Source organism: Buteo buteo, chromosome 6 (assembly GCF_964188355.1).
Source record: "Buteo buteo chromosome 6, bButBut1.hap1.1, whole genome shotgun sequence".
Classification (NCBI taxonomy): Eukaryota; Metazoa; Chordata; class Aves; order Accipitriformes; family Accipitridae; genus Buteo; species Buteo buteo.
In genome coordinates this window covers 53,566,039-53,626,986 of record NC_134176.1, presented here as the reverse complement: position 1 = coordinate 53,626,986, position 60,948 = coordinate 53,566,039, and the positions used below count along the sequence as shown (strand labels likewise).

At 47.4% G+C, this 60,948-nt stretch overlaps 1 protein-coding gene across 1 annotated transcript; it reads right to left on the bottom strand.

Annotated features, from left to right (window-relative positions):
- Nucleotides 1-18,509: 18,509 nt before the first annotated feature.
- CD82 (CD82 molecule) lies at nucleotides 18,510-60,133 on the bottom strand. Its single transcript, XM_075030963.1, has 9 exons — nucleotides 59,752-60,133; nucleotides 39,127-39,208; nucleotides 33,750-33,822; nucleotides 30,129-30,253; nucleotides 29,062-29,136; nucleotides 24,047-24,154; nucleotides 21,571-21,762; nucleotides 21,205-21,288; nucleotides 18,510-20,683 (listed from the first exon to the last, which is right to left on the bottom strand). The coding sequence occupies exons 2-9, from the start codon at nucleotides 39,187-39,189 to the stop codon at nucleotides 20,606-20,608; spliced, it is 798 nt and encodes a 265-aa protein (XP_074887064.1). The 5' UTR covers nucleotides 39,190-39,208; nucleotides 59,752-60,133; the 3' UTR covers nucleotides 18,510-20,605.
- Between the last annotated feature and the right edge of the window lie 815 nt (nucleotides 60,134-60,948).

The window sequence follows — 60,948 nt, the reverse complement described above, 5'->3', positions numbered from 1 at the left end:
AAACACACTGCTGGATTTCAAAGCACACAGGCTTTATCGCTGAGTGGGGCTATCTGTAGTAGGGACCACAGGAACTAGAAAACAAGACTTCGAATGTAAGGCTTACTCTATTTAATTATTTCGGCTTACAGAAAGGAAATTTTAGAGGTGACATAATTGCTGAATATAGGGATTTGCACATAGAAAAACATTTAATAGGAGGAGGAGGCAAGCAGGCAGGCTTTTCAGTCTTTCTGACAAAGACGTAATGTGAGCCAATAGTTGGAAGTTCCACAAGACAAATTCTGTCTTATTTAAATAAGATGTAATTTCTGGGCGGCTAGAACTACAACAGCATAGCTGTGAAGGTCACCGTCTTTTGGAGTCTTTATGACAAGACTGTATATCTTTTAAAAACACACTCACCATCTAGCTTCAGGGGAAAAATTGCAACGGGTATGTTCAAGCTGGCTACTTCCCTTGTGAAGTCAAGATAGCTCTGTGGTGTGTTCATCCTTCAGGGCGGGCAGCGAAGATTGAAACGGGTCTGGTCGCAGAGCAGCCTAGAAGAGCAGCATCAGTAGGAGTCTCGGAGAGTGGTCCAGGCATCGTGTAAGCAGCCAGGGTCCAGTGCCCCCCAACTACCCTTGCACACGTGAGCCAGCAGACAAACAGCTTCATGCCACAAAGGTCTAGAGGGACATTCTGATCAGTTAAGAATAACTTGCCCACCGCAGGGATCCTGTATCTTCCTCTGAAGCATTTGGCAGTGGCTACGGATAGCGTACTAAAAGAGACAGCCTACTGGGCAGGCACAGTCTGGCATTTGCTCTGTCCTTGGCACAGGCTGATCAGCACACAGGGTGTCTGCCCTTGGAGGTCTCCTATGCATGCATCGACCAGAGCTGACCCTACGTAATTTATGAGCTCTTCTGAGATCACAGCCTCATGTATTATGGCTCCAGGCTCTATTGAAATGAACTTTATTAAAATAAATTCCAGCTGCTTGGAAGGAGTTAGAGAAATGACAAAAAGAAGGCAAACTCCTCCATTCCCGAGCTCGCTGAGAGCAGAAAAAAGAAACAGTTACAGGAGACCAAGCAAAATTCAGCTGGCTGAATTGAAGGGGCATGAGAAAAAGACTTGGTCAAGGAACAAGCAATTTCGATAAAATGGGACGGTTACAAATGCTGAGGCAGCACTCACAGCTAGGCAACGTACAGGGCAAACGGGCTTAAAGCACAGAGGCAGAGGGACAAAGGGTCAGGAGGGCACTTGATAAAGCTTCTGACTGAAGGTGGGATGCGTTTTAATAAATCAGATTCATTTGCAAGGGGTCTTGAGTGCTTGTCCCTTTCCTGTTTTGTCTGTTCCCTGGCCTTTGGTCTGCTGTATTTCCTTCCCCAGGATGCCTGTGGGCTGCTAATGGAGAATATTAGGGAGCAGCACCAGGATGTACCTCATTCTGCATGTTGTTGCCAGCAGCCTACATGTTGATTATTGTCCCTGTTTGGTAGATGCTCTTTTTATCCTTGCTTGGCTCCTGGGGAATTTTGAAAGGATGACATTTCTAATGAAGTCTGGCATCCTTGTCCAGCCACAGCTAATCAGAATTGTGGTCTGCTGAGGATCTCAGAAGGAAAGCTTGACTTTTCTGCTCTTTCATGGGCCAGCAGCTAAGAGAATAGATGTAGACCTTACCAGAGCAGCAGAATTGCTCTTCTTGGTCACGAGGTTGCCAGGAAAACTGCCGTTTCCAGAACTCAGATGCTCAGAAAGCTACTGTAACGCACAGTGGGGAAGGACCCGAGCAAATGTGATTAGTTGTTGATTTAGGTGGGAACTAACCATGTGTTTATGAAGTCCTGGTGAACTAGTTACATTTACAGAACCTACAAAAGCTGTAACATTCTTCCCCCTTTCACCACCACGTGCTGACCCTGTGCTCACCTTAGCGATGGGGAGAGCAGTGGCACGGCAAGAGCCCCCCACCAGTCCCACCTTACCCAGTATCACTGAAACTGCCCCTTGGATTTCCACTATGAGTGCCTAAGCTTTCAGGAGTTAAGGAACTGAGACATCAGCAGTGCTTACGGGACCTTGTCCCCACCCCTATCCTTCCACTTCCCACTAACAAATTCTCATGGCTTTCTAACAGATTTCTCCAGTTTTAAGCAACATGGCCAACAGCCTGGTTTCAGCAAGGAATTCTGGAGTCGCCTCACAATCGTTACTTGATAGTGCTTGAAATAACCTTTCCTGCCCGGTGTCAGGCATCACAGACAACATGATTGATATTTACCTAAGGTTCCTAGATCCAAGCCAACTATAATACAAAATAAAACAGAAAAATAAAATTAGTAGTCTGTGATCTGTTAGTTTCAGCGAATTGGAACCAGCACATACCTAGTATAGTCAGCAAAGCAAAAACATTTGCCAGATAATCCTGTAAATAGGGAAGATCTGCAGATCTTCAACAGTTTCATGGCATGCATTGCCACTGTGGGGAGGATGTAACACCTCAGTAAAAGCAGGTTCTACTAAATGAGATGAGAACATTCCAGTTCAGCAGTCATTTCACTTAATGTCAGCTCTATAGCAGGGGTTGAACGTGAATACTGTAGCTGAAAGCCATTAGACTTTTCCCTCATGCTAGCATCAACCACTTTTGGCAAAGCCTGTTAAATGGAATAACTTGCAGAGCGAGCCAGAAATAGGGCCTGGGGAACAGATTCTTCAGATCACAAATGTTAAACCATGGAGATGGATTGGTGACAAAGAGGGTGGAGCAGAGAGGGAAGTTTCCACATACCATTTTCTCTCCCCCATCACCACCACAGATGTGGTCTACACCCCAACATATGTTTGCAATGAGTGTAGCCCAAGACACGTTCCAGATCTTACTCAAGAGTTGAAACTTGAAAGAATCAGCTAAGTTTGAGATTAATCAAAGGGCAGGGCAACCGTGCGTGCTAAGTATAACGGAGTTGCCAGCGTTCAGATTCCACAGGCAATGGATAGAGAGATGCGAATGGCCCTGTAGCAGTGACTCTAATCTATAACCTGAGTCTCTCTTCAGCAGCTGCTGAAGGGCTCAGCTCCCAGTTTAGATCAGGTTTTCAACTGTGACTAGGCTATCAATTTAGGCACCTCAGGGATGTTCCCAAAGTTAGCGAAATGAAGCTTACTTTGGGGAACTCTTGGCTTTTGAAAGAAGGTTCTTAAATGGTTCTTCGAATTTTATGGCTCCTTCCTTTCTTGCCCCTACCTCCACCTCTCTCCCCACGGCCACTAAAGTCAGACCCCAAGGAAGCCAACTTTGGTTTACCAATTCTCACAGAAACTCCCTGAGCGTAAAAGAAAATGCCTCCTCATTTAGCTAAATCCAAAGTATGCCAGGATAAATGGTTGCTGAAGAGTGAATACCACATAAGGTTAGGTCAGATCAGAAGTAACGAAGCTAAATGTTATTATTAGCAAAAAAGAAATTAAATATAGCAAGAGGTTTACTGTGGGCCACAGAGTATTCATACTGTATCTCATACAATTCTTCTAATAATTGAACTTATATGTATATGTTTAATGGAGAGATTTTTGAAAAATAATTGTTTAAGTTTGATAGACTTGAAGATTTATAATTTCTTTAAAATTCCTGAAAAGATATTACAGAAAAGCAGGAATAGAAATATATGTACTAACACATTACTCTGGTAATTTAAGTTAATTTAGGGAGCACCTATTACAAGAATGAGATAGCTTATATAAATATGTTGTTTTATTTATCACAAATGTTTGTGTGCTAGATTTAAGAGACAGCTAAATATTTACTGGGACCTGGGATATAGGCTGAGGATTTTTATAGTGCTGTAAATGAAGAGGGAGCAGAAAGATAGGAGAAACACAATTCAAATTTATATACCCAGCACTGAGACTCAAACTAAATACAGAGCAACAGAGCAATGCTCCCAAACAGCCACAGCTTTGGCACATGGGGGCCTGGTAGGTAACACCTCTGATATCACTATGGAAATGCTGGTTGGGAAATGACCCACCAATTTTTGTCTTAAGCAGAATTTTTTCCCAATGGAGTAAGTGCATTAACTAAATAAAAATGTGTGGAATGGGCTGAATGTTGCAGATCCATATCTTAACTTAGTTTGTGCCTATGTTCAAATGATGAATTAGTTTTGGCAACTGAATTTAGAAATTTATAGCCTTAGTACTGTAAATCTATTTATTGCTGGTTTTATTTTTCTTCAGTGGAGGAAAGGCTAGCAGTCAGGAAGTAAGCTTATAAATCTTAACATTAGAGAGAGGAAAGGGTAAGGTGTTTTACATACACACAGGGGCTAGACAAGAAATTGGGTTTTTTAGAGACAAATGGCAAAGTGTGACATTTCTTTTGAAGATTTTCGGTTACTGAAAAATAGAAAAAATCTGCAAGGCACATCCACTTCACTTTTAATTTCAGATTTCATTAATTTTCACAAAAAAGTTGTAGGCATTTCAACAAGAAACAAAAACATTGTTTCTTTTAAACAAAAAAAGTGATTGCAGATTATTGCCAGAAAAAAAAGGTGACAAAAGAAAGCAACCCTGTTTATCTCTTCAGAAGATGATCTAACCATTGAGTTTTTCTGGGATGAGAAGGCTTTGGGAATCACCTCACCTTTAGATAAGGTATCTGACCCAAACAGTTGTTTGCCGCTCTCCGCTATGGATCACACATGGGAAATGCACAGTCCCCATGGGGAAACAGCCAAGTAGAACAGTATGTGCCACGAGGCTGCTGAAGGGGTGATGGGAGCAGCACCTGTAAATGATACAAAAGCCTGGCATCAGTTGAAAGTAGACTGAAGAGCTCCAACCTGCGTGGGAAAGCACAAGAAGTGTCAGCAGATATTAACTGTTCTCATAAAACTTTCCATTGGCTATTTGCAGTGATTCCTCCTATCCCTGGGTGAGATGAACGAAATTGCCTAATTAAGTCCACGTCTTTGGATTTCCCAATTAAACCAGCTTCTTATCGTCTCTTGCTGAGAGGCACCCTGCATTCCCTGATTGAAGCTGGTGGCAGCATTTAACGTAGTATGCGGAGAGTTTATGGCTGAAGTTTGAAGCTCTGAGAATCTCTCCCATGCCCTTGAATTTGGGATGGAGCCGGTAAGCAGCAGGCTCTAGAAGGAACGTGGACACTTTACTTTGAAATGAGCCATTGAGGAAGTTCATAATACTCTCTGCTAATAGCAGGTGACGACAAGAAGCTCTCAAGGGTAATAGGGGCTGGCAGTAGCTTCAGAAGAGGCTTGCCTCTTCCCTTGGCAAGGACAAGGGAAAATCCCTCCTCCTCCTCTTTCCCTTAAACCAAAACAATCCCCCTTAGAGTATTTTGGAAAGGAGTATTAGCACACTAAGATGACAAGCCAGTCTGCCACATGGGTCTGAGGAACCGGTTCCAAGAAAGAAATCCTCATACACACAGATCGCAGGAACTTGAGCACCTTTTCGTATCAAAGCAACTTCCTCAAAGGCCTTCCAAATTCATTCTCTTTTCCAAGGCCTAATAAAGTCGGAGACCTTCAAGGGGTGAGAAAAGATAGATTCCTGTCAAAGCACCCCACTCCCTGGATTTTTAAGAGATCAGAACATTTCAAGCTGCTAGTTCTGCACTAAATATGGGATAAAATGGGATGTTTTGTCCCATACAACAACATTGCCTTCACACTCCTTTTTCTTCAAGTCCCTAGTTTGAGAAGGGTTAGGGCAGGGGGAGGTGAGGAAGGGAGAAAAATTTCTGAAGGGAGAAAAACTGCTAAAAGACAATGCAATGACATTTTAAAAACCAGAAAACTGATTTATCCCCAAATATCATTGTGTCATTTGAATGTAGCAAGATCAAATATATCAGTGAGTTATTACCTAGCATGACTCTTGCTTTCCAAGGAGTAGAATCAGTGCTTTGATAAGTTTTGTGACTCATAAAAGAACAGTTTCGGGTCCCAATTGTAGGAGAATGGTGACAGCAAGATCAGCAGCTGATGACTCTGCAGCATCCCATCTAAGCTGTTTCCACACAAAGATCAGATCAGCTTGTGGTGGAGGTGAAACCTCAGATCACGACAAGCTTTGCTCTGGTGAGTATTTCATGGGAATCATGTAGGAGCAGGCAGGAAGGGCTCTTTAGTGGTTAAACATAAGATGAGAAATGTGTGGGATTCTAGGACGAGGTGCTAAGAGTGCGGTATTCAGTTGAGATCTTGGTCCTTCTGGAATTGAATACTATGAAGTTTATTGAAAGGGAATTTTCCAGACATTCAAACTCACGTCGACACAGAGTATACTGAAGGTCTCATGAGGACTCTAGATTGCTTGCTGTCTCTTCTCTCAAGGGTAGCTACTGGTCCAGGTCGTTGTTTGAACACTGCATATCCTACAGAGCTCACTGATAAGTCCATCCCTAATGATCATTCTTTCCAGATCTTAGTTTTAAACCTAGTCCAGCAACCACTTCTCACATTAAGCCTCATGCATTTGTCAAAACCTTCACCAGCCTTTCTCTTAATAGTACAAACGCCAAATAGATCACCAAAACCCCTTATAGTCTCCAGCTCTCCTGATTGCTGCCCAACCCTAGCTTCACTTCAAGCTGTCCTGACTGGGACTTCAACATTCATTGGCCCTTCTTGGAACCAGCCCTTATTCTTGTCCTGTAGGCAAGGCAAGGCAGAACAGAACAATCTTAATTAATAAATAAATTAAAAAATTAATAAAATAAATCTTAATCCCAGCCCAAATCCTGGCCTTGGCTCTGGTGGCAAGACACCAAGCAGTTCTGTTTAGGGTCCCATCACCTGTGCCAAACTTCAAAACAGCTTTATAACTGGGCTCTTACTAAAAGATAGAGCTTGGAATAAAATTACTCAACACTAAGTTGCATTCACAGACAAATCCCAAAGCATAGACTTCAGTAACATCCTAGGAACTACCACCGCTTTGAGACCATTGGGCTTTAGCAGACCACAGCTTAGACTAGCATTAGGAGGTAGCAATAAACAACTTTTACTGCAATACCAGAAGGCTTGCAGACATAATGAGGCTGTTGTGGCAAACACCCAGTGGCTCCCGCTGAGCTTGCAGGGAGGCCTATTTCAGTGCTAAGTGAACTCCAGGGTTCAGATTAGATTTATACTTCTTTTTCCAAAATATAAGCATCAAAGAGTTTCAGTCTGTCTCCTACATGTAGGTTTCCAAAAGTAAGCTGCGACTGCATGCCAGAAGGCTCCTCCAAGCCACGATTACTTTCAGGGACACGGTGCCTCAGCAGCCTTCGATTAAAGTTAGGATTATGGATAGGAAATAACTGGGAGATCCTTTTGTTGATGAATCCCAGAAATTTGCACAAGTGGGCAAGAACTGTCACACTTAGGGCTCCTGGGCTTGTGCTTTATTTGTGGCTGAGCCTGTAACATCAAACTACCTACCTTGAATGCTGGAGGTATAGCTGGGGTTAGGCTTTGCTTTTGGAAAAGAAGTATGGGCCATGACCAGTTCTTATTATGCCCTCAAGGCCTGCAGAAGTAGAACAAGAAAACAGCAGCATTCAACAGTGTTATTTAGAAGACACAGGACCTCAGCAGTTATGATGTAGTGTCAGGGTTTGCAAGAAAAATGAGGAGAACGTGAGTTGGTTTTACATACTAAAAGACTTCTGTGGATAAAGAACTACGTTCAGTAGGATCTTACAGCTTGCAGTTTCTTCATGGACACCATGCTGCGACAAAGCCTAGGCCTAGGAAGGAATCAGACTGAACTTTTGTCTCCCCTGACCAAGTAACAAAGTACTGGCAGTGGGTTGACCAGAGCTGCTGGTTATTCTGGGCACAGTTCTGAAGCGTTGCTGTACTATGGGTGCTGAGGCCACCGTCAAAGGCTGTTCCAGGACCTTGTACCCAGCTGGCACCAGAATGTTTTATATTTACTGTCTAAACCGGAGCCAATCAATAGCTTGACCTTCTCAACCCACTTCACCCCAAATTAAAACATTGTATCTTTTTCCATTGTTACAGTTTTTTAGAATTCAGCAGTAAGAGGTGTTCTTAAGTCTATCCCATCCCAAAGCTAACCTTAATTTTAGCCATATATTAATAAGAATTTCCAGCGCCAGTATTCCTAAACTAGAACCTCCTTGCACAGCTACTTATCCTTCATTCTTAACTCATGTCTTTTCATTCCAATGAACAAGATGTTACTGAAGCCAAAGGATCCTACCAACACCAGTCTTCATTCATTCCTGAGGACTGGGCAAACTCCAGCTTCGGTGTTTCTTGCCCCAACCCTCACTGTACTTGTAACTCTATGGGAAAAAAAGAAAAAAAGGGGAAAAATAGGGGGGGAAAAAAAAGGAAAAAAAAAAGCGGCTGTTAGACTTTGCATCCGTACTTCTCATTCATTACTGTACATTGTGCTCTTCAAACACTCCCTGCCTAAGTTCTGGATAACCCTAAACCCGACAGAGCATGCCAGGCTGCTCCCCTCAGCATGTCTCACAGCAGCAGCGTTGTCTGGGCAGGCTTAGACTCAATGACACAAACAAGGGGGCTTATAAGAAAGATGGGGACAGACTTTTTAGTAGGGCCTGTTGTGATAGGACAAGGTGTAATAGCTTTAAACTAAAAGAGGGTAGATTCAGACTAGATACAAGGAAGAAATTTTTTACAATGAGAGTGGTGAAACGCTGGCACAGGTTGCCCAGGGAGGTGGTCGATGTCCCATCCCTGGAAACATTCAAGGTCAGGTCGGACGGGGCTCTGAGCAACCTGGTCTGGTTGAAGATGTCCCTGCTCGTTGCAGGGGGGTTGGACTAGATCACCTTTAAAGGTCCCTTCCCACCCAAACTATTCTATGCTTCTTCTATCACTCCCTAACATCACTCCCTAACCAGATTATCAAAACATTCTCTGCTTCTGTCACCAGTTAGTCCATTATAAACAGGTGATCTTCACAGTTTTAACAAGCTTTTATTTGTCCTTGCATGGATCCTAACCATAATCTTTTATTTCCAGCGAGGCAGGCTTTCACTTTACTGATGGAATCTGACAACAGCAGCCATAAAGCACTACAAACCTTCCAGGATCCTGAAACGTGCCATACTCTCAACCCTTCTGGCCCTGGGCTCTTATCCTTATGTGAAACATCTCTGCATATTATAAACCAATTACATCCTCAACTGTAGTCCTCTCCCTGCAAACAACAGTTAGCTGGCTTCAACGCTGAATTCTAGCACGACCACACACACAGGACGACCGGCAGGTAGAGAGATTGGTGCATTAAGGACAGAGCTGGGATTACGTTTACACGGCGCAGAACTGTTGGCAGTACTGCAAAGTTCTTACAAGGTCCTGATGGCACTAACAGGAGTGCGTGAACAGAAGTTCTCTTAGTTTGGGAGAATAAAGGGTTGAGCGGGAAGCAGTTATGCTAGAGATTTCACCCTTAAGGCAGGAGCTAGCAGACTACCCTTTCCTACTAAGCTGATTTCAGGGTAGAGACAAAGAGGCTGCTTCCTCCTCTACTTCTGCTTTGCCCTCCTCTTTGCTTTTGCAGCATAGGAGTCCTCAGCATGGCTTGTGATGAATTCAAGAGAAAAGAAGATCTCATTACCATTTTGCTGCCTATTAAAGAGTGAGACGATCTAGCTGTGGTGAAAAATAAATAGCTGTATGCAATTATGAGAATCGCCAGACATCTCATTTTGTCAGGGAAGACTATTGCCTAATAGGAAGACAATGTAACCCTGCTGTTGCCTTGCTCAGATGAAAGATGGCCTTGAGCTAATTAGCTTCCACTACAGCTAGGCATGAAATTGCCAACTTTACGATAGCCATCTGATCAGCAATGTGCTCTCTGCATCTTCTCACATAAAAGCTGGTGTAACCAGCTTCTTCGCTACTCTAACAAAGTGCAAGCTCCTCACTAATGACCACTGGGGTACTGAGGTTCCCAAATCCCAGACGCACCTCTGCTCTGAAGCCTTGGTCCCTGTTAGGACATCTTCCTACTTCTGCTCACGGTTCACCAACGTGAGACGATTCTTTCCACCCAAAAGCCTGCAACCCGCAGCATTCTGCAGTCAAACTTTCTCATGAAGTTTTCATACTTTACCAGCCAAAGCAGGAGTTGTTGGGGACTTTGGGAAGACCCAGCAAGCGTGAGAAAGAACATTCAACCCGAGGTGTTACAGGAGGCAGAAGATTGTTTTCATAACATCTGTGGTGAGATTGTATGAAGCAATAGACAGACTACCAATACTCGGAAGTACTCAAAAGGCAACTCTGGCAACCTAGTAGGTTGTTTTATAAACAACTGCTTTCAAACTGATCCTGAAATTAATGGGAAAGGCAGCAGAGCTGCTTAAGGATAAAGGTGCTGTGGTTTCTGTATTCCCTGCTGACTACTCGCACAGCAGCAGCCCTACACCAGGGTGTAGTCACGTCCTCTCCTCTCACGCTGCCGGTGAGAACTGACGTGGCAAACCTCAACAGCTAAAATACAGCCACCTGCCGCCCTGCCTGTCTTGTAGCCCCAGTTTCCCGAGAGCAACTCTTCCAGAAAAATCTACCTCCTACATCCCCTCCGGGGCTGACTGTGGCTCGTCCCGCTGCCCTTGCCGGCCAGCCCACAGTTTGACATTTCTTCAGCAAACCAACCTACCTGGCCATGCCAGCTGGCTCCTCAGGGCAGCGGCTGTCCCACAGGGATCCATTCCTGAGGGTCCTCTGGGAACATCTCCCTCACAGCCGGGTCCAGGGTACATTGCAGGAGAGGGAAGTGAGGCTTCGGAGCTGCCGCGCTCGTCCTTCACTGCCTGGAGGAGGCAATCGGCTCCTGGACCCACTGGCTCCGTTGCTGGACGATTCCTGCTTGGCTTACAGCGGGAGACGGTTGCCTTATGCACCGCCCCGGGGCATAAACTAGGTTTCCGATAAGAATTGCAAATTACAGCTAAGCCCCTTTCTAAATAGTTCGAAAGATTTGCTAGGGCAAATGGCTGCGGCTAGCCCTGTGCCAAGGGCTTGCCCCCCACCTTCCAGAACCTTCCGGAGGCTTCCACAGGCTCACACAGACCTGGCAATGGTGTGTTTCCACTTAAAAGCAAAAACAAAAAAAACCCAAACAACAAAAAAACCAAACCCTATGAAGCTGTATCGATTGATGAAATACTGACATCAGCACGTCAGACATAGAAGTTGCTGGGATGTTGCTTTCCAGAATCACTGAAGTACAGTTGCGTTGTTGGCTTACAATACAGTCGTACTGTTTACTAATCTTACACACTGCTTGGAGAGGTTACTTCTAGGGGAGTTAAAAAAAAAAAACCAAAACACAAAAACCACCAAAACCAGCAGCAGGCCATGATTTTTGTGCATTTAAATTTCCACCATAATATTGAAGCATCACCTCTTTTAGGTTTGGTTTCACCCCAGAGTTCCCTTTCCTCTTCCCCTCCCCAGCCAAGCAAACATCCAGTTAAATGTTTGCAGTGGGAACAAGTCGTGGCACTGCGATAAACAGTGCAACAGGCAGCTGGGATTCCCTGAGGTGGGATTTCACTTCAGGCTGGGACTTCCCAGCTATTTCCAAGGTTTTAAAACCTTAACCCTGCTTTCTTCCAAACTCCATGCACCAGCTACACAGCATACAGTTTTAAAAATGACTTCCCCAAGCAGAAGTTGCATCTGCCTCTATTCAATAGCCTTCGATGGACTTTTTTCCCCCATGATCTTGTCCAATCCTTCTTTGAACATACACAACATTAGTGGCAGGAGCATTTCACAGCGTCTCCACCAGTCTCTTCTCCCCATCCTCACAGCACGCAGAGGCACATTAGCTTTCCACTGGGCAGCAAGGAGAAATGGGTGACGGACCTGCTAACATGCCGGCACTGAAGATGAAAGTCCTGCAAAACTGGACTCTGTTCCCGCGTGACTACGTCGAGTGTATTAGTTTTGAGGAAAAGGGCGCCCACTGATTTCTCCAGGCAGCTTCTCTCATACGGCATGTGGAACCCACCTCACTGCTGCTCTGCCCTGCTCAAGCAAGCCTGGCTGAGTTCTGCAGCTCTGAAGAATTGCCCGCAGGGGTCTAGAGGAGCTGCTCCAAAATACAAACTGTTCAGGTATCGGTCTCTTTTCGCAAGTAACAGGACAAGAGGAAACAGCCTCAAGTTGCGCCAGGGGAGGTTTAGATTGGATGTTAGGAAACATTTCTTCACTGAAAGGGTTATCAAGCAGTGGAACAGGCTGCCCAGGGAAGTGGTTGAGTCACCATCACTAGAAGTATTTAAAAGATGCATAGATGTGGCATTTCAGGATATCTAACCAGACTTCTGCAAAGCATTTTACAGTGTCCCGCATGACATCCTTGTCTCTAAATTGGAGAGACATGGATTTGATGGATGGACCACTCAGTGGATAAGGAATTGGCTGGATGGTCACACTCAAAGAGCTGCAGTCAATGGGTCGATGTCCAAGTGGAGAGCAGTGATGAGTGGCATTCCTCGGGGGTCAGTACTGGGACCGGCGCTGTTTAACATCTTTGTCAGTGACATGGACAGCAGGATCGAGTGCACTCTCAGCAAGTTTTCCGACGACACTGAGCTGTGTGGTGCGGTCGACACGCTGGAGGGAAGGGATGCCATCCAGAGGGATCTTGGCAGGCTTGAGAAGTGGGCCCGTGCAAACCTCATGAAGTTCAACAAGACCAAGTGCAAGGTCCTGCACATGGGTCGGGGCAAACCCAAGCACAAATACAGGCTGGGCAGAGAATGGATTGAGAGCAGCCCTGAGGAGAAGGACTTGGGGCCATTGGTTGTACAAGAAGCTCAACATGGCCCAGCAATGGGCACTTACAGCCCAGAAAGCCAACTGTATCCTGGGCTGCATCAAAAGAAGCGTGACCAGCAGGTCAAGGGAGGGGATTCTGCCCCTCTACTCTGCTCTCGTGAGACCCCACCTGGAGTACTGTGTTCAGCTCTGGGGCCGCAAACCCAAGAAGGACATGGACCTGTTGGAGTGAGTCCGGAGGAGGGCCAGGAAGATGATCAGGGGGCTGGAGCCCCTCTCCTATGAAGACAGGCTGAGAGAGTTGGGGTTGTTCAGCCTGGAGGAGAGAAGGCTCCAGGGAGACCTTATAGCAGCCTTCCAGTACCTAAAGGGGTCTACAAAAAAGCTTTTTACAAGGGCATGTAGTGATAGGATAAGGGGTAATGGCACTAAAATGAAAGAGGGTAGATTTAGATTAGATGTAAGGAAGAAGTTCTTCACTGTGGGGGTGGTGAGGCACTGGAACAGGCTGCCCAGAGAAGTTGTGGCTGCCCCATCCCTGGCAGTGTTCAAGGCCAGGTTGGATGGGGCTTTGAGCAACCTGGTCTAGTGGAAGGTGTCCCTGCCCATGGCAGGGGGGTTGGAACTAGATAATCTTTAAGGTCCCTTCCAACCCAAACCGTTTTATGATTCTATGATGACATGATTCAGTGGTGGACTTGGCAGTGTTAAGTTTACGGTTGGACTCCGTGATCTTAAAGGTCTTCTCCAACCTAAAGGATTCTACGATTCCAATGGTTTGTCAAAGTGGACCTGGTTTGCACATTTGTTACAGACACCTTTGCTTGAAGGGGAAGTAGCAGGCAGCCCCTAGTCTAATTCCACCCAGCCTAGAAGCAACAGTGTTATCTTGGATAGTTTATTCTTTTTGGTTGGTTTGGGACCCACCCCCCCCCTTTTTTTTTTCTTCAAGCCCCAGATCTTATGAAATGCAGATTTAAAGGCAAAAAAATTACTTTTTTTTTTTCATCAGATGCAGCCAACACTCTTGACTACTCACATGAAAAAAAAAAAAAAGTACCCAGCTCCCCAGTCTATCCTACCTTAGAAGACCAACACACCCTGTCTCTAGGTCACACATTTAGAAAATGGATTTATAATCCTATTTTGTCCAATTCCAGGTCTTTTACATAATGTTTACTATGAGGCAACCAATAAGAAAGCAGAAGAAATCCCTCCATCAGAAGTTATCCAACTATTTTCAGTCCTGTTTAAACAGAAGAAAAAGCCCATAAACAAAACACACTTTGTTTTATAGGAACCTACACCCTCTGGGGAAAAACTTTTGCCAAAAGAATTCCCAACCAGTGCTAACCAGAGTTAATTACAACATGGTATTAAAAGGACAACTTATTTTCAAATACTTAAGAGCATCATGAAACAACTTCTGCCAAAATTAAAGGTCTGCTCTCTGCTGGGTTATTGTTCCAGGCTGTCTGCAGACATCACTACATGAGTTATACTATTCTGACATCATTTTGCAAGTTTAGTGCCCAAAGCACATGCCTGTACTATAACATGGTCTTGACAGGACCTCACATTTCCACCCTAGTAAATCCTAAATAGCTTCCAGAAGCACTATGTAGAAAATACCCAGGAAGCATGCTGGGTAAGTAATTCAGATGATTCACATGCTCTGGGATTCTTGCTGTCTCTGAAGAACTTCCATATGTCCAGTCTGTAACTCTAAGCAGGGCAAAAAGATGAAAAATTTAGTCTGATGTACATTCCTCTGATCTCCAGCACTGTCACAACTGTTGTTTTGGAGTTAGTTACCTGATGCCAGGGCAGCCAGGTCTGGAAAGAATTGCAGGCCGAGAACTTCTGGGGAAATTGCTTGGACAAGAAGAGAGAACATGGAGAAGGCTTAAGGTTACGAACAGCGGGTAATGCTGGCAAGAGCCACACGATGGACAAGGTCTGCCACTACGGTGACATAATGAGAATCTGGGGTCATGAGGGAGGTCTAGATCTGAAACAGGTCTGGAGCAGCAGCCTGATGGCCTCACCTAGGTGTAAGCCAATAGTTCCCAACCTGGTGAACACTCACAGAACGAAGAGCAATATCAAGATAACCCCTGAGCTGCTACCATTGCTCAAAGCAACATTGTGAAGGAATGGGAGTTACTAACATCTGGACCCTACAGGAGGGAAGGGAAATGCTCTCTAGTTTCTTAGAGATGGGGCCTGTTGTGGTTACAAAAGCAGATTTCTGTATTTTCTGTGTAAGTCTGGATTGTCGCAGACAGACAAGTCACCTCATGATGCCATTCGTTAGTGAAAGAAGCATAGGAAAGAAGACACCAGAGAGAAATTTAAATTCAAGTATGTGCAAATACCATCCTTGGGGACTAAAGCAGGATTTTCCCTCTCAGATTCCACACCTCTTAGAGCATCCACATATTACTTGGAGCCTTATCTTTCTCTTAAACCCCTATTTTAAATGGGGGTAATGTTTTTGCCTGGAAAACAGAGCATACCTTTTCTCCAGACACAGAGCATCCAATATTCCCCTAATTCCTCCCCACAAAAGCCAAACAGCACACACAGCCCCCAGCCAATTATATTATTAGGAGCTTAGAAGGGAAAAACCAAAAAATTCATACCTATGAGAAGTAAGAATGTATGGTTAGGGTTACACAATCTGCTTAGGAGAAGGCAGTTCCCCATGTTTGGCAGAAGAGATTCTTGCCACGAGGCAAGAAATTGCATGCGCTCTGCAAGCACATGCCTGCTAGAAACTGTTTGTAATGGCTAAAGCACACTTAGTAGCTTTACTAGCAACATTTTACTAATAGCTTTGGTTCATTAATAGCATAGTTTCTGTTAAGAACCTTTTGCCGTCCTACAAGTATTTGAAGACTTCCACGTTAGTAGATTTTACACTGACACATTTTTAGTATCAACCTGGCTTAAGATTCAGAAATCCTGGCTGCTAACTGAGGTTTATTCTTTGTAATAAAAGGCCAAGGCTAGAGCCAAGAGTCTCAGAGGCTAATGGGTTAGAGCCAGACCATGAATAATTGAGGGTATGTTCTCCATTTATGGCATTGAGTGGCAGCAACTGGCTGTGAAAATGCATTTGTGGGAATCCCAGGGTCCTCAGGCTTTTCAGCAATGAGCCCCTGTGGCTGCTGTTTCTCACCTTCCCCAACCAAGTCGGAGTCTGACACCACCACTTGCAGTCTGTCCTTCAGCAGCCAGAAAGCAGACCTTTTCTGAAGTCTACCGAATTCAGCCTCAATTCCTGAGAAAAGCCAGCAGGGACCAGCCACACCACCACACATGGGAGAGTTACAGAGGAAAGAACAACTGCCACACGTTACATTCAAGTACGTGCCATGCAAAAACCATCACAGAAAACAAGATGCTTTGCAACCTATAGGCTTACACATACCCACTCTAACTAATGCAATTCCTCTTCCATTTCCAGAACAAAAAAAAACACCTCATGGGAAGAATTATAGGAGCTTCTGAGTTCCTCATGATCACACAGAATGAGGAACGTCACCACTTCATTACTAGGGGCCTTGCTTAAGGCCACGGGGAGGTCACAACTGTACTCTTGCACTATTAATTATTGGCTTGGAACAGCGATATAGCAGCTTATTGGTTACGCGCAAAATGCTTCCATGTGCTGAGCTACTGCAGTGGCTGGAGCTGCGGGTTTTGGTAGACAAACACTGCAGCTCCCAAGAAGTCTGCTATTCTGATTTCTAGTTCCAGAAGCAAACCTTTACCTCTGGAGATGAGCTGGGAGCCTGGCCCAAGGAGCAGCAGCAGGTTTCTTGCTCTCTGAAGGTCTGACGACTTTCTTCTTGGAATCCTTTTTTTAAGCCAGGTTTATAAGCACCAAATGCCCCCTCCTCCCCGCCCCCGGCCCCGACCAACCACGCAAAGGAACTGAGGATAGAGGGAAATGGGAAAAAGATGGGGACAGGGAAAGAAGCAGCAGGAGAAGCTCTTCATGATATCTTCAACTTCCAGAGCTACATAGGGTAGAAACTCAAGAAGCAAGCACAACCCATATACAGTAGTGGAAGACATGCAACACAATATCCAACTGTGTGCTGCTCCAAGAACTGGAAGGGAAAATCATCCCTAAAAATGCCAAGCATGCAGCACAAATCGTTTATGAGGAGAATACATTTGTAATTACAAGTTATTTTAGCTACCCTGCTGCCAGGAGTAACTAGGAGCAGAAGGAAGCGATCAGTGTCATCATCTTGTCCCCCAGGGACCAGCCCATGCTGCTGATGCTGCAGCACCCGGGCTGACTTTTCTTGGTGGAACACCTCCCTCCAGTGGCCAAAGGCAAGTGGTTTCCACAGAGCTCGGGCAGCTTTGAGGGGGGACACCCAAGTGGGGGACAAGCAGCAGTCCTCGCCTTCCCTCTTTTCTCCTTCCAGCTCCACATCAGGCTGAAGAAGAACCAGCAGCACCCTTCCCCACCTAGCAGACATCTGGTCAGGTCTGCCATGAAGTGTAGCCCTCTAAATCGAGAGGCCCTAGGAAAGCACTGCCACCCACCCAATTAAAGAAGGGTCCTCTGGGAAACCAACCAGAAAGAGGGGAGATCCCATACGACCAAGAACCAAGCTCTCCTCAAGCACAGCCCAGGACAGCCTAAAGGAACAAATTGTACTCACAGATCGGACAGACCATTGCACGCTACTGCGGGTCCAGGATCCATTTAAGCACCTCTCGCTCCACTGGTCAGGGTAACTGAAGTCTTGACTTTAGACCAGTTGCCACCAGTGTTTTCTGGTAGCACCCCAGCACCTTCTTCTCTACACACTTCACTGTTTCTTCAAACATGTATGAGGGCTTAGGTCATGCTTATTACTTCCTAAAGCAACAGCTCCAGACTCCATTAGCACACTAGCGTAGGTCCTTCTAAGGACAGCCATTCTAAATGGCCAGAAACACCACCATGGAGCAGGATCTGAAGGAATTTGGAGATCCAGCTCATATCCACTTCTCAACTGCTTACCTGAGGGAAGCAAGAAGATTCATACAGTTGCTCTATCTACTTCTCAAGAGCTTTTCAAGCAGTCAAGCCCAGTGTGTGGTGGCATAACTTATAAAAATGGCTGCCTCGGCTTTTTTCCTCCTCACAGTGGCAGGGCAGGGGCTGAGAAGTCTTTTTTTAAAGTAGCAGCCTAGAAGCAGGAGCCTACTGAAGGTGAGTAGGAAGAGGAAAAAATGATAAAGCTAAGCTAGCAAGAGCTGCACGCACTGTGGGCATAGCAGCAAGCTTATATTTTGTCAGTTAGTCCCCGAGGCTTATGACTTCATACAGTGCAGACTGTAGAGACTTGGAGTGACATCTTCAAATACAGAGATCACTTAGCTTAGGAGATAGCAGGTAATTCAAAGGAACTGCCACTCAGTCAGCTAACCCTAGGACGGACATACTTCATAAAACAAGGCAAAGTTTAATCTAGAACATAGCCTAGGAAAATTGTCACCTGCAGCTGCTGGGCAGTATCTTCACAGTCCACACATGAACCTCGGAACAACTGTTGACAGGCCCTTTGCTACCTTGAACAAACAAGGTGTCAGTGATTCATATGTAAAGCGGAAGAGGGGGGAGAGGAAGCAAGGGGAAACCACTGCAATGCATAAGTCATAGGCAGAGATACATTTTTTTAGCAAAGTCTTTATTACAGAAATATTCACCCTCTAGACTTTTATATCTGTACATGCATTTCTTCCAGTAGGAAGATGTTGCTAAAAACAGACAAAACCAGAAAGGAAACCCAGCATGGGCTCCTTCTTACTTGCTGCTCAGCATTGGCATCTGTAACTGAACAAGAATCTTACAAATAAGAACACATTAGAGAATAGACTTTGTGCTACAAAAGCTAGCAAGCTTTACTGCTAAGAAGGGTGCCTTCTGCTATAGCAAAGGTCAGCTTGAAGGATCTGTGCAGGAGGGGGCAGGTGTCTCAAAATAGCAAAGCCTTAACAGACCTCTATAAAAACCAGTTGCCCAGTCATATTTACTCTCCCCAATCACTGCTGTGTCCAGAGATGAGGACAGAGCAGGGACCCGCTGCCGGGGCCCTGATCCCCTGCACGGGCCTTTCTTCCCAGAAGGAAAACCAAGTAGGTACTGAAGCCATCCCCTGGAACTGCTACTAGGGTTATTTCTACCAACCCCAACCCTGACAAGAGACAGTCCCGGGACCACCTCTCTAAGGCAAAGGCTCCCTCACCAAGTACCTTGTGTCAGGTCTCAGGCAAGGACCATCCACTTCTCTCTCATACAGCTTCCTGCTGTCAGGGTGACTGCACGCACGTGCAACTGCAGGAAATCTCTTGTACCCAAGCCACTTTTAAGACTGAGGATTTGCACCCAGCTCCCTTATTTAAGAAGCTGGGGCAGTTTTTTCCACATACATTTCCTACTTAGTTCTGCTCTACACCACTCCTTGCTGCTGGCCACTGGCTGAATAGAGCTAACAGCCCAGCCATTAAGTACAGAAACCACCCAGCCTGCGAAACTGCAAAACCAGCTACTTATCTGCTGCAGTGCTTACACTTGAGACAGAGCTCAGGATGCAGCCATGGCTCCAGACCACAGTGGAGTCAGAAGACTAGACAACTGAAATAAAAGCAACTTATCCTTGCATCCAAACTACAGAACCTGAACGGGACACTGGTAGCAGTGATGTCTCCAATATACAGCATCAGCAATCCAGTCAGATCCCTCCATATTCACAATTAAAAACCAGAGCTAACAAATTTTATGTTCATAAAGGGGGCAGGGGAAGAATCATGTTAATCGTAACCTCTATAAAAGTTGGCAACCCAAGAATGCAACCAGCAGACTCAGCCTGGGGCTGAGTCCACGCTATGCAACAGTGTCTGAAGTGCCTCCAAGCTGACAGGAGCCAGCAAAGCAGTGCTAGGGGCAGAGGAAAAGGTAAAGAGGCAAGTGGGAGAAACATGTAAGTGTCAAATCCAGAACCCAAGGGACCCATTCCAGAAGCAGCTGAGCACCACCGCCACAATCTGCCAGGCCACACTAGGAATAGGTAGGCTTGGCTCCCTCCTGGTGGCTTCTCATCACGCTCAAAGGAAAGAGCTCCACTGAAGACAAGGCATAGCTGACTCCAGAAGCAGGAGAAGCAAGTATGAGGGTAGCACTCGATTTTTCAGATGAGAGCCTAGGCTGGAAGATGCATAGTAGGAGCTGAATCAGGTTAACCACAAGGGAGGAGAAGGCCTATAAAGCACGACTAGTTACCACCACAAATCAGTGAAGCAGGTGAAGCTACAGAAGCACTGGAATCTCAACAGCAATCCTGGCTCATAGGACAAAGAGATGGGACTTCTGGGGGTACAGAGAAAGATGTGTGGGAGGAGAATGAACGGGGAGAGGAGTTATTGTATGTTAGGTCCAGTGGGTTGTAGAATGGAGATATGAATAGTATTGTTTAACATGGAGCAGGCAGCAAAAGCATTGTCCCCTCAGGTTAATCGGTGTCTCAACTGATATGAGACAGTTAAGTTCTGCTTCTTGAAGTAGAAATAATCCAGAGGCAGGATGCAGATGGCCCAAGGGCCCTATTGCCAGAAGATCAGGCTGTATTGCAGCTCTAACAGTTCTTAGCAGAGTGGTATCAGAAATGGGATGTCACAGGAGTAATGGTCAATGGTTGGACAGTCTGGGTATGAGGCAGGAATGTTCTGTTTGCTCCTTTCTCTGTGGTGCCGTAGCTCTGGAGTCAGCCAACTCAAGACTTGGGCACTTTGGTGTAATCTTCACTGTGTATGTTCTTGCAGAGTGAAATGGACAGTATCATCCCCAGCAGCTGGAATAAGTAATGAAGAATGGGAACAAAATCAGCAACCAGACAGATAAGGTGGGCAGAAAGGGTGATACAGGGGAGCAGAATACAGTGGTCTCCTTTTAATGACATCACACAGGTGAACAGAGGTGGTTCCCAATGCAAGGAAAATGCAACAATCGGGATGACAAAAATATTTTGCTGCAAAAAGGTATGCCTTCATCTGGAATCTAGGTTATGGGCTTTTTAAGGCAACAAGTGGGATCCCACTAGTGGGATGTTGCTTGTCTCATTCTTCCTGGTTATGCATACAGTGAATTGCCAAGCATCAGACACAGCAGCAGGAACCACAAGTAGACAGGGCTTTGTTCAGTTTTTAATCCAATCAATGAAAGCAGCAGCTCAAAGCTCCAGGTAGGCACAACCAAGAGCTAGAACTGCACTGCCTATAAACCAGGTGTCTATTACTTGAAAAAATATAGCCTTGCCTTTAAAAGAATCTCCATGGTAAGACAGTATAGGTTCACGTCAGGGAAGTGACTTACCTCTATAACAGCAACACCAGTGCAGACCCCAAGAATGACACCAAGGTTGTCCTTCAACCACTTCTCTACACTATCCATGCATCCCTACAGAGAAAACATGGTCACAAGGGAAAGAAGCATGAATCTAAGTATCTCAAGACTGAAAATCTCTAATGCATCTCCTTGTGCATGCAGGGATTATCCCAGTTACCAAGTTTCACAGTAGTTTTCGCAGAAAAGGGCAGGATCCCTGTCCCCCCTCACCCCAACTTCCACGGGTACTTCAACCAATACTGATGTGAAAAGAGTGCTCTAAATAATTCCCAGAGGAACAAGGACAAGGTGACTTCAGTGGAAGCTTCACAGGGCCCAGACATACCCACTCACCTGCTCATGAACAGGCCAGTCAGCATACGTTGCAGTACCGTTGACAGGGACATCCAGATTACAGAAACCGGTATCTACCCCAAAGTCCTTGGAGCTATTGGAGCAGGAGCAGGGATACTCAGTCATGCTTTTGTTGATAAGGATCTTATTACTTTCCCAGTCCTTTGCTCCAGCCCAGCCACAGCAAGAGATCTAACAAGCAGAGAGAAATCATCATGGTCTTACACGTTGCACTGGTAACATACTGCCCATGAAAACAAACAGACAGTAGAGGTAGGAAGTACACAGGAGCTATCCATGTAAAAACATCCATCAAGCCATACCATTTGCATGAATTACTTACATTAGAACATCACCCTGTTACCAGACGATAACCTATGCATAGGGCCATCCAGAAGACAGGGGCATTACTGCCTACCAAAGAATCACTCTTCTAGCAAGATAGGAGTTAAAGGGCCACTTCTAGCAGACTGTGAGCATAGTAGACTATAATATCCACAGGTCATCCATAAAGTTCTAGCACAACAGTCATGCTAGAATATGAATATTTTACAAGCCTTACTGCACGAGAACTAGATACTCAGATTTCAGCAGGCCGTACAGCTTGACATCAATTCTACAGAGTGTAATTTTGATTAGTTTTTGCAGATAAATACTAGCAAACCTTATCTTATTTCCAGGTGACAATGCCAAACAGAGGTAAAAGAGCAAAACAGATGTTGCTGGTGTGTCAGCTGGAGGAGGGCAGTTGTCCTGTGTGACACATTTGAGAGATTTTTTCAGTCCCTCCAGTTCATCATCAGTAGATTGATTTGGTGAGGGAGAAGCAAGGCAGGCAAGAGATTAATGTGTTGACAAGATACCACGTGCATTCAAAGACATCTCAAAAGGATTACTACCTAGTCTTCCACTAGCAACGCCACTTCCATAGCTTTAAATGCTAAGACTTCATTCTTCAAGTAGCACGCATTTTTTGATCAGACATGAAGCAGGAACTTTCCATTTTCTGGTTCCCAACTGCAAGGTACCACTGACCCTAGCTGTGACACCCGGGGGACACCAGCAGCCACCGCACGATGGCGTCGACAAGCCACCGAGCCCCAGCGAGTCAGGACGAGTTTGCACCCGCCTGGCTGCAGCTGGGACTGGCTGGAAGATGGGATGAGGAAAATTTTCCATCTGAAGAAACATTTACATTCCTATACAGCCACGTGATAAAACTGCAGTTGCTGGAGGGAAAAGCACATCGGGAAGTCCAGCAAAGACTAAGATCTTAAGCATGGATCCCAGTGCTTGCATGGTGGTACAGAGCACAAAGGATATCAAACTTGAGGTGGAATTTAAGGAAAATCCCCCTCCACTCAGAAAGAAAAAGTCATGTTTCAGTCTGACATAACAGACATGAAAGCGGAGGTACAAACAGCTGAACACCCACACCAGGACAAGCATTTCATTTCCAAACAAGTGTTGAAGATCTAGCCTCCAGAAGGAACTACCTCTGCCTCACAGCAGCTTGGAGTAACTCCAAGACTGGTCTACAGAACACCCACCCCCTTTCAAATGCTAACTCTAGTACATGAGAGGAATTAGACTTCTAACACTCAACTTCTCCACCTATACAAAACCTTCTTCATCTGTTCCTATGTAAAAGAAGGGCTCAAGCAGGATTCTCTCTCCACAACAGTCTTAGGCTTCTCTTGAGTCCACTAGCAAGGAGATGCAACTACAGTGATAAAACATAAACGAATCATTCTCCCTCCAAGGAGGGGAAATACTGCAGGTCAGTGTTCTGCAGACCAAAGAAAAATGCTATTACTTGTACTTACTGCACATCAGTCCCATGCTGGGCATGTATTTAACCACAACAGCCAGCCAGCTCTCAAGCTTGTGGTTCGACAGTAAACAGCTATCATGACTCCAGGGTGCCTGAACACTGACCTAGTTGCTCAAGCGCCAGCCATGATGCTAAAACAGAAACCATGGGCAGTTGGACGGCTCCCAAGAACACTGACATTTGCAGAAGAGCTGTCACAATAAGCAAGCAACATGCACCAAGTAGTAAGGCAGGCAGTTGCTGCTGACTTGTCTGGCAATAAGCTAGGGACTTTACTTGCTACAAAGATAGTATGCACTGTGGTTTTCACACAGGCTAGCGTTCTGGAGGCCCTGCAGAGAAAGAGAAGTGTTGGGGTGCCATTTGATAGGCCAGATACACTAAGACTAGCTAGCATTGGCTGCATAGCCTAACAGCCAGCATGCGGGAATGGTTCAGGGTCTTACCTAGTAATAGCAAGCAAGACAGTTTTCTAGTCTGCAGGCACCAAACCTCTCAGGCAACTCCGTAGATCAGCCAGATCAATGTGGTATACTATTGCCTCTTGCAATACCTGTTTTCCTGTCCTCAGTTTAGTTTTAAAGGCCATTGACTGCACCGACAAACAGCATCATCTGCCTCTTGCTGCCCCTCGTGACTCACCTGTGTTTGCACATAGTCCCATGCATCTTGTAAGTTCCTCTCATCATCATTCGAAGGGTCATAATTTTCAATCAGACTTCCAACTATGCGGGACAACTCTTCTTTCAGCTGGCAAGGAAAAAAGGCAGGAGAGTTAGATTAGTCAATTCCTTGTAGCCTTTTCTTTGGGGCTTAGGGTACACATAGGCAGCTTTGGTCACTCAAAAAAAGCTAACTGCAAAAAGTAACAAGTATAGATAAGGTGATACATACAGCCTCAGTCTTGAAGGCAAGGCAAGACAGCAGCTTTGCTGTGCAATGCAACAGGCAAAGCACAAGTACTTCCTAGCAAGTCCTTGCCCAGGCACAGAGAGGGACTACAAACCTGATGAGCAATAAGGAAACAGAACTGGGTATGGTTATCCTGGTAAGACACAGGCTGAACAACTGCAGCCTGCCCCAGACAAGAGAGAGGTGAAAGGTAAATACAAGCTGAAGGACAACATTGCCTTAAGTACTCACAGATAACTACTTCTAACCTTACCCTGCCAGCAAGACTCTGGTCCAGAATCTCAGTCACTGCAGTTCATCTCCACCGCTCAGGGAAGGTATGAGTCACCCTGCTCCTGTACGCAGCTGGGTTTCTGACATACAGCTGGTGAAAACTTCCCTTTTTCACAAGGCATTGATCTGCCTCTCCCCAAACTCCTAAAACTGCTGCTTCTATTTTAAGACAGGAAGTACTACAACTATCTAAACTGCTCAGTAACAGTCTTATCACAAAGCTCAGGTGTATCAAATCATCCCTTCACCCCCATTCCTTATCAAGAGATGTTTACACCACCACCTTTCAGTTTGACGAGAGATGCAAGCTACCAGCCAGCAGACCCCTTCACCTTCTTCCTCCCACCTCCTTCTGAAGCTCTTCTCAGCCAGCCCATACATGAGGACAGCTGTTACCGCTAAGGACAGACCCAGATCACAAGAGGCTGGAGAGAAGCATCATTAGACTGCCTGAGGGCAGGATGGGATAGAGTTACATCAGCTGAGCACTAGGATGCTCCCACCCCACGCCATGTCTTACCTTTTTGTCTGTGGTGCTACAGCATATTTCAGAGCAGTGGAAACCGTTTTTTCCTTTCCTTCTACTGTTAAGCATTGCAAATGACCATGGCAAACACAGGGATACCCAGCAAGAGGAAGCAGTACCTACTGTTAGAGAGAAGCTTCTCTACATCAGCAACTCTACTTCCTAGGAAAACTGCAGCTCAGCTCACTGGGATCAGCTACGGCAGACAGATGGGAGTTGCATGATCTTTCTTCTCATGAGGTCTAGCTCTTCCCTTTTTAATTACTTTGCTTCCCCTTTTCCTTCCCTTCAAATCAAGGCAACCTGACCTGGTTCTCACTAATGAGATTGGCCTCGGCTGCTGCCCTAAGCCTTATCAGTTACTAAACCTCTGAGTTCCCACCCTTGCCCCTCCTGCACACTGCTGCTCCACATGCAGGAGGAGACACGGAGAGCTGGGTTTGTTGTCCAACCCCGGGGCCCATCTAGCCCCTTAGCTATTAGGTCAGATGGGAACCTAGTGTCACTTCTGCAAGAATCCCAGGCAGTGCCTCCGTTCTCCATCCCAGGACCCCACCACAAGCAGAGACAAGGCCTGAACTAGATGTCCCCAATCACAGCTGCACAGCGAAGCTGTATCTCTGCTCTTCCTCTACTCTTACACAAGAACAGGCAAGAATTCTTACAAACAGCTCTGGTTTCAAAAGATAAGGCGTTTAAGTTACAGAAAAACTCAGGCATTCTTAAGTGTTTCAGAAAGTAATTGGAGAAAGGGGAAATATTACGTAAACAATAGCACAACTCTAGAGACGGCACACACAGGCAGCTCGTTCACAGGTTTAACCAGCAGAGCAGCCCAAAGGGGAAAAAAAAACCACAGGCACCTGCAGCTGATCACCCTTCTGCACTTCGCAGAGGAAAATGGAAAAAAGCAACAAGCTAGAAAGGAGTACTGAACATGTAGGCAGGCTTTCAACATCCTCGCCATCTTCACCCTTTTAAGGCCTGTCAGGACTCAGTGCTGTGTGGAGCATGATTGCTCCAAGAAACAGCTACCCTTGCTTTCTGGGCTCCTGCTGCTTCCCAGCTCTAGCTAGCTGGGTGTCAGAAGGCACAATTCCACCACCCCACAGCAGGGACATTCAAAGCCTAGGCACCAAAGCCACAGACCACTGCCAGAAAGCAGCAGGGCTGTCAGTCTCCCCTTCACACAGGCTTACTGAGGAGGGAGCTGGGGGAAAGCTGAACAGCAGAGGCAAGAGCACAGGTCTTTGGTTCCAGTCTTGCTCACAGAATGAATCACGCAGGCTTCTTCCACTGTCAGTCATCTATTCCTGTCGCTCTGTCTGAGACTTAAGCTAGATCCGTACCCCAGAATTTATTAGCATCTAGCCTGCACAGGAAAACAGGCTCAAAACAACAGGAGGAGGCTCTCATCCCACCAGTCACTTCAGATTCCGAAACTAACCCATAGACCATAGCCCCAGGCAAGTTGCTGCACAGCAACCACACAGGCCTGTTTGCTGCAAACAATAGCTAGGAAGTAGGGCAATTCCCAAAAGACCACAGCTCTCCATCCCTCATGGCATTTAGTGCCGAGCAGCAGAGAACTGTGTGAACTAGGCTGAGAGAGACCTTGCCCAGGCTCTCCCATGTTTAGGGCCTTGTGACCCACTAGATGTAGGTGACCATCGACATTCAGCTCTTTGTTGTCCCTAAAAACACCTGGCCCCAGCGCACAGTTTTAGTCATTAACAGATGGGGGAAACGGGTGTTACATCAACATCCTCCCAGCAGTACTGGGCAATTCCAGTCTGAAGGGGCATTCCTCTAGCAATACCCATGGGGGAGGCAAATCAGCAGCCTTCCTGTCAGAGACTCAGCCTTTTAACAGTTACGCTAACTCTATTTCAGCATACTTTATATGTCAGGGGTTGGGAAGGATTTTGACACTGAAAAGGAACAGATATTCCAACAAAAAAACCCCATCAAGTGAATCTGTTCAGTAGCTACTAATCAAGAAAAGGACAAGTAGAGAGGAGTACAATAATCCCGTCTACTCTCCTGCAGTGCATAAATAAATACTTTAGTTACAAGAAGTGGAGGAACAAGTATCACGAGTATCCAAGATCCTTTCCTCCATTCTTGTTATTCCTTGTTTTATATCTAACCAAGTTCCTGAAGTCAGAAATAAACACAAAGAACACAATAGACATCCAGGGACTGCATCTTAGGCAGTTTTCAGTTTGCTTTGCTGTGCTCTGAGCTGCCCTGAGATGACGTACATCAAGTGAAGCAGAGCGACATTCATAGCATCACTAAAGTGCAGCCACAAACCAGTGTGGGAGGTTTCAGCCAAGACCTTCCTGAAACAGTTCTTCTTGGTGCTCCAGGCAGGTACTTCAGAGGATCCTGAAATAGAAGGGCTCTAGAAGAGCTTTTCTGTAAGTTCTGTTCACTGAGGACTGAACAGGAGCATCTGTTCAAAGCCCAGCTTTCCCCACCCTTCTGCTGGATCCGTACAAGTGATGATCTCGGCCACACCGGCTCCAAGGGCTGTGCAGAATAAGCCCCAGCACTTTTATTCTCTCCCTGGTCTGACTGAGGTTCAAATGAAGAGCTACAGCTCAAAAGCTGGAGTTTTCTAGAGCAGATTGACAGCTGGAGGAGAAATACCAACGGAGGTACGGAATTTCATGTACAAAAAGTCACATTTCCCCATCGCAGGGGAATGCCCTTCCCCACATCTCCTCCTCTGCATTAGAGCGAGCTGTTTGTTTAGAATCAGCAGATTGTTTAAAGCCATAACTTTACACACCAGCTAGCCAACATTTCGGTTTCTCCTTCAGCTCCAGCCAGCCCAGAGAGCAAGCTACATTCATACCGCATTTGGCAAGGAACCCAGCCAACAGCTGCTCAGTCATCACAGCCACTTGTACAAAGTTCCTATCAGCTACGTTGGGGGCAGGCACCTTCCTCCCACCCCCAAACTTCACCACCAGGCCCCATCCGTAACTTCCTCAACCACCTGCTTTCAGTAACCACCTAGCAGGAGGGTTGCCTTAGGAGAAGCAAGCACAGCCACGCACTGGTATAGATATACAGTTATGTGGCAAAGGACAGGGTTACCCGAAACTGGTACCAGAAACCTGAATACCAGGACAGAAGCCAGCAGGGAACCCACAGTTACAACCTGCTCCCACTGCATGAATGTGGCTCCCAGTTTAGCTGTCAAACAGCTGGAGGCCTGACCAGGCACTGCCCTGGCCAGGGAACCTACAGCCAGGACAGGCCGTTGCAGTGCACTTAAGTAGTTCAATATTCCCTTTACACTACTAAGCCTATTAGAGCTCTAGAAGCATACACTGTGAAACTGCATTCCTGACAAAGAGATCCACTTCAAAATGTTAAACCACTTGGCTTTAAGCTCAAACTGTAGTACAGGAACTGTCAGATACTTGAGTTTGCTCTTGAAGAAAGAGGACAGCTCTTCCAAGGAGAGTTTTACATACAGATGCAGAAGGACCGAAAGGACAGAATAAGATGACACAAGGAGGGAGGCCAGTCAAAAAAGCAATCACTCAGGCTGGTAACCCCTCAAAGCACCAGTGATGACAACATGGCAGTAATCACTGCAACTACATGCCCAAATAGCAGTCTGCAGCAGGATCAAGAGGAGGTGTGGTCAAAAGCCTTTCAGGAATTTATTTTTACTGTTCCCACTACCCAAAAATAAAGCCTGCATACCAAACAGAGAGCTTCATAATCCTTGAGAAAGTAGCACTACTGAGGCTGGCAGATACAGAAGCAGCAAACTGTACAGCAAAGCTGCTGAGTGGGGTAGAGGAAAGGAGAATCCAGTTATGCCTGCGAACAGTATAGCCCGGTTTGGAAGAAAGAATCTCCACTTGTCTCCTGTTCCCCCAAACCAAGACCAAGGAAAATATGCACAGTAAGAAACACTTACCGTTTCTTTCTGGAAGTAGATGACCAGTCCAGCAGCGACCTGAGTTATAAGGATTACCATCAGGCAGGTGAAGTACTGGAAACAAAAGAGAATAGGTGACTACTATCAGCCTTTAGAAAGGTCTGCACATAACTGCACAAGTCTCAGTAAGATTTCACAGACAAGAGAAGTCACAACATTGAGCCAACACCTTTGCCTGCAGACGAGCTCTGCTATCAGCAATGCTCTCCCCAGTAAAAGGCTTAAGTACAAGCATCTACATCAGACCAGTGCACTTCAACACTTCTCCCATCAGGCCAACAGGAAGACTTCATGAGGGAGAGGGTTTAAAACTTAAAATTCACCAGCAAGCTGCTTTTAAGGAAAGTTTGACATCTGAGGTTACTTTTAAACAGTGGCAGCTACTACCATTACATTGGGAGATGTTCCTAATGCCAGGATACACAGTGTGGCCATACTTGATTTCCTATACATATGTGCTCTGAATAAGCAGGAGTCAAGTAGCAGGCTGAGGTGTATGAAGCTAGTGTCATCTCATCCATCACAGACAGAAAATTTCCTATAAACGAACCGTTTGAAGAGAGGTCCTTACATACAGGACGTTCCTAGCAAAGTCTCTCACAACTCTCGCACTGTCCACAGAAGCTGAACTTTGCAGCACAGCAGGACACCGTCACTCTTCCTCTTCTCTCTCCCCCTGCCCTTGACAGTTGTCCTCGCCCAATGCCAACTGGGAAGTTGGGGTGGGGGGGACAAGGTACAGGGTCACCTGGGACACCTCTCCTCGGTTGGAAGTCCTCAACCCACAGTGTGTTTGCAGATAGCGTCAGCAACATCCCTTCTCATTTTGCAGAGTTTTTAGCTAATCACCAGTAATGTCTGAGGAACTGCTATTGCAGCCTGTTGACTGCTGCAGAATTTAATGGGTGCAAATTAAGAATTGGATCCAAGTTGACCTAGCAGAAGTACCATCCCCAGGAGACCTGAACCCCAGCTACAATCCAACAGATATTTTGCAGGAATTGGTGTTAAAGGTTGGATCTAAAACATAGCATGAATTCTCTCACCAGACCCAAGAGACATCGGATTTCATTGACTGCTCCAAGACAACCCAGGAACCCCATCAGCATGGTGAGAGCCCCAACACCGATGAGGACGTATGCACCAGTCTTCAGGGAGGGAGATGACATCTCTGTAGGGGCCAGGAGAGGGAACAAAATTAGCTACTGACAAAAACTACATCTGCCGTCACCATTTAGAGAACTGCCTCCATATCTACTTAAAATAGTCTGTTCTCTTCTACAAAGGGACTGCACAGAGGCGTGTTGAACATGGGGACAGAAGGCTGCTTCTGGGTGTCTTGTGATAAAGGAAGACTTTCAAAGCCAACCTGCAGGTCTCCGTTATCTCAGAGCCTGGAAGACTCAAGGTCAGTCCAAACAAATTAACCTTGTTTGGAGAAAGTTAGCTGCTTACTAGATTTTTAATTCCCTCATGAATGCACTCTGAGTGAGAGTAAGACAAAGTATGTCCTACTCCACAACTACTGCCTTTGCTTCAATTCCCTTTGCTATCTTCAAGGAAACTTTTTTTCAAGTCCCAAAACCTCTTTTTGGTTTGGCTTTTCACTTTCATACACTATTCCTTTTCACTTTAATGCACTATTCCTTGTTCCAGCCATTCTGTTTTTACTTATCCACTTGCAGTCAACAGTGGGACACACAAACTCTGTGGAGTGAGACACAACGCAAGAGCTACAGCTAGTATTAAGCATAGATGATGTGACAGGTTACTTGACAAGTCAGTGTTGAATGGCTTGTGGCCAGGCACTCGCTGCAGGCTGTTGCAGCACCTGTGTATGACCCACTGCAAATAGATGCTATTCCAGGTTCAAAATAGGTATCGTGCCCAAATTAGCTACTTTTACATATCGTCCTAGCTATCCCCTGCTATTGTGTCTGGAATGACAGTGCTCTTAAACGCTCAACAGTTTTTCAGCCAAGTTTAGGTAGTATCATTTCAGATATGCTGGTGCTGTCAGTCCTCTCCCTTCAACATTTAGTACTGCAAGCAACAGAAGGAACTAGCTCTTACATTTGGGTTGGTCACAGGACTGTTTCTTGCAGAATAGGATTGGAGGAAGCAAGCATTACAGCACAAAAGGTGAAGAGATACTCTGTCTAGAAATAGTAACCAGAAACCTCATTTATCATTAAGAGGTATTCTTAAACCCGCAAGCTGCACAGTGTAGGGGAATTCTGGATGTCCAGTGACTAATGAAAATAATGTTCCCAGAGCTCAGCACTTAGTTTCCCGGGCATAAGTCCCAGGAGGCAAGCTTCCTTCTGAGCTCCTCGTGAGAGGAGAGTAACTGAATCCAGACTAATACTCTTCCCCCTAACACATATTTCCTCCCACTTCTGATACCTGGTACAAGTCACCAGCTTCCAAACTTTTTCCCTAGAACATGCCAAACAGAGGGGAAAAAAAAAATCAGTTATCAAAAAATGAACCAGAGCTGTTTGCCACACAGGTCACTTCAGACAATTCAGCCTTGATTCATTTCCAGGCCAGACTCTCCCTGGCTGGACATACGCCACAGAAACCACGATCCTGCTCCTCCTTCCTCACCAGTCCTGGGAGTCTTGCTGTGCAGGTTAGGTGCTGATATTGCAAGGTATTTACTCAAGTAGCAGCTTTAGAGAAGTGGCCTTCACAAGACTACACTATTCCCTCCCCCAAAGTCTGCCCAGCCATCATACAAGCGCTCAAGTGCCTGGGTTGCAGCACCTCCACAGGGCTAGAAAGCAGTTGCTTAGTCGACTTCTCATTAGAAGAAAGAAAAAGGTATTTCCAACTCAAAAGCCCTTCAGAGAAGTGACAGTGGCAGGGGGACAGGAGCTGGTGCTTGCACTTCTCATCTGCAGCACTTCTCATCTGCAATACATCTTGTCTTGCAAGAGAAGGCTCTGCTGGCAAGACGACTCCTGCTCTGTTTGCTGTCACTCCGTGTTTTCCTCTGCGCTGGGCGGGCAGCCAAGCAAGTACAACAGGCTCCTTTGGCAGCAGCTGGAGTGCCCTGCTGTGCAGAGCTCCTTCCCTGATGCCTGGGTTACTAAAGCAGAGGGAAAGAGGGGCAAGGCATGGGAAAGGAAGTAAGGGGGCAGGGAGAAAGAGCTGATGCTGGAAATCTCCAGGAAGGAACTAAATCCTTAAATGCCCTGTTAGCGGAGATTCTGGGTAAAATGGGAAGAAGCAGAGTCAAGCTCAGGGATTTCATACCTCCACAAGTGGCAGCTACACCCATCAGACTGGGGGAACAGCTGCTGGCCCACTGGTATTAAAACATGCCTCAGACCATCAGGGGTGCTGCAAATAGCCAGACCCTGATAAGGTCCTTTTTGGCTGCCTGTACTAAAAGGGCGTTTCTGCTCATGTCCTCACTTTATTAACCAACACCCCTTTTTGTGCTTCTTGCCCTGCTAGGACTGCAGGAGGAAGCCAGAAGCCACAGCGTGACAAACAGAGCAAGCGGCAGTATCTGTGTGTATGGCATTAGTGGGGGGTGTTGTCTCCTCCCAGCACCTTCCAAAGCCAGGCCAGAGTGTTCAGCAGGACTTGGGAGATAAAGTCCTTTGCAAGATCAGTGTAGCTGGGAGCAGGGCTATGAATGCCATTACTGTTCATTCCCTGGGGCTCCAAGCAGTGCACAGGCAGCCCTCCTGCAGCATCTGACACTAGAGCCAGAGTCAGCAATTCTGGAGGTAGCGTCAACGGGTAACCAGACCCATCAAGCAGAAAAGTTGTTTGAAGCCCCCTCTAGCAAAAAGCACAAAGGAAGCAGAGCTTGTGAAAGATGGAGCTGAGCTACTCATTCGGTGAGAGTCCACTTATAGCCCTGCGAAGCCCAGACTCTAAGCCAGCTCAGATTTTTGGTCATTGCAGAAAGCAGATCCTCTGTTAAGACTGAAGTGGATGCTCTTGGCTGACTTAAAGGGGAAGAAAGCTAGCCCCTTGCATGTGCAGCAACACAAAACACCTCTGATGGCCAGACTAAGTCTCATGAAGTGTGTATAATCAAGTATGTTTTAGAAGTCAGAGCACTAAAGACTTCAGACCCACACCTTCCATCCTCCCTCAGATCTACATCCTCTACTGCTTAGGAACAAATATACTGACTACTTTCAATGTACGTGAAGCATCAATAAAACCAGGCACTTTCTTCCTTTGGCATTTAAAACAGTCAAATTGAAATAGATCATCACAGAAAGCAGTGGGATCATAGGGGACTCACATAGCAAAACTACATTAAGGCATAGGAGACCTTCAGACACGATGGTAATAAGGAAGATGTTGTGGAAACACAGAGCATGCAGTGAAAATAGGATGAAATACTAGTCCCTATGTTTAAGTTGAAGTATTTGGATTGTTGGGTGAAGAGGCAATGGTCTCCCTCAGTCTGACCCTGGTGCTGCAATCCACAAAACTAGGAGGAATGCTGTGTCTCCAGGGTTGCTCCCTTTCACCCTGTCCCTGATAGAGTCCCATCTTGCTATACACCATGTTACTGCTCAGGTCACAGACCATGCATAAAAGTACTGCCATCCCTAGACTACACCATGGCCAAGCACAACCCCGGACTACAGTCAGTTCAGAAGGAGAAAGAAGATGAAGAAAAATGTTCTTACGTAGAACTGCAATGAAACTGGTTTTGTCGGCCAGAATCCATATTCCAAAACCCAGGATCACAGCGCCCAGAATCTGAAAGAGTAAGAACAAAACACATATAGCTTGCTTATTAGCTTACACAAGTAAGAGGCAGTCACTATTCTCCATACTTCCAGAGTAAAAGCAACCATTCTTTTGCTGCTCCCACCCATCTCTGCCACGCTACTCCTCCCAAAGTAAACAGGATTAGCATGACTCCAGGAAAAGCACCTCAGCCAACTGCACAGGACCCCCAGGTTCCGCTTGGCAGTCCTTCACATGGTATTTTAGTAGTACACGATATTGTACAGGACCACTGTTCAAAACAGTCTGAGGAAGAGATGCCCTCCTGCTAGATCCTTGCTGTCAGCAGCAAAAGGTAAGTGCACTGCTTCTGTCAAGAACTGAGGAAGGACAAACACATCTAAGCATATGATTGTAAAGATTTTTTTGAATAGAGAAATCCCTGACCCTATGGGACCAGGCTGGGAGCCAGCTGACAAAGGATTAGATATCTGGCAGCTGGAACCTTCCCAGGAAGGAAATCTTCGGCTCTGTTATAACCTTATGGCTTCAACCCACAAATGCAAAAAACCAGCAGCATTCATTTTACATGCAGGTTCCCCTGAGTGAAGTGCTCTGCCACTTCCAAAGCCAAGCTTAGGTATTTTGGCTTGGCCGCTACTTTATGCCAGAATACACCAGCCCCTCAAAACAACACATCTTACCACCAACAGAGAGTCAAGCATTATGAAACATCAGCCAGTCTCTGCCTCACTCACCACACAGTCTTATCTAGGGCAAGGATTAGCAGAGCAATATGTCTCTGTGAGGACTCAGCTGAATCCATACTTCGAACCACAAAGGCAAGAGACATACAGTTTTCCCATCTCATTTTGAAGAGGGGGGGTGAGAGGAAGAATGCTCTGTTTTAGCTTCCAGGTATCACCATGCTTTATGCTACACTGTGAGGCGTTTGCATCTAGATGACCCCAGCTCCCAAATTAGGATGGCAGCACCATTATACCCATAATAAAGTAACTACGCTGAGAAGCCTGTAAGTCTGCGGATTTGGCAAGAAGCTGAAATTTGTGCTGTTCAGCCAACTAAAAGTGGCAAAGGCTGGAAACCACTTGTGCAAAGATCTAAAACAGACTTTGAAGAAACAAGGGAAGGACAAGGAGTACAAGTGAGATGCTTCCAGAGGACACGAACTGCAAGCAGCAGTTCTTACACCAACAGGATTTCAAGATAGGATGAAGTGAAATACTAAATAAACCAAAAGGGCTGAAGAGAGATTGCAATTCTGTGCTTCATTAGAGAATGTTCTGATATTTGGGAGACAAGCCAAACCCCCACCTGAAGGAAGCTGGTAGAGAGGGTTGTATGGACAGGCATGGGCTCCACAATTTGAAAGTTTACACTATGCTTCATCTCCTCAGACAAAGAAGCTTTTCTGAGCAAAGATAAAGCAACAGTCTGAAATAAGCTGCTTGCAAGCTCTCCTGGCTTGGCAGAGGGCACAACATGTAGTTAGCTCTGGGGACAGAATTAGAAAGTCACCAAGCAAGTTCCCACCTATGAAGATGGATCAAGAAGACTGACTCAGCTGCAGAAAGCATGTAGCTGTTGCATCCCACAAAAAAAATAAAAAGACAAGATGGCAGTAACAAGAATTCCCCCTTGCCTTATGTCCCAACATGCTGCTCCGCAGCACTCAAATCTGCTGATCAAAATAGAAAGGCCCCTTGAACACGCAACAGCTGTAGAGCCTAAAAAATTCCTCTCAAACTTGGTATTGCCAAGAACTGCTGAATTTACAGTTCGAGGCAGTCTCACATTTAAACTATAGTCTTAATAAAACATTTGTCTTAACAAAGATGCAAACAGGGCTGTATGTGACATCTCTTTTGGCTCGCTGACCCTGAAATGTCACCTAAGTTTTGCTGTTGCTGACAAAACACAGAACGGCTGCTGAGCTGAGTGCCTGGGAAGTTATTTGTTATGAGGTGCTCAGACTATCCAAGGCCTGTTTTCACGCTGATCTTTGCTCTAGTCCACAACTCGTGCATTTGCCAGGAGCTGCTGTGGAAAACACTAAAAGGGGAAGGCAGGGAAAAAATAAACGACAAGGAGAAAACACTGTCCTATTAACAACAGTATATTTACCTCCTAGCAGGACAGTATCTCTGCTCAGCATCTTCAGGAGTTTCCTTAGCATAGCGAGGCTGCTTCTGTCACTGGCTTGGCTTCAGACCCAGCTGTCCTCCCCCAGCACTGCCTGCCTTCACACTCAGATTGCAGGAGGTAACACTGAGCCTGGCACAGGGGCCAATAAAGGCTCCTAAACTCCAGGCTTTGTTTCAGGTAGTAGCTTTGTGCTCCATTTACAGCAGGGTTAGAAGTAGGACAGACAGTTACATATTCTAAATAAATAGTTTCCAGAGACTGTTGAACTTGTCTTAAAGAACTGTTTTCTCTTTAAAGAGAAGCATCTGCTGTGGCCTGTGTCTGCTACCCAAGAAGGTAGCGATGTGTTTAGTTTTCATTAGAGAAACTAAGCTTATACTCCAAGCTTACCTTTTTGTATCTTTTGTAGCATGTAGGCTAGCAGTCCAAATAACCTTTTCCCCTTTAACCAAAGCAGGTCAAACCCTTCCCTGAAGTAAGGCTCCAAGACTGCAAAATACCAAGTCCCTGAACTACTTCAGCTATAGCAAAGGACCTTCTCACAGACCTCGAGCTGTAGAGAAGTGCTATTTCAATGACTAACTTCTAGAAGAGTCACTAGCGTGTCTCTAAAGGCTTAATTCATCAGCTCTAAACAAGGCTTGAGAACACGCTTCAGACAGCAAGGGCTGGCCTGTACAGGGTGCAATCACAGAGGCTCAGCTCAAGGTCCAGAGCAGACACAGAGCTCCATCGCCAGCATTAACGTTCCCATTTGTGCAAGCACTCTCCTCAACAAAACTCAGCAGCTCTGGGAAACCAGCATGAGGTATGCAAAACCTGTCCATGCCAGGAGCTCACAGCAATGCAACAGAAGCAGTTTCTCTGCTAGATTAATACTCATCTACCACATTGTATGAGCACAAGAATCCCGTCCCCATTCAGATCTTGAACAACCATAACGGAAAAAGCTTCTCATTTCAACTACTTCCTATGACAGCAAGGGAGTAATGGACACCACCTCCCTCAACATCTGGCACGTGCAAAAAGCCTGCCGTCGGTCAAGACAGAAGCATGCTCAAAATCTTTGCTCTAGAGAAGTATCAGGCTCCCCACCAGAACACAGCAGCTTCAGAGACCTCAATTCCACAGAGCAGCCTGAGGGGAAGATAGCGCCTGTGCTGCACGGCAGGCTTAGCAAAGAGCTCCTTAAAGCAGTTTCTCCCTTCAGTCAGCACAAACCTCCTCACATCCCACCTTAAAATTCTTACTCTTCAGGCCCAGCTCAGTGCATCAGATCAGCTTTACCCAAGAGGAAGAGGGGCTGGCTGCTACACCAGAGGAGTCGGTTTGGAGCAGAGTGTGCACAGGACAAAGAACAGCTGCTTCCCATCACTTGCAACCCAGACAGGAGCGCTCAAGCCTCCCCAAGACCCGCAGAGGGATTCAGCGCCTGCCATCCTCCCAGTCTTGCAAAACATAGGAAAATGTTTTTCAGCACAGACGTGGGTCAGCCAGACAAAGCAGTTCAACTCTGCCTCCTGACAGCGTGGCTATCCCCACAGGCTGCTCGTGACCATGCCTGGCTCTGCAGAGAGGGGAGAGGAGGGCAATACGGAATAGAGGTGCCACGATGACCACTGATAGCATCCAGCAAAAACAGCGACAGTGTTGTAAGGCACCGTAGTAATTTCAGGCTGTTGTCTTTCCCCCTTCCTCCCATGGTAGGCTGACTTTCTTGAAGAGAACTTTCTCTATACAGAGGTTAGCTAATGAACTTGGACCTAGGCTCAGGGATAAAGGAAGACTGACAGTGCCCAGGTACTGGGCTTCAGCAAGACTCAAAAACTGCCTTAACAAATGCAGCTCTGCTTCTCAGGGTACACTGGTTAAGTTACATGCTGCTTAAAAAGTTATCACGTCTTCAAAAGAGGATATAGCCTGGATGCTAATGTCTTCAGAGGAGTCCTGCACTAGTAGGAGGACAGGCCTGGACTCAGCTGTTTTTTTCCTACCCTTAAAGTGGACCAAATCATACTCTGAAAGATCTAGTGGCACTTGAAAAACCTCTCCTCTCCCTTCCCTCCCAAGAATCTTCCCCACAGCTGCTTTGAGCACCCCTGACTTTCGGCCCTTAGACCAGAGCTAACTACCCTTAGGATGCAAGCAAACCGCAGAGAGAAGAGAGCCAGCAGAGTAAGCCAAGGGAAACCAGATCCAGATGTGCCTCAAGTTCAAGCCCATGTGCCAGCAGCACAACACAGCCATGGAGGAAGCAAGAGTGAAGCTGCGTGCAGGGACAGAGACCAGAAAGCAGTGCTCACCTTATCATGCTCCATTTCCCTCCCTGCCCTCACAGCCTGGCCCTTCCTTCCCCTTACATGCTGCACAAAGGGTAACAATATCAGACAGGCTATTTTCTTGCTGATATGTGGAAAGCTGAAACCTTATGCTTCCCAGCTATACCATCCCTGCGGGAGGGCAGCACCAACAGTACCATCACCATCCAGATGATACACAATATCTAAACTTCACAAAACAATGCATGCAAGAATGTGCGTGGCCCTCCCAGACCCACTCTGATCCAAAAGAAGCTCATCTTTTCCTAAGCCTCACACTTGAAAATAACTGCATCTAGTGGTCTGCCTCATTTCCCCAGGCAAGCCTGCCCCAGTCTCCCCCACCTCCCAACTCCATTTCAAATAGGGGACTTGGACTAATTCATCTTGTTAAAAATCAAAACCAGCCATTGGGACTCGAACAAAATTAGAGTTGTTCTTTGAAGCCTGCCTGGCCTATTTAGGAGGGCACTGCCATTACTTGGCAGGTTTTGTAGCTTTGCTGCTCAGGGGCAGCTCAGCTGCTGCTCCAGAAGTGGCAGAGAAAGTAGTTACAACTACTGGCCTTCCAGAACGGACCCATAACTCCTGTTTTCCCCTCCCACTGCAGGGAGGGAGCTGTGTGCATTGGAGACAGTAGGTGGGTACTGGGAGCAGAGCTGCTTGACGTACCCGGGAGCCCCACAGCAGCTCTGATGTCCCTCAGCTTCAGGGATTCCCTCCTTCCTTCCAAAACTCTGGCCATTTTCTTTAATAAACACACTGGGCCAACATCCAGAAAAAAAACACTTTTCCAGCTGATTTTAGTCCAAGCCTTCCTTTCTACTCTGCAGATGCCCACAATACTTACAAGGAACAGGAGATTGAAGAGGAAGAGGAAGTACTTGGTGACTTTTAGGCATCCAGACCCCATCTTTTTTCACTTTCAGGACCTGAGAGGAAAGCAGACAGACAACCATTTATGTTAGTGACGTGTCCTTCAGGCAGTTTCAGAGCAACACCCTTACCCTGTGCAGAACTCTGGATCGTCTGGTGGGTCTCAGAGCAGATGCACAGAAAGCACGTGCTCTGTAAACTACCAGAGTTGCCTTTTCAGGGCAGCAAAACAGGACACCACCTTCACTACAAACAGCCATTGCTGCCAAGGTCTCCTGGACAGTGACAAAGGGCTATCAGCAGTTACAGAAGGGACTTCATCACAAATACACTGCTAATTCCATCACTATTTATACAGACTTTGCATTAATAGCATCAACCAAAACACCAACTCTAGCTATCACTCCCAGCAGAAAAAAAGGCATGCACTTATCGGAAGAAGGAGCTCACGAGGCCAGCTCCCTCCCCCCGAAGATCTCATCTCCTCGTGATCCCTAAGCAGCTGAGGGAGTACTGAAGAGCAAGGCCAAAGGGTCAGTTTAAAAGGCAGCATTAAATCAAGCTTCCTGTGCACAACTTGGCACCTGATGCTTTGACAACACATGAGGACCAGCGAGTCTGCTCCATGGTTACATACTACCAATTCTGCTGCAAGATCAAGACGGGCAAGATTTCAATAAGTCCCAGTTTCCAAAGCCAATCTCAGAAGTTCAAGGCAGTGTGGGAGCCCTGATAGGACAGGATGCTGGTTTTAGTTTGTTAGTACCAGCCACAAAAGCTACACACATCCATGGGGTGGCTAGCAAGCAATACAGAGAAGGCAAGAGACAAACTCCAGGGCAGGTCTTCACACAGAGAGAAGGTACTTTACTGTATCTAAGGTTAACTCTGCTCAATTACCATGGCTGAAGCTTATGTAAAGCATGAGAAGAGATGACAAGGTTGCTCTTCACACTACAAATTAGGCAGCTTATCAGCAATGGATCCTCATCAAGTCCTTGCACTATCGGACCCAGGGAGTAAATAGATCTGTATTACTGCAAGCTACTTCAATTCTCACTTGTCTGACAGCAAAGAGCTCAGAAGCTAGAAAAAATCCCACAGACTATCCCTGCTACCGGAATAAGCCTCCTCCTGGGGAAGCAGCACAGCTGAGTAACACATAAGGACTGGTGGGGGAACATCTCAGAGGTCAGCTTTCCTACTTCTTCTTCCTCCCCCATGCTCAGTTATGTTTCCTGCGTAGGCAACAGGGGGCTTTTAAGTTCCTTAAAATTTGCTCTAGCAAGCTCCTTGCTAAAATCAGACCATGCTGCTTTAAGAAGCAACAGCTAGAGGAAGAGCAATACGAGGCTGGGGTCACCAGCCTGGCCTGGGAAGAGCCAGCCCCAACAGACAGCAAGGTCAGCAGGATTCCCTGCTGCGAGCCTGGGTGTACTGAGGGTCACTGGAGCCCAGTACGTTCTTTTGTTTCAATCAAAGGCTTTTGCTTAATCCTGTTAAATATTTAGGTTAACTCTGGAGCTAAACTGGTATGTGGGCCCTGTTATAACTGGCTAGTCTTCCCACCAAGCAATGGTCACCCTCCAGCTACCAGGAGAGAGCATGAGTTTGAACTCTGAGGCTGAAGACAACAATACTGCTCTAACTTCAAGGAATGACATAGCTAGAGGTTGTGCTAAGCCCATCGCTGCACAGCACCTAGCAACATGCTATTGAGATGGGAAAGCAGCACAGAAATACAGTATCAGCCAGCTGTGCTACAGGTTGATCTTAAAAATCCCATCTATATAGCAGTCATTGCACCTAAGGAGCTCTTACTGCACAGCCAGGTTAGCATCATCTCAGTCACTTTTTATTCAGTTAAGTCCTCAGGTCAGAGTCCATAAAGCCAGTGGCATCCAAAAGTAGGTCCTTCAAATTAGCTGGGGAAAGCTCCTCTAAGTTTCTGGTTCATACTTACATCAAATATCAAACACACATTCCCATTCCCATTTCCAGCCCCCCCTAGGTGCAGCCATTGGTTATGAGCTGGTTCTGTTCCAGCACAGATGCACTATACAACAGCTGCATCACTACCAACCTATGAAAAGTGAGTGAAGACTCTCTGTTAGTAGACTTCTACCCTTGGTTAATGACAGCAAGTTTATTCAACAAGCCTTGCCCACATTAGAGCTTCTCTCCTACTACAAATCTTATGCCAGCTTGCTGTCACGGAACAGCTGTAACCCAAAGACTACCGTGCCCTTCAAGGGTATCTCAGAAAAGGAGCAAGTGTTTGAGCAGGGAGAGCACAAACATTTCTTCCTTCAGACTCTGTGCTTCCCTCCTTTCCTCTGCAGGAGAAACATTCTCTCAGGCCATTAAACCTGGCAGGCACCAACACCTAAGACTGCGCTTGGAGAGGATAACTAAGACATAAGTTTTCCCATCCAGCTGGCTTGCTTACTGGCTTCACCATGAACACATCTCCTCTTAATAGCATGACAAACTGGAGCCTGGCAGTCTAACCAGAACATTGAGGCAGCCAGGTCCCTAGGTGATGATGAATGTCTGTTGTGGGGGATACAAGTGTTTTTCTACTCTTCAACCTAGCCAAGAGCTAAGCTAGGTAATAACTTCCTGCACAAGGCACTGGACTTCTTACCTTAAGATGTCCAGTCCCAGATGCAATCCTCCGTATTTTCAAACTGGAGGGGCAACTCCCAGTACTTGGCCATTTGCTTCCTAGCACTAAGTAGCCATGTGCTGCCCATATCCAACTCTGTCCACACTACTTTGATTAGTCAGGAAAACAGAGATTTGCAGAGCTGTTTGGATCTTTGCAATAGTTATCTAAGATAATTAAGTAGTCAAACAAGTTGAGAAGAGCTGGCATGGAAGGTGACATGCCTGAGGTGGCAAGAGTAAAAGATTGCTTCCAGGCCTCTTCTACTCTTAGCTATTTGTTAAAGGCATACCACCTTCAATGTTTATTAAAAAACCAAAAACCCAGCTGTGCATTACAGCATTATGCACCATTCTCCTCTTGCCACAGGGAGATATACCTCTTCTGTAGCTCCTAGTCATAAAGTAATTCGAAGTACAGTTTTCAAGCCAAAAAGAGAAGCAGGTTTTTAGAGTTTTGCTTTGAGCTTTTAAGATACTTTAGGGCTCCACATACTGAAACATTACAGATTTTCTAATTCCTCTGCTATCCTTAAGAAATTAAACTTGCTTTTGTTCACTACATTAATGAAACTCCTCAAAACCCGATGTCCTGAAATTGCACAAACAGTCACAAAAGCAGCAACACTGCCATACAGCAGAAGCAGCAGCTCAACAAAATTTGAGATGGGCCAGGTTTGGAAGCAGACAAGCTTGGTGTTATCACAACCGGGCATATCCACGGGCCACTTGGCAGTGAAGGGCTGGCTTAAGTACTGAGTCTTGTTAGCCAGTGCTGACTCTGTCAGCGAGAGCTGACCATTCGCCTTTTGAAGCTGGTCAACTTTTGAGCCTTAACATCCTGCAGTAATGTGCGCAAAGGTTTAATACATTAAGTTTGCAACTTTTAAGTTCCACTGATTGTCTGCAATTGTTTGTTTCCTCCTTTTCCTCTCCACCCCAGCTGCTTCGACCATTTGAATTTTCCTCCCCAAGCAGCCACACCCACTCTTTTCAACAATCCTGCCCATATGCTTCCAAATTTTCCATCATTCTCCAGCTTAATGCCAGCTCTGCAGAGGATTTCATAAGAGATGGTACTGTCAACTTGTAGAGAGGCATTTTTCCCAGCCCCTCATTTCTCATCCTGTAAACATATGTGAGATTATTTATGCACATCTATCAGTTCACTGCTTTGAGGCACTACTGCCATAAAAACTTGGTTGCCAACACGGCCTGGTCAGCTTCTGTGTAGTTGATCCTGGGTCTTTCTTAGCCCAGCTTCAGCCCCAGGACCTGAAGGGATTACTAACTCCAGGAAGGCATCAATTGACCCAGGACCCTGGGGTTCCCCATGGGGGAGGAATGGGACAAGTCCGCACAGGCTAAACCAGCACCAGGGGATGGCTTCCTGCCCCCTCCGCCACCTCCAGCTCTCAGACCTGTTGTTCTCCCAGCAACAGCGATGACAGCAAGACCGGAATGTAGAGCACAAAATCCAGGACAAGCGTGTCTGAGGAGAGGCAGACAGAGGCCTGCTTTGTTAACGACAGCAGAGGAGTCCCATCACGGCTCAGAGATTAACTTATTTTTGTCGCAGGAGCCTGTGATACTCCCAGCCCCCGTCCCGCAGAAGGTGACCGCAGCAAAGGACAGGCGATATGGGGAGAGCCAAACACCTCTGCCTCCCATCCCACCATCGGCCGGTGAGGCGGAGAGGGAACACTTACACGCAGATGTTATAACCACATCAGTCAAGGGGCAGAGAGGCTAAGTTCATTTTTAATTGCAATTCTGCTCTCTCAAATTAGATCCTGTATTGCCTCCACGTAGCAAGCACTGCACGTTTGGTGCCCGCTGAAGTTCATGATATTTGGCTGAGGCTAGCGCTGTACATGCCTGTGCCACGCAGCTCTGCCGGTAAGAGCTCAGCCTTCCTATGCAGCACCGTTCTTGCAGTGCAGGTTTCTTCCCGATGAGCTCTGGCAGCTGAAGCACCTCAGCTGCCAAGTCACTGTACGGCACAAATAAGGGGCTCATTTACAAGCGTGGTGAAAGAGGAGGAGACAAGCAGGAACAACCTCAACGTGAACCGGAGTAGATCAGTTCTGGAAATCACCGTCTCGGTACGTTTACGGGCAAGTGCAAAGTTCCTGCAAACCCTCGAGGAGAGCACGCGTGCGCCTGAGAGCAATGAGCTCTGAAGGTCAGCCCCAATACTCCAAGTCAAGTAGAAGGGGGTTCACATTTGAATGGGTCTACAGAGCCTGGAAGATGCTGCTCCCCCCCTCCCCCAAACCCTCCTCATGAAGAAAAGGAAATGATCGGTTACGAAGAAGAAGCTGCAGGTTGTTTCTATGTACTTTGTTCAGTTCCTCCCCACTACCACCCCTCAGGCTCTAAACCCAGGGAATGTAAAACAAAGGCAGACCCTATAGGATATGCTGCTACTAGCTTTTGCCAGGCTAGGATGAGGTCAAACCAGCACCAGAATTAGTTTTCCAGTTGCTATTCCTTCCCCTTGCCCCCACAAACACCTTGAATGCCCCGTACGGCTGGCATGCCAGCTCATTTCTGCCATCCCTCCTGCCTGCTGAAGGGGAAACTTCCAACTTGACAGATGCAGAGATGCAGCAGCCAGCACCGTGAAGTAAGGTTCTGCAGCATAGCCTGAGGCCCCTGATCCTTTACATCTTGCACCTGATGTGGCAGGCGGGATCTTTGGATGAAAGTTCAACTAGTCCACTGAAGCAAACCTCCAAAGTAGCCTCAGCTGACGATGAGCACTGCAAGTGCCTCCTGACGCAGCAGGCAAGGACCACTTTCCCCATGCCCTACCCAAGCCTTACACATTGCAACAGGTTGTTTCCTTCAAGATACTATTACCAGGCTGGACTTTGAAAAAATCTCTACAGCTCTCCCTGATCTGGTTTCACCTCCCTGCCTTCTTTTCACACCACAACAGTGACCGAGGTTAGCTGGGCTCATTTGTAGACAGATTGACCGAGAAGCCCTGGAGAAGGAGGAGCTCCCACTGATGTACTCAGGTCACAGAACTGGCATCCTCTCACCACAGCAACCAGCACCTGTCCCTAGGAGAGAATCAGCAAGCCGCTGGTTCCATAAAGAAGTTTATCTGCACGCTAATTTGCATGAGGTTAAGGCCATTTTGAGGCTAGGGCAGTTACTTTATGCAATATTATCCCAAGCCAGAAACCAGAACCAGATCAGCCGTATACCACACCAGAGACCCACAGAAACCAGCTGAGGATGAGAAGTTGCTCACTAAACGGTCAGTTCCCCTTCCAGCTCCAAGCCAGACACGGGCACGCAGGAGAGGCTGGGGAAGGGGCAGCCCAGAAAGCCACGATCTTTAATAGCAGGGGAGGAAACAGATCGTCTTTTGCAGGATTTTAAGCCCTTGCACCACAAAGCCCAGCTGCCAGGAATGCTTCTCTATTCACACACATGAAGAACAAGCACTCGGCAATCAAAAGGTCTCCTGATCATCAGTGATGAGACAGGACAGCTTCACACAACAGTACTGGTTAATGAACAATGACAGAGTTACTAAGTCTCCTGTTAACCAGGTACAGCACTGCCCTCAGGGCAGAGACTGCAAGTTACAGCCACATTAACATACAAAGAATGTCCTAAGAAGAGTGCCCTCATCTCGTTGACGTTAATATTCAGAGGCCTCGGACTTTCAGTACACCTGGGAAGTACATCTTGTCTCTGGCAAGCAAATAACCACAGAACCAGTGAAAGATTCAGGTCTGAATTCATTGAACTTTTCCTTAAGCTCCACTGAGATAATACCAGCTGTGTAATGACCTTGAAAACATAAACAAGATCATGTTTGTCATGGAGATTTTCCAAACAGCATCTCTTCAACAGTTACAATGGAGGGATTTGAGGGAGAAGCTAGATCCTAAAAATTAAGGCTGCTAATTAGGGTTACCCCCTCAAACAGGCCACACTTGTGGATGCAGAGATTGTTGGAACTAGATGATCTTTAAGGTCCCTGCCAACCCAAACCATTCCATGATTCTATACGAGTGTGTGTGTGTATATATGTCACTGATTCAGCTATGGTTTCTTTTTGAAGGAAAGTGTCGGGGCAAGGTAGAAAACTATTTCTGCATAATACAAGCTTTGGAAACAGAAGGGAAGAAAAGAAGGCACGCAGAACAGACTATCTCTTATTCCATCTATTCTAGAGACAGTTGCTTCTTAGCTTAAGTAGAAGCAATTGCCTTCAAGCTAGAGGAGATGGTTTGAGGGCTAAGCACAAAGTCAGCCATAGCAGCATAGCTACATCAGCCTGCAAACCACAGCACGATACTTAATTGTCAACAAATTTTGCTCTACCACGTAGAAGTAGACACATGTGCAGTGACACCCTAACATGAGCATCTGCAAGACATTTGCAAGCCAGAGGCTCAAGCGTGCGTGCAGTCCTTCTACCTGTGCTGTTGCTCAAGTAAGGGGAGCAAACTAAAGCAAGGCAACAGCTGGCTGCAAGTACTACAGAAATACCACTGGAAAGACTAGATTTCTTAGGAAACCAGATGAGTTTGAGGAAACTCATCAACTCACCACTGCAAGGGCAGATTTGTTCCTGTTGCACGTGGTAAGACATTAAAAGTTTTTCCATTTGACTTGCGTAGTTAGTATACTGTTGTGAGAATAATCTGACAAGCAACAGTGTCATCCCTAGATTTAGAAAGGACCCATACGACTGTCTACGATGGCAGAGGTTTTTCAGCATGTTTTACAACAGCAAGCGCACGTTGTGCATTTTGTAAAAAGGAAATGCGTATTTTATAAACGTACTTCTGACTCTCGAGGGGAAGTTACTAGATACTTATAAACCACTATTACACTGTTAAAAAGAAACCAAGTCGCAGTTCAGTATCAAAGAGCAGCACAGGTTTTAGAAGCGCCTATTATCATCTCTATATTTGCAAGGGGTACAATCAGATTTTAAGAACATCTGGACTTCACACTTCAGTTTGAAAGACAACATTAAAGTAGGTCTTCAGTTCCCACAACTGGCAAATTGAGAAAGTTCTTTGCTATTTTCAGTCTACACACTCATGCTTGCACAGCATGACAGTATTTGCAGGACAGTATTTCTCCCATATAAGCAAAACCTTCCATTCAGCAAGACCAGAGATACAACTCTGGCAAAAAAACTGGAAAAAAAACCTAACCCAAAAAACCCACAACCTGTCCCAGAAGTTATTTGGTTCTTCTCTCCCCCTTAAAAAAACCAAACAAGCCAACAAAAAAACCCCACTTACCAGAAATAGCAGACAGAAGAAAAAGCCAGAAGTACAGTTTAGTGGACTTTTTCTCTTTTTTATCACCACGTACTAGAATGTTACTTGTACAACAAACACTGCAGGTAGGGTCCAGAAAGAGGTCTCCACACTGACTAAAACCAGCACAAGGTACAGTAAAAATGCATAGTTTTCACAAAACTGGTTGGGCAACTCTGCCACTTGACTACATTGGCTCTGCACTTGGAGCTGTTAGGCTGTAAACTTAACCTCTGAAAGAGATGTCCCCACCAGCTCCTCCACCCACAAGCAGCATCTGTCAAAGGCAGTCCCCCACCCCGGCTTGCCCCACACCTCCCCACAGAGGAGGAAAGCCTGTGAGCAGGACCTGCACCCCAAACTGCAGCAAAGTGACCGGCACAGATGAGCAGCACCCTGCCTGTGCTTGGATAAGCTTCTCCCCAGCGTGGCTCCGCAGCAGGCAAAGGATGCTGTTGCCATCAGATTCATCAGCCTGGAAATCCCTGGTGCAAGTACATGCACAGGACGGGCTCCCGAGCTGAGCCTCCCTTCTCATGCCAACAGTGCCTTGGAGGTCAACAAATCTCCGAGGACAAGTTGCACAATATCCCTCCCAACACTACTTGGCTTGGAGATACCTTCCCAAGAACCAGCAGCCTTCCCTCCCTGCCAAAGCACCTAAAGGCTAACACAGTCCAGGCAGGAAGAAAGCCTTAATACAAGCTTTTTATCTACCTTATGAGACAGCACCAGAGATTGCCAGGCAGAGGTAGGAGCCAGGTAATAAAACTGATTTTTATCTTTTCCACCACCTCCTCCCATAAGATGCAAGAGGTCAAGGTCGAGGACTTTCTACTGTAAAGTCCCCTTTCAAAACAAACTGGTTTTCAGTTTACTTCCATTTTCTCAGATGCTAGGGCAGATAACTAGTAGGTGTTTAGATTTCACACACCCATGCCAAACATGTTTCTGAGAAGTCACAGCATCTGCCTGAACTGGGAAATGAGGTTTCCTATTCTTTTTGGTTCTTCCCAGAAATTAGCAAGGATGTACTGAAGGTGCAGAGGGAGTAGTTTTACTTCAAGGGCAGGAAATGTTCCTTAGCTTAGCAACTTGAACAGCAATTAAACAAACACCCTCTCCCTCCACCTCCCCTCTGCCTGTTGAGCCTTGGGACTACACCGCTCTTCTCCACAGACAAGTGGATGGGGCGGAGCAGAGCCCAGGCACTGGCACCCAGCGTGGGAAGGCAGCTGAGCCCAACGAGGCTTATTCACCACTATTCCCAGCAATAGCAGGCTCTCCAGTAGGTCACTCCATAGCTGAAGCCAGACACTGCTAGAAGCCAAGCACTAGAGATTGCCTACCCAGAAGAGCGTAGGAGGACGAGCACTCCCTCCTGATTCTCAGGCTAAGCCTCTGGAGGAACTTGGACACCCTGCCAAGCTAGCCAAGCCCTCACGAGAGCACTGAAGTCCCACGCTGCTGGGGGACTAGCCCACTGGAGAATGGAAGTGTCTTCTGGCAACAGGATTCTCCCCAAGACCTCTCCCCCTAGGGTCCATCTGCAGAATCTTAAGTGGCAGAAAGGAAGGAAAAAAAAAAAAAAAAAAAAGTCCACCACAAAGCAAACAGAGACCTTTGGCTTGTTATTCTGAATGATTGTAAAGCTTTAGAATTAAGTCAGCCTTCTCGAACAACAGAAGAGACAGGCTATTAGTCTTTTTAATCATATCACATGCTTTGCATCAGATCCTTTGCTGACAGCAAGGAACTGATTTCAAGAAGCAAAGGTTTTAACCCTTTGGCCCCACAGATCAAGCAGAGCTAGAAGACTACTGCAGACCCAGGATGACCAGAAAGTCACAGAAGTCCCACTGGCACAAAAAAGTGCTTCAGCCCACAAAGGGATGCATCTTTTGGCCTTCTCGTCTTTTAAACCCAGCCAGCAACTAAGCACCATGCAGCTGCTCGCTGACTTCCCGGCTATCCAGCAGGATGGGGGAGAGAATTGGGAAAAAAGTAAAACTTGTGGGTTGAGATAAGAACGGTTTAACAGAACAGAAAAGAAGAAACTAATAATGATAGTGATAACACTAATAAAATGACAATAGTAATAATAAAAGGATTAGCATATACAAGTGATGCACAATGCAATTGCTCACCACCCACTGATCAACGCCCAGTTAGTCCCTGAGCGGTGATCCCCTCGACCCCACTCCCCCCCAGTTTATATACTGGGCATGACGCCACATGGTATGGAATACCCCTTTGGCCAGTTTGGGCCAGCTGTCCTGGCTGTGTCCCCTCCCAACTTCTTGTGCCCCTCCAGCCTTCTTGCTAGCTGGGCATGAGAAGCTGAAAAATCCTTGCCTTAGTATAAAGACGACTTAGCAACAACTGAAAACTTCAGTGTGTTATTAACTTTATTCTCATACTGAATCCAAAACGTAAGGCTATACCAGCTACTACAAAGAAAATTAACTCTATCACAGCAGAAACCAGGACAGGCCCATTCACAGAAATAGTCCCTTTACTGTTTGTGATCTCAGGAATCTTCTTTTTGCCAAATACACCATTTGCTAACTGCAGCACCCTCACCACTTACCAGCTGTCTGTATGCCTGTGGCTACCGAACCCCTCCTCCTCCCCTGCTAGTATGTTGGCACTGTTACATATGATTCTAGAGCAGGAGACCACAGATCAGCAGCTGTAATAACCATCTCTCTTCAACAACATCTGCCCTACCATAACCATGGGCCCTCCACTCTACCATCTGAAGGACCCTGTTGCAGGGCTGCCAGTACCCAGAGTCAGAAGTAGAGGATTCCTGCAAGATTCACACACAAAGTATCTCACAGTCTCTCCCAGACAGGCATATCAGGGAGGACAAGGAAAGCAACTCAGCAAACCCATTTGCTACAAGGAGACAGGGACGCCTAAGCCAGGCGTCTCCAAACTCAACGGACTCAATGGTACAGAGCCATTTGCCCAACAGCAGTGCCGCAGCCACGAAAGGTTACTGCCGGACCCAGCCTCTCCACTGACTGCCCTCTACTCTAGGAGCAGCTTTACTTCCCATCAGACCATCCCAGTTCCACACAAGACCCTGCACCCCACTGGAGACTGGCCTGCCGGCTGGCGAGATGAGCACAGTCACAGACCGCCTGAGGACTAACATTTCACAATATCCTGAGTTTCACACCACGGATACCACTTGACTCTACCAGTGGGCATGAATGAAAAGAGAAAGGCAGAACTATAAAAAGCTTCAGAGGAAGGGACTCTGTCTCAAGCAGCCCCTTTTTCCAAAGTGATGATTTAGAGAGGGCAGGGAGGGAAAGAAAAGCCCTAAAGTACAAGAGTTTAGAGCACAGATGCTTTGAGTCATTCCCTTCTACTCAAAAATATCCACCTGCAACCACATTTTCCCCCCTCCAATATCAATGTGAATAATACAAATAGTTTCACATTTGTAACTGGCAGCACCTGGCCACAACAGCCAAACCCCTCACTGGTCTGTTCCCTCTGAGCATGCAGCTCAGAAGCAATTCCATGCTTTACTCTGGAAGAATCGGTCCCGGCAGGGGCTGCTGTACAGTCTCCGAGATGTACGGCAGCATTGCCTAGCACTTTTTCCTTCCACCTTCACAGAGCAGTCTCCTCACTCCAAGTTCTTCCTACAGGAGGAAGAAAGTGCAAAAGAAAGCTGCATTGTACAGCAGTAAAGGGCAGCACTGTGAGGAGGAAGAATAACACAGCACAAGCTGTTGCAGAAGCTGCAGTGAAGTCACTTCGTTCCGAGCCTTTCCTAAGAAGTGAAATGCCACAATAAGAAATCTCAGCAGACAAAGCTGGAAAACAAAGGTGGGCTCCAGAAAACACTCAGCTAGCTGGAAAAGATGCTCAAAAACTTTTGGTTTCCCTTCTGTGAAGATGGTCCTGAAGGCCAAGGCAGACTGCAATACACGCAGGTGTTTTGCTACCCTGCTGACTGCCACATTACCAGGCAGGTAATCCCAGCAGACTTAATTGGAGCAACTTAATTGGAGCAATGTGAGAACATTACTCAATTATAGACCTGCCACCTGCTGTTACTATCACCCCTCCACCAAACACCATCCAAAAAAGGAAAATAATTAATCCATCCTTCCAAGCACCACATGCGTAGGTTATGGACAGGGCTGCTTCAAGCCAAGAGGAACAGACATATGGGCTAAGTTCCCCAGGAATTTGGCAGTTAAAATAGACAGCAAGACTTCGAAAAGCTGGGTCTGTTTTGGGAAAAGGAGGGGCCTCCTTGGAGTCTACAGACCTATGCTCAGTGGTCTGGAAAACGGGTTCAGCTGAACCTGAACCAAGGGAGGCTGGGTGGCCTTTTCTACTTTCTTGAAAGGGTCTCCTTTTCTAAATTTAGAGCACAAATATTTCAGAAGACTATTTGATGGAGCAATGCTAGAAGAATGAGATGGAAAATGAGTAGTTCAGAGGTATTTATTTTAAAAGGAAAGAACTTTTATCCAGAATAACTGATTCACAAATATCAGATAAGCCTCAATGCAGAGAGAAATGCTCTTGTTTCGGGGGGGTGGGTTGGGGGGTGGGGTGGAACAGGACTATTTCATCTTTAATCAGTAAATCACGACCGAGGCTAAGATTACTTTTTAACGTGGCTGCAGACACTTTTTTTTTTCCTTACTTGCCTTTGTCCCACCACATTGTGGTCTTTCCCCTACAGCCTGCTCCCCAGAGAACGTTTCTACTCCACATCAGTTCTACAATTTTTAGATCAAGCCAAACTTACTAATGACATCAAATTACAGCAAGGGGTCTCATGCATGCTACCTGTGCAGGTTATGGCTGTGATGCAAGGCTCCCTTTGCCCCCAGGATACCTGCCCACCCCTCGCTGGTGCAGCAGCTTGAAACCCAGCCCAGCAAAGTCCCATAGCCTGCTCCTCCTCTGACGGGAGGCTGCCAGAAGGAGAGTCACCCACCGCAAGACACGGGGGCTCTCCACCGAGACCCTGGGCACAGGAGTAACCATCAGAGAGCACGGCAGTAACACAGCCGCTGACCTGGCTCCGCTCGAACACCGCTGTACAGGCTGTTCCTCCTGACAGCAAACACCCTGTGGCAAAGGCTGTCTCTCTTCTGGGCAAACAAAGAGCAAACTGTTTAGGTTCCCATGGGACAGCATGGGGTGCACGGCCGTCTACTTGAATACACACCAGTAGGTCTCGCTGATAGCTGGCAGCTGGGCGAGGAAGAGGTTTTCCATCTGCCTGAAGCTACACAAAAGCAGGAACTTACTGTTTTACTATAGGATCAAGTCTAAACCACCGCCACGACAGCCTCCGAAGCTGCAACACGATGGATTGGGAATGAATGCAGAAACACCCAGGTTCTGCGACCACCGGCAGGATTGCAGCATCAAATCAAAGGAGCCTTTGAGGTCTTGAACTCGGGCATTAAAGCAGCTGGCTGTTCCTCAAAATAGCCCTCCCTTTAAATAGCCTCTTCTGCCAAGGTAGCAGCCAGCTTGCTGCCGCTTTTGACATTAACAAATTCCCACGCAGTTTCGGCAACAGCATCTTGGTCACCTCTGTTTTGTTCCAGGAAGCCGCAACTCACAACCGCTCCCCCAGGGAGTGGGGAGAGGGGAAACTCTGACCTGTCGGGTCCCCTCACGTCAGCCAGGAGAGGCAACGGCAGCCGCGGGCATCACCTCCCACCCCTCGGGAGCAGGCACAACCACCCCTATTTTAGCTGCCCTCAGACAAGGTGTTATCACCCTTGGAAGACCTGGTGGGAGGGACCTGCTGAGCCCTGTGCACAGCGAACAGCCACCTCCTGTGGAAAGTCCCACAGAAGGGCTGGGGCTCACTTGCGAGGTTGACCTACCCCGCAGAGCTCCACTCCCCCTCACCACCAACCTCCGGGGACCTCCATTGTACCCGCAGCCTCCCAGCCCACTCCTGTGGGGCATCCCCAGGGAGGTGCAGCAGAAGGGCTGTGCCTTCACCTTGTTTCACATGGCTCACCAGGGCTTCTCCACACAGCTCTGGTCTAGCACTGTCCTGCAAAGCAGCTGCCGAGCAAAAGTCTTCTCTAGTTAAAAGAGCTTCCTTTGGGAATAGGCAGATTTACCACACAACTCAGAGGGCTCTTTAGTTATTCCATGTGCAGTGTCTCTGCAAACCTGCATTAGAAAGGGATCTGAATGCAAAGAAGAGCCCAGCAGCTTCTCAGACTGTTGGGAAAGTACATCCAGGCAGCTGGGTTTTGTCAGGTTGGGGTTGTTTTCCTCCCCCCCCGCCGCTAGAAGGGACTTCAGAGATGAGCATAATTAGGACTGCTGCCTGCCTTTTAAGCCCCAGTTTCTTCAAGCATCCAGCATAGATGCTGGAAAATAGCTCCCATCTCCACTCAGTCAGTGCAAAACTCAAGGCAACAGCAGGGGGGAAAACAGCCTTGCTAAACTGCAGGTGAGCAGACTCCTGAATCCAAGTCCAGCACAGCATTCTGGATCCACGCTTCTGTATGAACAGGGAACCTAGCTCCATGATCACAAGACAAGGAAGAATGGGAGCGAAGGGACAGGAGACAGAGTTTACTTGTAAAGCACACTGGGAATTTGAGGACCTTCCAGCAAAGCCACTCAAGACTGACTCATCACCAGCAGCTTCAATCCAAGCTGACACACACAGCAGACACATGACTGGCTCCACAGCGGTCAAGAGGATGCTTTGATTGCACTACACCACCAGCACGATTATAACTGCAGTACTAGAGATGGTGTCCTATCACCACACGAGCCAGAACACCACTCTTTTATGCAAAGGGTACTCTACAAATTATTTGATTACAAGCAGAAAGGAGAGGAGCAGAGCAGTCTGCATGGTGCCTTTCGAAAGCAGACATGTTAGCTCTGGGGACCAAAGTCCAAAAAAACACTTGATAATGACACCACTGAATACAGAACCTCTCCAATTTCTGTCCACACGTATTCCAAGTAATGTTAAGTAATTTCGAAAGCAGGCATGTTAGCTCTGGGGACCAAAGTCCAAAAAAACACTTGATAATGACACCACTGAATACAAAACCTCTCCAATTTCTGTCCACACGTATTCCAAGTAATGTAAAGTAAGCCGTTTGCAGGACCAAGGAGAAATCGGAAGAAAAACAGGTAGGAAGGGAATAAGACATTCCCAACACAGATATTTTTGTCTCTAAGACCAGAGCACCTAGAAAATGAAATGCCATGAAAGGTACAGAAACTTCCCTGGAAAGGTCTAACTAGAGCACTGAACCATTTTGTGCAATAATAGAGCTCCTCTAGCTAATTTAGACTTCACGATTGATTCCCAACCAAACAGCTAATCATCCATCACAGGAGACATGCAAGCTCCAGGCATTTAGGATTTGCATATTATATTACGAGATGACGGCAGCAGCCCTCGCAGTCCTAGCCAAGTGCCAAGATGTTACTTCCACACCTGCCTCACGTGCGGCTCCTGAAGCCCTGCACCAATACAGCACAGCTGGTGATCCCACAGCACCCCGGCGCAGAAAACATCTAGAGGCAACTCACTCGAACCTGTGCCAGTCCTGTAGCAAAAACAGGGTCCTGGAGTGGGTTGCTTTTAAAACTAGACAGACAGTTTGCTGTATGAAGCCTCTCCTGCAGAGGCAGGAGCTGAGGACATCGAGCTCCCCTGTGGCTCCTCGACCCCATCCTGGCAAGGGCACAGAAACCTCACGGACCGCAGAGGCAGCGACCAAAGGAAGGTGCTGGTGGAGGACACTGCCACATCCAGTGACCATAACCCCTTCTCCAGGGCAACTCTGGGAAACAGCCTCCTTCGTTCCCAACAGGCAAAACTACCGTACAGCAAGTTTGGGCCCTGCTATGCAAATCCGTGTAAGCTAGTTCCTCTCCCGCAATTCCCAAACTGCCTACATGACAACGGATGGGGAGCAGCAGCAGAAGGGACCAAGGGCAATATCCAACTGCAGCTGTGGGAAGCTCAGCTTGGCTCAAGGTGCATGGCTGCAGCTCTGACAGCTCATCCCTTCCTCTGCTTGCGTACGAGAGACCTCCGACTGAAGCAGCATTATTTTTGCCTACAAGGGGAACTCTCCATTATATAACTTCAAATCTCCGGGCTGCTGGATATCCTAACGTATATAGCTTGTCCCAGATCAGCATTTCTCCAGTACACATGGCCATGGGATTATCATCATACTGGAAGAGATCAGTGATCTGCTTACAGCCCAGCAACAATTTTGCAGTAAAGGGTAAAGCGCTTTCATGATGCACCTGTTTGCTCAAGGCTGCGCTGCAAAGAAACTAAAACAGCAGCCCAGCAGCATCCTTAACAAATGCCACCAGTCCCCGTGTCCAAGGCTCCTAGTGGCACAGAAGAGCTGGCCCTTCCCAGCTCCTGAGCTGCTTAAAGACAGACAGGCCACTTACCGCGGCAGCAAGTTTCAGAAATAAAGTACGTGCACCAGACTTTGATTTGACTTGCTTTTACATGGGGGTGTCCCAGTTCTGAAGCTCCATCAAGGAGATAAAAGAACTAGAGCAGTCAGCCAGACAGCCCATGCATGTGCCTCTTCCCACAGGAGGAAGCCTGCCTTCAGCTTCGTCTCCTTCCCTTTCTCCCCTGTATTTGCTTTGGATGAGCCCCAAACCACCCAGCTTCCCTGGCCCTGCTGTATCCAAGAGGACGCACGCTTGGGTACTGAGCCAGCGGTCTCCAATCCCCGTCCCCATCCCAAAAGGCTACTATTTTATTCCCTTTTTCTGCTGTCATCTACCAGGCAGTCCCTTTCACAGAGCTGCCCACAGTAACGCCTCATCTTTCTTCCAGAAAATTAGCTCGCTCTGAATCTGTCAGCGCACGCAAGCAATGATTTAAGCAATCTCCAGCACGCAGTTCCTTGTGCTTCACTTATCACCCTGTCTAGGTTCAAGTCAGCCATTAACTGCTTCAGTGTTTCTGAGCCCTGTTAGCCCAGAGAGAGAGCTTTCAGCAAATAGCCTCTGCCACAGCCGACCGACCGTCAAGGAACTGCTGGCACTGGCTGTGCCTCCCATATTATTCCTTTTACCATGCCAAGAGAGAGCCTGTAATTTGTAGCCTTCCCTCCATTTCATTCCCTCTTTAAGAATACAGATGAGCCAGGAAGAGATGGAGGTGGTTAGGTAACGACTGCAGCTCATTACGCAGCTCCTAAAGGGAAGGTGGCTCACACAGCCATCCCTTCACACACGTGTCATTAATCATTTGCCCGTGGAAAGCTCTGATCCCACATTCCTCCAACAGAAGTGTCAGTGCAAGAGCAGAGTTTATTTCTCAGCCCGTCAAAGCTGACAACATGGGGCAGGGGGCAAGGCTACTGGGCCCAGCTCACCCTTTGCTGTACATAAGGACTCCAGATCCCAGGATGTCATGACCACGTTCAGAGACAAATGAAGGCAGGGAAGGAGAAAGGGATGCAGACGTGGTGCTCCTAATTTACAGAGGTGAAGTTAAGGCACTCTAGGGCGAGGGCCAGAGTTCCTGGCAGTCAGAAGTTAATTTTAACGCACACAAGTTTTTCCAAAGAGGAAACTGAGGAAGAAGTGCAAGAACTGAGGCTCCCATCACCCCTTCTTGCACAGGCCCACTGGAAGTGTTGCTACGTCCTCTGGCCTTCCAAGCCACTCAACCATAGCCCAAGCCCTGCTAGACCCACGCCAGCACCTCCCACTCACCAGCAAGCAGAAACAGAAAGGAAACCAGGAAGAAAGTGGCTGTCACTCCGCTGGCACCATTGAAGCGGAGCAATAATCACCGCTTCAGATAGCATGGGGCACGGTCCACCTCCCCAGCACCACCCTGGCTTTCCCGTAACAGATCCTGTGCCATCGGTGCCCAAGGTCCCTGCGGCAGCACCTTTTGCCTCTACTGCATGCTTCCCACCACAATGGTGCCAGCGGGCACCAAGAACCACAGCCACGGTTTGAGTTGGAAAGTGCCACGGGCCCCATGTTTACCAGAGGTCTGCAAAACTCCCGCCTGCATCTCCAATTTAAACATCTACCGGATGAATGTCTGCAGTCCTGGATGGTCCCCTGCTGCCTTACAGCTGTGACACAAGGACCCAGAGATACAGGAGAGGGATAAAACCTTTCCTCAGCTACAGTCAAATGAGGAATTTCATATGAACCCCCCCTGCACTTCATGGAGCTTTGAAGCAGAGAGCGGCTTGGGTAGCAGGCACAGGAAATCTCTGTGGAGCTGCAGGAAGACCTTGTTAGTGCATCTCCTGCACCAGCTTACAGTTGTAGGTCACACTACACCTGCCTGTCCCCCGAGAACTAAAATAGAGACAATAACAGGAATGAGGAGAGTCCAGATGAGCCGCATCGTTAAAGCCGCTAAATCCTCTTAAGGGAGGAGCTTCCATGCAGCAGGACAGAGATCGCGCGCAGGGAGAGCTTTCTCCAGGCACTGAGCTTGCGTCTTGCTCTATTTCTGTCGCATGCAGGTAAGAAGCTGAGCGGATGCTGCAAGACTTCACCCAGCCACCCCTGCCCGGTGGCACAGGGACCAGGATGTCATCCCAGCGGTCCCCAGAGCCCTCGGCAAGGACGGAGAAGACCTGGCCAAGGGGGGTTCAGGCCCAGAGGGGCTCCACCACATGAAGTTATTTTGGAAGCAAGATCCTTCTATGAAAGAGGTGTTAAATGAAAGGACTTTAGGAGTGAGGAGAGACTAGTCACTTCCCTGAGCCACTCCAAATCCAAACATTGGCTTGCAGAGCAGTTGGCAAAGGTCCATTTCACCCATGTGGCAGCCCAACATGAGCAAGCGCCCATGGATTTTTTTCTTTCTTTCTTTTTTTTTTATTGAAGAAACACAACCATAGGTGTGGGAGTTCTTGCTCCAGCCAAAGGAGCGGAAACAAAGGTGAATGTTAAAAACAACTCCACTGTAGCAACCGCAAAGAGGTCCTGGGATGGGACACTGGCAGGACTGCCACCACCCACGCAGTGACACTGCAGAGTGGGCACACCACCAGTGCGCTCCTCCCCCATTAAGACTTTTTTCCCCGCTTAGTGCTCATGAAGTACTTAGTAAGATCTGAGTAATTTGTCATTTTTACAGCTTGTTTGTCATACGCTTATCTTGACAACAGCATGCAGCAGCACCCTACTGAGACTGCTCCTCTCACTAGATACCTCCCTCTAGATTTTCCGAGCAGTGTTTCTACACTTGGACCTGGTGGCCCACCAAAAGGATCCTAGCCACACGCTTCTGCTCGACTGTTCTCACGCAGCGAGCAAGCTTCACAGCAGCAGGCTCACACCTCGATCTTTGAAGATTTTTCTTAAGCCCAAGGTGCCTGAGAAAGTTAAAAAGAAAAAAAAGTCTTCTGTGGAGAGGAAGTATCACCGATGGCAGATTTCAAGATGGCACCCTCCAGCTGTACACCCTCGCTCGCACAAAAGCACACGGGTGTTTTCAGAAGCTACGCATTGAAAGACCTCGCTAGCGCAGGGATGGGTTACGTCCCTGAGAACCTCTACTGCCAGCAGCAGCATGAACATCTCCAAGAGCTGCTCTTCTCCCCAGCCACCACCTCCGAGAGCACTGCAGCAGGACACTCTGTCCCTCCCTTGCATGGCGAGTAAAGTTTTAAACTCTCATCTCACGCGCAAGATGGAAATGCTAGAGCTGGTCCAAGGCATAGGAACACTTCATCCTGAACTAGCTTTACAGCTTACCGAAGCCAACATTTAGATTCCAGGATAGTTGCTTCCCCACTGACGCCCCCCCCCCTTTTTTTTTTGTACCTAGTGCTCCATTTTATGTTAAAGCACACACAGCAGAGCTTTTATGCTCTGTGGCAGAAACAGCATGCCTGGGTTGTAACAAGCCCTTATCCCCTTATCAACAGATTTGTTAACAGTCGCACTGCAAGACAATTCACAGCCAACATCTACCCAGCTGTTGAAATGCAGGCGCTACTCCGAACTCTTCACTGTGACCTTAAAAGAGAGGGAAAAAAAAGGGACACAGCCGGCTGGGCCTGTACCAGATTTCTGCGGTGGTAAGGGGGGCATCTCCCGTACACCTCCGGACTCGATCAGGACAGCGTCCCGCCGAAGGCAGCACGCTGCCCGGTCTGGTGGGCCCGCAGCCCAGCCGCGTTCAGCCTGCCGAGACCGCCGTACAGCCATCAGCGCCTCCGGCCCGCAGGACACGTTCCTGCGGGACACCGGCTCCGCCGCACCTGACGAGGATTCTTTGGGGGTTTTTTTTAGGCTACACGAGAGGAGCGAAACTCACCCACCGCTTCCGAACGGGCACACGCGGCTGCGGAACCGGCAGCAACAGGGGGTCCCCCGCCACGGAGGGGCTCCCCGCGGCCCTCGCGCTTAACCACCCACCCGGGGAAGGGACGCCGGAGGGCTGCCGGCCCGGTCCCCCCCCCGCCGCGGCTGCAGAAAGCCCCTCCGGGGAAGTCCCCGCCGCCGAAATCCCCTCCGAGACCCCCGGGGCTCAGCAGAGAGAGCCCGTCCGTGTGCCGCGTCCCCCCACCCCCCGCCGCCTCACCCTCTCCTCCGGCTCCACAGAGCTGCGCTCCTACCTGCTCGGCGCGGCTCCACACTCCGCCGCTCGCTCGCCCTCCTCCCCTCCTCTCTCCCCGCCGATGTGGCCCTGGCTCCGGCTCCTCGGCCCCGCGGGGCGGAGCCGGCGGCTGCGCGGAGCCAGCCCCCGGGCTGAGCCGCCGCCCGCCGCCCCTTGAGCCCGGCCCCCGCTGGGGAAGCTGCGGAGCGGCGGCGCCTCAGCCGGCGGCCCGGCCTCCCGCCTTTTTCTCCTGAGGCCTGCCCGGCGGGGACGTACCCGCCGTCGCGGCGAAGGCCGCTCCGTGCCAGAGGCGGGCTGTGGCTCTCTGCCAAGCGAAAGCGAGCCTGATGACCCACTCGAAGATTTTTTTTTTTATTTTTTTTTTATTTTTTTTTCCCAAGTGAAACACCCGCAGGGCTGCCGTATTGTTCCCCGCTGCGACCCCGTCAAGCGCTCGTTCGCCCCAGCCATCGCAGGCAGCGAGGTGCTAGTCGTCTGCTGCGGCTGCTGTTGGCTCTGCGGGCCGGTGTCCTGCCGTTGTCTCCCCTGGGTTTCCCCGTTTTGTGGCGTGGATCCGCTCGGTGCGGCAGGCGGCGGGATCCCAGCGCCGGCTCTTTGTTCTCGGCGTGCGGTGGGATCCTGCCTCTTCTCTCCTGGCGGAACAGAAATAAAAATGATAGCGGCAAGGTAATCTAACAGTAACGATAACGTGAGCCTCTTTAAATCCTCGTTTCAAAGATACTAAAACCAAACCAGGCAAGCCAATCCTAAAACGAGGGAAGGTCAGGAGCTCCCTCACCCTCCTCAGCAGCGGCATTCCTCGCTTTCACCGTTTCCACTGTCCTGGCAGGAGGAGGAACAGCAGGCTCATGCAGCTCAAGGCCACGGTCCTCCATCCTGGGGGCAGCAAAAACCAGTTTGGCCTTTGTACTGAGACTGGTGTGCAATGGCCACCTTACTCTGTCCCTACCAGATGCCTCTCAATCCTCTTTCCGTACCTGCAGGGTGATTCCTCGCTATGCCACCAGACTTTGAAGAAGAGATCCTTAAAGGTCCTTTTCTAGGTTGTGCTTTAGTCGTCGCATTCACTTTGTTTCAATTCTTGCATTTACAGCTCCATCCAGTCCAAACCTTTCCCTGCAGCTCCCATTCTCTTCCTCTGGTACCAATATTAAACACGTTCTTCTCCCTTTTTGCAGCAACGGTGCTCCGCAGC

Bases quoted from the DNA above. Each gene is read 5' to 3' on its own strand.
- CD82 (XM_075030963.1), bottom strand. From the start codon at position 39,189: ATGGGGTCTGGATGCCTAAAAGTCACCAAGTACTTCCTCTTCCTCTTC. The intron at 29,137-30,128 runs GTGAGAGAATTC...TTTTGTTTCCAG, and splicing joins TCCGATGTCTCTTGGGTCTG to TACTTCACCTGCCTGATGGT. The intron at 21,289-21,570 runs GTGAGTGGGTAT...TTTTCTCTGTAG, and splicing joins ACTGGCCTGTTCATGAGCAG to GGATGCATGGATAGTGTAGA.